Here is a 60948-nt window from a genome sequence, read left to right as displayed (position 1 = left end):
TTTAGTCTATCGGAGGACAGAGGTTTCACCCTCGATTTCCAGGTGAGAAGCTGGACCACATTCTTCTTGAAGTCAACCAGGTAACACCAAGTCCCTTAGAAAATGCCTTGGAAGGGGGTGAGTATATGACTGTAATCAAACCCTGGGAACCCGTGAGGAGAGTAAGAATCAGGAAAGAGAACATGATGGACAACAGCCCCCACCCCTCTCCTGCCCGCTGTGGGACCCCATGACATGTTCTCCATCATGTTTCTCCCAGTACTGACCCAGTTCCCATTGTCTGGTCTCATCTGTTCAAGGACAGAGCCCATAACCTTCAGTGTAGGAATCTGCCCCTTCTCCAGTGTGATGACTACTATAAAACATTCTGAAATTTACTTGAATTCTTATAGACATGCTGGTGAGGGGGTTTGTGAGTCTCTTAGTTGCCAGGGCTGGCATAACCGAGAACCACAGACTGGGCACCATCACAACAGAAATTTATTTTCTTATAATTCTGGAACCTAGACGTCTAAAATCATGGTGTATGCAGGTGTGGTTTTCAAACAGCATTCGAAGTGGTACTGCTGCTCTCCATACATTTAGCATCTTTTCATCCATCTTTTCTATCAGATTGCTCAACAACATGGAAGCTAGAAACCACACAGCTGTTTCAGAATTCCTTCTCCTGGGACTGACAGAGGACCCAGCCCTGCAGCCCCTCATCTTCAGCCTGTTCCTGTCCATGTACCTGGTCACCATCCTGGGGAACCTGCTCATCATCCTGGCCATCAGCTCTGACTCCCACCTCCACACCCCCATGTATTTCTTCCTCTCCAACCTGTCCTTCACTGACATCTGCTTAAGCAACATTGCAGTCCCCAAGATGCTGGTGAACATCCAAACACAGACTCAGAGAATCACTTATACAGGATGTCTTTCCCAAGTCTGTTTCTTCTTGGTTTTTACTGGCTTGGAAAATTGTCATCTTGCTGTGATGGCCTATGACCGCTATGTGGCCATTTGTCACCCCCTGAGGTACACAATCATCATGAACCCCTGCCTCTGCATCCTGCTGGTTCTACTCTCCCTGCTCATTAGTGTCGTGCACGCTCTCCTCCACACTCTGATGGTGCTGCGGCTGTCCTTCTGCACAGACCTCGAGGTCCCCCACTTCTTCTGTGAACTCGCTCAGGTCATCAAGCTGGCCTGTTCTGATGCCCTCATCAATAACCTGCTGGTATATTTTGTGGCTGGTATATTTGCTGGTGTTCCTCTCGCTGGAATAATTTTCTCTTATATTAACATTGTGTCCTCTGTCTTGAGGATGCCATCATCAGAAGGAAAGCACAAAGCCTTTTCCACCTGTGGCTCTCACCTGTCTGTTGTCTCCTTGTTCTATGGGACAGGATTTGGGGTGTACATTAGCTCTGCAGTGACTGACTCATCCAGGAAGACTGCAGTGGCTTCAGTGATGTACTCTGTGGTCACTCAGATGCTGAACCCCTTCATCTACAGCTTGAGAAACAGGGACATGAAGGGGGCCTTGAGGAAGCTCTTTGGCAAGATAGCTTCTCCTCTCTGATGTACCACTTGCTTTGGACTGGGGTTTATAGAGTGAGTCCCAGTAACAGGATTTGTGTGAGACAGAATGCCTAATCCTTCTGTCACTCCCTTCTTTAAAATGTAGAGAAAACTTAATGACCAGGTGCATTTTAACTTCCTGTGATACTTTTCAATGCCTCATGGAAAATTCTGTGTGTGTTTGAAATTTGATTTAAATTTTCTCAACAAGATTTCCTTGCTTGGATCTACAGAGGCAGAGACTGATGCTGGGGTTCTTCCATCAGCACGTATTTTTATGGTACAGTCTCAGAGAAAGGCAAGTTGAGGAGGTGGACAAGGGAACTCAGAAGGAGGTGGGAGAGGAAGCGTTTAATCTGTTGGTGGGATGTTATTGTTTGACATGATGAACCAGTTCTGGTGTTTTGTGGCAAAACAGGTTAATATAATTAACGGTAATATTTACCTCAAAAATAGTTAGAAGAGAACATTTGTATAATGTCATCACAAAGACATGGTAAAGTTTAAGATGATCACCACCCAGTATATATGAGAATTAAATAATCCTATTGTACCTCATAAATATGTGCAAATATTAAGCCAATGAAAATAAATTTAAAATAATAGGAAAAAAAAATGCTCCTTCTCTGTCCTTTGCAACTAATCTCCGTCCAAGACATGGAATCCTTACCACCTGGAAATAGGAAGATTCTTGTTTATGGAGATAAAACAGAGATTTCTTTGGCTTCAGCCCACTCACCATACCAGGTTTGCTTTTTTTTCTTCCTATTTTATAATCCCAATGATGACTGTCTATTACTCCTAAAAAGAAAAAAAAAATGGAATGGAGTTGAGATGGTGCTGCAAGACGATAATGGAACCATCTGGCCCTAAATGCTAGAATAACCTGTTTTGGAAATTATGTATTTATATAGAATAGTTATCATGGTGTAAAATATGGCAATGTAGATATAAAACGTAGAAGTTCTTGAATCTCAAGTATACAGTGGCATTAACACAGAGAACAACACTCATTGGATGACAGTGAGTCCGTCCAGGTGTGCCAAATGCATGAACACGTTGGCATGTCACCATCTTCAGGAGGTTTTATAATTTAATTAACTTAATTGAGGATGAAGAACCACAGTTTTCTCCCCCATTCTGCTAAAATGAGGAAAACTTCACACTGAAAGTATTGTGACGAAATTACAAAAGGTGATTTTTAAACCTCCAAAAGAGAATATGAGCTGTGCCTATAATTTCTGCATTCAGCAGTCATCAACTAAATGAGAATCTATTATACAAAAGAGAGAATGGGATTTACAAGTATCCAGCAAACATTAATGGTTTTTGAGGAACCATGTTTGCATTTGGCATTGTCTTTGCTGATGCTTATATTCCTATTAATTATACTTACAAACAGAGGACACATGTTCACACCTGAATTTGAATGAGACTTTCAGATATCATAAGGTGCATAGAGATGCTTCTGTGTACAGGTGAAAGGAAAGGTGGGAATTAAGTGAAAAAGTGCCACAAGAAGTGTGGGCGAGTCCAAGGAACAGAGCCGAGCAGGAGCAACAGCGAGAACGGGGTGTTGTGTGTGGGGCCTCAGGGGTCAGGAAATCACCTTGCTCACTCCCCACCTGTGAGGAGGTATGGAGTTTGTCTTGAAGGATGTTCTCTCCTGGGGTCAGAATGAGAATAAGACTGCTGTCTAATGAGCAGCTTTGGATATCGAGCCCCAGGGACACAGAGACTGTAGGAGTCAGCCTGTGACCACCTCATTGACAGCCCTGACTCAGCCAGACAGCAGCACCTGGGCTTCCTCCCAAAGATGAGCCTTTCTCACTAGGAATGTCACCTTTGGGTGACCAGGACTTCTCTACCTCCAGGTGAGAGGCTGAGCACCACTGGTGAGGTCGGCCAGGTAACTGACGGCTGCTCAGTTAGTGCTGGGGGGGAGGGCAGGTGTTTCATGAGCGCTCAGCCTGGGGGAGCGGTGAGGAGAGGATGAGCTTGGATCAGGAGAAACTGCCCCTTGACTCCCCTGTCCGCTGTCCGTCATGCTCTGGACAAGCCCTCGAGTGCGTGCACACCAGTGCTCACCAGCTGGCCTCATACTGTCCTCAAGGACAGGACCCCTCTCCTTCTGAGCAGAAATCAGCCCTCCCTCAAACACAGTGGCTATTTCTAAATGTTCTGGTGTTGGCTTGAGTTCCTGTGGGGTGCTGAGGAGGGCTCTTGGACAGTGTGTCCATCTCCTGAGCTTTCTACACAAACTAGCACAAGACGGACACAGGACAGTGGGAGTTTATTTTCTCACAGTTCTGGGGCCAGACTTCCAACCACCACAGTGTCAGCAGGACACGTTTCCTCTGAGGCAGTTCTTTATGGTCATCATAGATGACCACCTTCTCCCCACCATGTTCATTTTACACTCATATCGTCAATAAAAAGAGGCAGTTCCCTTAGCAACCATCAGCCAAGGAATGTAGAAATAAATTGTGGCAATATAGCAGAATAGTGTGTATTTAAGTTAAATGAAGAAGCCCTAAATATGTCATCAATAATTAAAAAATAGATGCCCAGAGAATGCCAATTAAAAGTAACATACACACTAGACTTGTTTGTATAAATATTTAGGGGCTGGGGCTGTAGCTAAGTGACAGAGCGCTTGCCGTGCACATGTGAGATACTGGGCTCCATCCTCGGCACCACATAAAAATAAATCAATAAATAAAGATCTTGTGTCCATCAACAACTAAAACAAATATTAAAAAAGATTTAAAATGTGGAACATTCTGGGACTTAGACGTCTAAAGTCATGGTGTCTGCAGGTGTGGAACAGTGATTATTTGGAAGATAAATACCAAATATAGTAAAAATAAAAGGACAATAGCACACATCTTGATAGCGTGTTCATTTTATTAATGTAGTAAAGAAATCAAGTTTGTGCAAATGTGTGATGTCAGGTGGGGACTTCATTTCTGCCTCTTATTTTATTTAATAAAATGTACCTAATACATATATACTCACAGTATTGGTATGATTCTACAACATGTACAATCAGAAGCATTAGAAGTTAAACCCCATTTTTGTAGGATGTCAAAATGCATTCTACTCTCATGTATTACTAATTAGAATATATTTATAAAAATTAAAAGAAAATATCTCAAGAGAGTCCCCTCAGGTTAGGAATGTGTATGAATTTTTCATGATGCCTACTGGATGTCCAACACTTCTTTACCCTATGTTTTCTTGTACACATAAATGTCCCATAAAAAATAATGTGCACCTGTGCAGGCTCAAAAATACATAAAATTTTCAGGGTATAGACATGTTCATATAAATTTTTTTCTAATTGAGATACCAATCATTTTTGTGGTGCAGCTAATTTATTTGCTATTTAATTCATTTTCATTGCCATGTATATTATCATCTTATGTCGAGTGCTAATTAATTGTTGCTATAATTGACATTTCTTTCCTCCTTTAATTTTCTATGTAAATAGTATTGCCAAAGGTAATACTATTTCCAGTTCAGAAATTCCTCCCCAAAATATGGTTTCATCCTGGTAAAGACATCATCTCTGTTTGTTCTAATTACTTCCTTCCCTCTGAGAAGGTATAATTGACATTATACCCTCTCAGACATTGTGAAATAACTACCACATTGTAGCTAATTGACACACCCATAATGCAATGAGGACACCCAGTCTTCTCATCCAAGTGACAGTGTCCCCATTCACAAACCTAATGCAGCAGCCTGGACTAAATTCAGAATGAGGCATCTACCATTGCAAATAATCATCACAGTCCCACTGCTATTCTTTGCCCCATAATAGAAGACCATTGCTGTGTAGGGACACACCCACTAGGACACCAGCTTACCTAAGTCTATTATGTTGTAATTCTATCTACCAAAGTCCAACAAGCTCTGTCTATTTCCAGGAGACCCTGCACCTCATTTTCTCTCTCATTTAGTTATTGTGTCATTTGCTGGTTTACTGAATTTAATGACATGTTACCTCACTGAGGGAAGAAATTCTCTTCAGATAAGACAAAGAATGTCACTGTCATGGTTACTCAATTCTCTTAGAAGAGTTACTAAAGCCTATCGCTGGAGTTTCCAGGAGCCTTATGAGCTTTCAATTTATGAGCAACCTCATCGAATATTTTCACGTCCACCTCTGAAATCACTCCACCTGCTACAAATAACTTACTGATGGAAGTGGGAAGAACTAAAAATCCAGGGGAAATTTGGGGTTATATTCAGAAACAAAGTATCACAATTATACAAGGAAACTATGGCATGGCCATGGTCATTTGGTGGTGCCAATTCAGTATGTCCATAGATGTTAGCAGAGATTGGTCAAGAGAGTCCCCTCAGGAGTCAGAGGACCTGAGCTCTGACCAAGTGGTTGCCACACTAACTTGCTTCCTGGTGTCTGTGGCTGGTTCTCTGGGTAGCAGGGTCCTGGGTGCAGGAACTGATGCATTTGTACTTAGATAAGCCCTTCAGGGATCCTGAGTCATGGTAAAGGCAGAGAGCCTTGTACTGAAAATGGGCTTGATACATTTATCCTCACCTTTGTTTTTGTTGAAGGAGGGAAATATTTTCAAAGGAAATCTGTGTCTTATTTTTTTGCTACCGTCTCAGTACCTGGTACAAAGCATGGAAAAGTGTTGCTGCTCAGTACAGGGAAAGGACGGTAGAGGAGCTGAGGAGAGCAGTGGGGAGAGTTTCTAGACAATGTTACATATTCATGTTGCTCAAAATAGAAATTTTTTTTAAACACTTATTCTCAAAGTTAAGGGATTTAAAATTCACCTAAAATGTTTGTTAGACATACAGTACTGTTCTCATTTCCAGACCCCATAAAAGGTAAGCCCAGAGTGTTGCCAAAAAGTTATATGTGCACACTCAGGGGATGCAGGCTGTAGCTTCCCTAGAAGCCACCTGATTCATTTTTTCACCCGACCTTTTTGGTATGATTCACCAGTGACATGGAACCCATAAACCACACAGCTGTTTCAGAATTCCTTCTCCTGGGACTGACAGAGGACCCAGCACTGCAGCCCCTCATCTTTAGCCTGTTCCTGTCCATGTACCTGGTCACCATCCTGGGGAACCTGCTCATCATCCTGGCTGTCAGCTCTGATGCCCACCTCCACACCCCCATGTACTTCTTCCTCTCCAACCTGTCCCTCACTGACATCTGTGTAAGCACAACCACCATCCCCAAGACACTAGTGAACATCCAAGTACACACTCAGAGCATCAGTTACACTGGCTGCCTCTCCCAGCTCTGCTTTGTCTTGATCTTCGGTGGTTTAGAAAATTGCCTCCTTGCAGTGATGGCCTATGACCGCTATGTGGCCATTTGTCACCCTCTGAGGTATATGGTCATCATGAATCCCCGCCTCTGTGTCCTGCTGGTTCTACTCTGCCTGCTGGTCACTACTGTGAACGCCCTTCTGCACACTCTGATGGTGCTGCGGCTGTCCTTCTGCTCAGCCCTGGAGATCCCCCACTTCTTCTGTGAACTGACTCAAGTCATCACACTCTCCTGTTCTGACACCCTCATCAACAACTTGCTGGTGTTTTGGGGAACAAGCCTATTTGCTGGTGTCCCTCTCTCTGGGATTATTTTCTCTTATGCTCGAATTGTCTCCTCTATTTTGAGGATCCCATCAGTGGGTGGCAGGTATAAAGCCTTTTCCACCTGTGGGTCTCACCTCTCGGTTGTGTCCTTATTTTATGGGACAGGATTTGGTGTGTACATGAGTTCTGCAGTAAGTGACTCTTCCATTAAGAATGTAGTGGCTTCAATGATGTACATGGTGGTCCCTCAAATGCTGAACCCCTTCATCTACAGCTTGAGGAACAGGGAAATGAAGGGAGCCCTGGGGCACCTCTTCACTGGGTGGCCCTCTTCTCTGTGACTTTACCACCTGCTGTGAGCTTTGTTCTCTACCAGGAGATCAGCTGACAGAGTACTGGTGAGCTAGAATGCCTGGTCCTCCCTCCCCACACCTTCCACAATGGCTGTGATGGTCGCCTAAAAAAAAAAAATACATGTCAACCTGGGCTCTGATCTGCCTTGGCATTTGCCCAGCTCTGTGACATAGGATAGTGATTTTCATCTCTATCTCCATTCCATTGCTCTGCTTCCAGAATTCATCCAATCAAACACTCTATGCTTAAGAGCTATTGCTACCCTGTGCCCTAACACAGAAGGACATTAAAAATAAAAGATTGCATCCTTCACTTCCATATCACTCAGATTAATAATAGTTGTCACTGGTGTTAATCAATGTCACCTAGCATTTCTATATGTGTGTACCCATGCATTTTTTAAAGCTATTATATTCATATGCTCTGGAATAATTATCCATAACCTGAATGACAAAGAGGACATTCAAAAAATAGGAGGTCTATTTTTAGCCTTACCATGTACTCATCCTCACTTATCAGCAGAAGCCTGGCCCTCTCAGGAATGTCCTTCTAACAGGTTTCTACTCTGGAGACCTAATCGTGGTGTCAGCACACATGTTGTGTACCCACCTCTGAGCCCTATTCATCACTTTCATTGCCAAGTCCCTCACTGCTGTCTACAGTACACACCTTAATTTCCTTAACTCTTCTAGGATAGCCACGATTCTCAACGCTAATCTGCATTAATGAAAACAACTGCTTATTAATTTAATTAAACACCTTCCCACTGGAAGCATTTTTGCAGGAATTCTTCTATCCACATCCCACTTACTAACACTCCACTCATAACCATGCCACTGCCCCTAACAATAACAGCCCCTTGACTACCATTATAGTTATAGCCATCTCGGCAGGTAACTTTAAATCTCAAAATATCATTCAAATTTCTCTAAATTTGCAAACATATTAGGATATTTCCCAATTATTATACACTATCTCTCCACCTAAATTTAACTATAAGCCCCAAATCAGTACCAATTCTATTAGTCGTAATCTGATTAGAACTTCCTCCTAAACTATTGTCCTCATTCAAGTTATAGTTTCATCTATCATCTCTAATCCAAAAACACTGATCAAGTAACATTTCTAGTATTCCTCCTATCCATTATTTTAACCTAGGAATTATTATTCAATTCTCACAAATATTCTCAATTACAGTAAAAATGCTAACACACAAGGATCAATGGTTTACAACCGTAAGCCAACTTCCATAACTGTATCAAGCAGCCACACCTGGAGTCTTCATGAATTAAACCTAGCTCCTCTCCATCAGATTTAACCAAATCATCTAAATTCTAAAAGTCAATAGCAATTCCCACCTCATCATGTACATTCATGAGAGAACAATTTATAATTCCATTAAAAGTCCTAACAATAAAGTATTCCAAACCATAATTGTAGGCCCTCAAGTCTCAGGATATTCTTCTGTAGCCATAGCTGTAGTATACCCAAACATTACAGCAGTCCCCCAAAATAAATTTAAAAAAAAACTACTAACCCTCAGAAAAATTCACCAAACCATTGTACAATTTCACATCCAATTCCTCTACTAACACTTAAGCCCAATCTACCATAAATGTGATACTTTTGAAGAAAATCCTACAAGACCTAGAACAATAATTATATTTAATAAAAATGCAGCATATTGCATTATTTGTACATATGTGTCTGTACCCATGCATTTTTTTAAAGCTATACTATTCATACTGTCTGGACAAATCATCCATAACCTGAATGACAAAGAGAACGTTCAAAAAACAGGAGGTCTATTTTAATCCTTACCATTCACTCATCCTTACTTATCAGTGAAAGCTTGGTCTTCTCAGGAATGTCTTTTCTAATAGAAAAAAGACTTCTGAGAAAGTAGACCCAAATCTCCATTGTGTTGGATAAGGTCGCAGCTTCCTTAATAAGATACCTATGGCACAAGAATTAAAATCAAGACTCAATAAATAGGATGAATTCAAACTAACCAAGTTAGAGACATAGGGGGTTTATCAAATTCAAGTTCATTGTCTCAACCATGTATCATGATAATCTTGCATAGCAAGAACATGGCATTCACCAAGTCCAGATACCCTGCCAAACCTCTTGTATTGCGCCAATATTTTAGTTCCCTCAAATCTAACAGCTATTGGCCTGTGACGGCACACATTGCCCAGTGTCTTTTTCTGCTCTATGCAATATTCCTAGTCCTGCCGGATCACAGGCTTCCTGGACACTACAGTTAGGAGGTTGTGTCATTATCATCATAGGATTCGGTTTAGGACATATTAACACTTTTTTTTCTTATGTTTTTCTGAATGAACATTGATGCACATGAATCTCTATGGCATGCTGATTTTAGATCTTTTGGATATATACTAAGGAGTGGGGATAGCTGGGTCTTATGGTGATTCCATTTCTAGTTTGATGAGAAATTGCCATACTGCTTTCAAGAGTGATTGGCACTAATTTGCAGTCCCACAAACAATAAATGAGTGGGCCTTTCCCCGAAGTCCTCACTAATGTTTACTATTATTTGTATTCTTGAGAATTGCCATTCTGCCTGGAGTGAGATAAAATCTCAATGTAGTTTTTGATCTGCATTTCTCTAATTGCTCAAGATATCAAACATTTTTTCATATACTTCTTAACCATCTTTATTTCTTCTTTCATTTAGTTCCATTCCCCATTTTTAAATTGGTTTATTTCATTTTTTGCTGTTATTATTTTTGAGTTTTTTAATATGTTCTGGATATTAATGCCTCATCTGAGGATCAGGTGGCAATGATCTCCCATCCTGTAGAGTCTCTTCAAGCTTTTGTTTGTTTTCTTTGTTGATGTAAGTTCTTTCTATCACTAGATTTTCAAGCATTTTTTAACATAACTGGAGTCTGTGTTAATAAAATGGATAGATAAACTCAGGAAATGTTGAACTTAATTGTAAGAGGTTTCAAAATGAGCCCAAATGTTCTGAGTATATGGACACATCTGCACTTTTCTACATTTTGATGATTTTATAATTAACACTTTAATTAAAATTTTTTATTTCAACTCAAAAATTTTCCATTCATGAAGAAAATTCATGAAAATATTGTAACAAGATTGAATAAAAGTACTTATGGACTTAATTACTTATGGAGTTATAATCATGATTTGCTGTACTATCAGTAATTTTGCCGATCAACAGTGACTAGAATCAATATGATCATTAGGGTCAATAAGTTGGGATACAGCATGATGTTCTGTGTAAGCATAAAAAAACAAAATTTAAGTTTAATTAAACATCAGTGTGACATCAGTAAAGGCATTTCCTGGATGTTTGTATTTTCATGACATCTTAGCTAATATAATTACAATCTTTATGCCCACAAATATAACGCATATGGTTACATCTACAACAGGAATCAGTGTTCCTGATATTAGTAATTACATGGATTTTTTGTTTATTATTTAAAAGGAATACTGGAAGTCATTAAGTTTTGAAAGCTAGGTTCATAAAATGAAGATGAGCAGAAAAATAAAAAAATGTGGAGAACTGAATTGTGGACATGTGCCCTACAGGGTCAGGAAATTGGCCATTCCAAATTCCTATTTTCTGTCCTCTTGGTCTTAAAAGTTGTGCACTCCTGGGATCTGAATGATTGTAAACTAACTGGTTTAATGAGGAGCTTTGGATATTGAGCCCCAGGGAAAGAGAGAGCATAGGAGTCAGCCTGTGACCACCTCATTCAAAAGACTTGCTTCATAGGGACACAGCAACTGGGCCTCTTCCTAGAGAAGACTTATTTAGTTTCTCTGCATTTCCTGAGGACTTATCTTGTAAGGTTAATATCTGGGAGAGATGCTGAAACCATTCCTCTTGAAGCTGACCAGGTAATACAGAGTAGCTTAGGAAATGCTTTGACTTGAGGGGCAAGTATGCACTAGAATTTCATCCTTGGAAACAGTGGGGGAGGGGGGTGGATGAGCAAAATGGGGGGGAGGAACAGGAGGTCCTCCGCCTCTCCTGTGAACTGTCTGCAAGAGGTCCCCATTCTGCATGAAGTTCATCTTGAACTCTGTACAACAATGATGATATTATAACATATTCTGAAATCCCCTTGAATATGTACACAGATGTTGCATACAGATGTTCAGAATGTCATTTTGTGAGTGTACTAGTTATAGGGCTGCCATAACCAAGTACCAGAGATAGGGTGGCATAAAAAAAGAACTTTTTTCTCACAGTTCTGAAGTCGAGAAATCATCAGACCATGGTTTTTGTAGGTGTGGTTTTATTTGAAAGTGTTTCTGCTTCTATCCATATATTTTCTTCTCACCCAAAATTTCTTTCAGATTTGAACAACATGGAAACAAGAAACCAAACAGCTGTTTCAGAAATTCTTCTCCTGGGACTGACAGATGACCCAGCCCTGCAGCCCCTCATCTTCAGCCTGTTCCTGTCCATGTACCTGGTCACTATGATGGGAAATCTGTTCATCATCCTGGCTGTCAGCTCTGACTCCTACCTCCACACCCCAATGTACTTCTTCCTCTGCAATCTGTCCTTTAATGACATCTGTTTCAGCACAAGCACCATCCCAAAGATGCTGGTGAACACCCTAACAGAGGGTCAGAGCACCACATACACTGACTGCCTCTCCCAGGTCTGTTTTGCCTTGATTTTTGGTGGTTTAGAGAATTGTCTCCTAACAGTGATGGCCTATGATCGCTATGTGGCCATTTGTCATCCCCTGAGGTACACAGTTATCATGAACCCCTGCATGTGTGTCCAGCTGATTCTGATCTCCCTGCTCATCAGCACTGTGGATGCCCTGCTGCACACTCTGATGGTGCTGCGACTGTCCTTCTGCACAGAAGCCCTGGAGATCCCCCACTTCTTCTGTGAACTTGCTCAGGTCATCAAACTGGCCTGTTCTGACACCCTCATCAATAACCTCCTGGTATATCTGGTCACGGGTCTCCTTGCTGTTGCGTCTATCTCTGGGATCATTTTCTATTACAGTCACATCCTGTCCTCTGTCTTGAGAATGCCATCATCCAGAGGAAAGCACAAAGCCTTTTCCACCTGTGGGTCTCACCTGTCTGTTGTCTCCTTGTTCTATGGGACAGGTTTTGGGGTGTACATTAGCTCTGAGGTGACCGACTCCCCCAGGAAGACTGCAGTGGCTTCAGTGATGTACACTGTGGTCCCTCAGATGCTGAACCCCTTCATCTACAGCCTGAGGAACAGGGACATGAAGGAGGCCTTGAGGAAGCTCATAGGAAGGGCAGCTCCTCCTCTATGAGGTATTATCTGATTTGGATTTGGACTTCCAGAGTGTGTCACAGTGACAGGACTCCTGCTTCACCAGAATACCTTATTCTTCCATCACTACATTGTTCTGAATGTATGAGACCACATAATGACCATGTGCATTTTAAATTGGCTTGAAACCTGAGTATTTTTTTCATTCAATTTGAAATATTTGGCAGATAATTTAAGTTCTTTAAACAATTTTCTTTGCTTGGGTTTCAGAGAAGCAGAAACTGAAGGAGTGTTTGTAGCTCTAGCAAACTCTGCTGTGTGCTCTGAGAGAACCACAAGCTGAGGACACGGAAAGTATGTGCCCAGCTCACAGGAGGACCTCCTGTGAGGCACAGAATTGAATTTTCATGATCAATTGTGGAGGGGGGGATGAGGCAGTTCCTAGAAAACTGTATCCTTATGCTGTCACATTGTCACCCAGCCTGCACAGTTTCATTATTTACAAAATTTACACAATTAGATTATCTTAGAGGCTACAGATCATTTTGCAATATTGGACTTTTTATTTATAAAGATGCCATCAGTTCTCCAAGAAAAAGAAAATCTAACTCTAGTGCACTGAGATAGTAAAGAGGATTGTTGTTCATGGCAGTGATTTCAGACATACATGGGTCATTTCAGTCATTTGGGCTTCACTGAGTCCTACCTGAGGTGGCCTCCCCCCAGGACTTGTGCTCCTCAGGGTCCCCAGGAGGTTACAGGAGATGCAGAGGCTGTACCTGGACATGGGGCTGGAGGCAGAAAGCTGAGTGCCCGTCCCTTTGTGCTTTGGTAACTGCCCTTTCTGTGGAGACTGTGGAACATTAATTTCTGTCAAAATTAAACCTGTTCTCTAAGTCTCCTAATATGTAACAAAAATGTGCATGCTGCCATCTAAAACCTACATTTCATCCTGCATATTTAGGAAGAGCTCTTTTCCAGTCACCAGGCCATGTGGTTGGAATGTAGGCATTTTGAGTGAAGAGTTATGGAAAATAATATTCCTGCAAGATAGCCAGCCCCTGAAGAATCCCGGAGAGAAGGTGCAGCTCAGGTGGAGGGACAGGAAACTAGCCAAGCACTGACCTCACAGTTCTGAAGGGAGGAGGCAAATGCTGAAGTGCTGGGCCCTGAACATTTACCCTTTCCATTTCAGATGAGTCCTAAATGGAGAAAAGCAAATAATGAAGCTCTAGGTACCAGTGTGTCCCAGAGACAAGCAGTGAACACCACGTTGTGGGCTTTTCCCAGTGACAACAAATTTAAAACTTTTTACACCTGCCTTCCTGAGCTAAAATTTTCACCTGCACAACTAGGTCGCTGACTGTCCAAACTGCACACCTGCAGTCTCCAATGGTGCATTCGCTCTCATGGTAAACTGTAAAACCCAGACTCCTTCTGTAACCAGGGGGGCATTTTCCATACCCAGAGAATGAGCCCTCCCATACCTGGTCCACTGACTTCACTGCAGATGAAAGAAAAGCTTGCTGACCGGAGGTTTGCTTCCCGTTTCCTGCCTCTGTCATTTGGTTGCCAAATGCTTTTATTGAGCCCCCAATCTATCTCCCTTTGTCCTCAGTCTTCCAATCATAGTGCCTAGAGAGTAGAGGGTGATCCAGTCATCACCACAGCCCTTCTCCTGGCCCTTCCCCATTTTAATTAGTCAATCACGTAGATTGTGACCCCACACTCCTCCTATTAAAAACAAAGGGCTGTGCTGTGTTAGGGATAAAAACCTGGGCAGATCTTCTTCTGCAGAAGTCAAGTTTCCCTTGCTGATTTCCTACAGCACCCAGATATTTCTAACAGTCACACGGAAGACATCCATGTCCTAAGTTGAAGGGTGGCCCTTGGAATGAGGATTCCAGATCTTAATGCCTCTTAATTATGAAGATGGACCTGCATGATAAGAGGGTGAAAAGGATTTTTTGTAGAGTGATCTTATTTCCTATTATGTAGTCATGTGACAGTGGTCCCCCTTGTGATTTGAATACAGCCCTTGCTGCTCTGCCACGAGGGTTATTTTATTTTTTATTTTATTTTTCAACACGAAGAGCCTTTTAATGGAATATTTTACAATGGATATAGTTCACCTGGAGAGTAGCATGTCAAAACTTAAGCTATTATTCCAAGTTGGATTTGTGTCCATTGAAACAGTGATATTAAAATAATCTTTTTTCTTTCTCATTTTGGCCTGATTTATGAAAAAAAAATCTTTATATACTCGTTCAGGAAAAAAATTGGTTTTGGTAGACTACAGATTTGAGCTCAAATGAAAGGTCAAGACAATGTGAATATGAATATTCTTTGGAAAGATCTACAATACGTATGCTACACTTTATCCTCCTCTGAGCCACCTATAGCACTGTGACTGTCAACCAAGCCCGGAATCTCTAAGATCTTGTTCTTGCTTTTAAAAAAAAAAATTTCTGTGACTTCACTAAAAGCAAGGATACTAAGAGTTAAAATTCTAACAGGTGTAATTCAATACGAATAGAGTAAAAAAAAATTCAGCTGCATTTAAATTAAAATACCATAAAATGCATACAGTATTTCATCTTATACAAAAGGAATAATTTGTCTAAATTCAAATTTTCATAAGGATTGTTTCAGAATATGAATTTAAGAAAAAGTTTAAAACTAGAAAAGTTATATAAGATAGTTATAGTATGGAAGGGGGTGAGGGATGGCTCAATCATAGACACAAGTTATTGTTGGAAAAAAGTATTAATCTTAGGTGTTTGGGATACCAGGGTAAACATAATGAACAGAAATGCATTATATATCACACAGAGAGGAGAGAAATTTGAATGTAATCTACACAACAAAATGATAAAGCTTTGAAGAAATGGATGTGCTAATGACCCTGACTTGATCTCTTCCCAGTGGATACAAGAATCAGAACTATACAGTACTCTTCCTAGATATGTACACATACAGGTCATTCGCAACACAAAGGAACACTTATGAAAAACAGAGTTCTACACTTTTCCTTGGCAAACAATGTATTTCTGGTATTCTGGAAAGAAGAAGGAAAAACATTCTTCATTATGGAGATAAATCCACAAAGGACTTTGGCTTTATCCTACTCAATATATCTTGTTAGCATTGTTTTTTGAAACCAGAAGTATTTTACTTTATTTTTCATGTACTGTTGTTTTGGTTGATTGAAACATTTATCTTATTTTATAATTCCATTGATGACTTTCTATATGTTACCTATTATTTCTCTTTTTAAGAGTGAATGAGAGGCAGGAGCCTGTAGTCCCAGTGGCTCAAAAGGCTAGGAGAGGAAGATAGCAGTCTCAGCAGTGTCAGGGCTCTTAGCAACTCAGTGAGACCCTGTGTCTAAATAAATACAAAATACAGCTGGGGATGTGGCTCAGTGGTCAAGTGCCCCTAAGTTCAATCCCTGGTATTAAAAAAAATAGTAAATGAGTTTGGGGTTGGGGATATAGCTCAGTTGGTAGAGTGCATGCCTACCATGCACCAGGCCATTGGTTCAATCCCCAGCACCATCTTTGCCGGGGGGGGGGGGGGGGGAATGTGATTGAGTTTACAGAAGAGAGATCAGTGGATAAGAGGAAGGGGATTGAGGAGAGGGAGGAGGAATGCAATAAGGGAAGAACAGTGGAATGAAACTGAGCAAACTCTTCTGTGAACACTTACGAATACACCACCATTAAATTCACCTTTATGTATATCGATAATGCATTAGTTTAAAAACTATGAAAAACAGAAGAGCAGTGAAATGGAGGAAATAGAGTGGGAGCAGGGAGGAGGGGAGGCAAAGGGAAATCTTTAAAAGTGCATTTGTTTAAGATGTTGGAGAAACACATCACATCATGAATTTCAAATAATCTATCTTGAAAATCACAGATTCCTACAGAATGAGTTAACATGGGGTAAAATGTGTTGAAAAACAGAAGATGCTGATTAATTAATTAAAATACCATAAAAAGCATACGGGAATTGAGAGAGGGTGGGTCTCACTGGCTCAGCCCTTAATTACAACATTTTTTAAATGAACACCTACACTGATTGAGCACCTTCTCTACCTCCTAAATGATGGGTGAAATCTGACTAAATGCTCTGAGCATGTGGGTGTATCTGAATGGCACTACCTTTTGGTGACTTTGTAATTGAATTATCACCTCAATTAAAAATGAAGAATCATGGGGGTGAGGCATGGGAGGAATGGAGGAACTTCGATTGGGCAAAGGGAGGTGTTATGGATCAGGCTCTATGGGCAATAACCAAGCAGACTCCATTTTACCCTGAGACTCCATATGATGTAAGAAATGCTCCTCCCGTGGGAAAGTCCTACCTCTCTACCCATTAATAGTTACCTAGCATAGCATACTTGGCAACAAGAGATAGCAATTCTTAAACAATGTGAAATTGTTCTCTTTGGTTTCCATTTTTCTTGGCAATGTACCTTGTCAGAGATTGATTGTCCAGATGTTAGCAACCATTCTCTAACTTGTACTCCTCTAGGGTCATTTTGACCCATTTCCATTCTGCTTTCTAGAAAGTCCTGTGGGAAATACCAATGTACACACTGCATTGTCTCGCTAACTGCCCAGTCCAGCTGCTGAAACCCTGCTTTCTTGCAACTACATCAACCCAGTTGTGGTTTTAATGGTTTTTGCCTTTAAATATCCTAAAATGTTGAAGCTTGAGGCTGTTCCTTGCAGAGATAGTTATGAGTCCTTTGGAGAGCAGTCACCGGCCCACCGGCTAAATAAAGACTCTTCAATTTGGATAAAACTTGGTGTGTTTTCTGAGCAACCTGCCCCACAAAGAGGGAGGGAAGGGCACATGGGGGTAGGAAAGATGGTGGAATGAGATGGAAATCATTACCCTAGGTACATGTATGACTGCACATGGGGTGCAACTCTATACTACCAGTATACCATCGTATACTACCAGAGAAATGAAAAGCTGTGCTCCATTTGTGTTCGATGAACCAAAATGCATTCTGCTGTCATGTAGAACTAATTAAATTTAAAAAAATAAAATTATAAAAAAATATAAAATAAATAAAACATAAAAAAATATTTAAAAAGTATTTTATCAGATATTTTCTCCTATACTGAGGCTTATTTTCATTCTGTGACATGGTATTTACAGAGCTGAAATTTTTAATTTTAAAAGTACACTTTGTTAATTCTATTTTAAATGGCTTATTCCTTTAGTTGTCGTTATCTACAAAGTCATCACCAAATCCAAGGTCATCTACATTTTCTTCTATTCTAGGAGTTTTGCAGTTTCAAATTTTATGTTAATTTGGTTCATTTTTGTGAAGGGTACAAGTCTGTGTCTAGGTTTTGTTTTATTTTATTTTTTTTTTGTCTTTCACTTTTTGTAAGTGGATGCCCAGGTGTTCCAGCTCATTTGTTGAAAACACTTTCTTCTGCATTTCACTGTCTTACTCTTTTCCCAAAAATCATTTGACTATATTTATGCAGGTACTTTTGATTTGTCTACTGTTCCATTGATTTGTCTATTGTTTCATCATACCACAATGTCTTTATTAATATAACATCATATACTATAAATTAATATAACATCATATATTGTAATATAACATCATAGTAAATATATTACTATATAACATTAATTTTATATTATTAATATAACATTGAAGTCAGAGTAATTCCTTTACAATTTGTTATTTTCTGCAATATTATGCTGTCTATTCTGAGTCTTTTAGCTCTCTACATAGACATTAGAATAAGTTTCTCAATATGCATAAAATAATATACTGGAATTTTCTTTGGGATTGTATTGACTCTATAGATCATATTGGGAAGAACTCACATCTTGAAAATATTGACTTTTCTCATCCATGATGCTCTTCATTTATTTATTAATTTGTTTAACAGAGGTTTGTATTTTCCTTATATAGATTTTGTATATATTTATAGATTTATTCCTACTTATTTTATTTATTGTTGTACTGATCTGAATAAAATTGTGTTTTAATGTCAAAATTCACTTGTTAATTGCTGATACATATTAATCTTATATTCTGGAAACTTGATACAACTTCTATGTATTCCAAAAAAATGTGGACACATAATTTCTACTCAAAGTCTCCATTTGTAAAGAATATTACTGAGGCTGCGTGCCGAGCCCTGTCCTCCGAAGGCTGGACTGCAGCCTCGAGCGTCTCGGTGGCCTGTTCGCCGCTGCACCTTCGGGCAGAGCCTGCTCTGGGGTCGTTCTGCACCCCCCTGCCAGGGGACCCGTGCTCCGGAGGAGGGGGATGGAGAGCCGCGGCGGCAGCCGCTTGGGCCCCTGGGGCCAGGCACCGGGCTGAAGAGCTGCGGAGGCCAGGGCGGCTCTGCTATGGTCGCAGACAAGCGTGGCGCTCGTGAGCGTGGGAGGCGACGGCGGCAGGGTTTCATTTCTAGAAATCTGGACTGGAAACAGAAGCAGCAGTTTGTATAATCCCAAGAACTTGCTTATACCAGGAAGCTGTAAGGGCAACATGAATATCATTGATGAGATGTAACATGGTGGCAGGCGCAGAGAGATCAAGTCTCTGACATCTTCAACTGCGCGGGCATAGGGAGCCGTAAACTGTCTAAATGCTGTTTGCTCAGGATCACTAGGCAATGCTGAGCTGACGTGGATCTGGGGTGTACAGGCTGGGCCCCTCAGAACACACACACAGAGCCCGAATCGGAGGCAATTAAGCTCCGGTTCGCCTGCTTCGTGTGACTCAGCACTAAGGATCCCACTGAAATAATTGGCCGGCCCTTAGGAACTTACAGAGGTAAAAGCCAACCGAGCCTTCATAGGCAGTGGCCACAGGACTGAAACGGGGATTGGGAGAGACAGTCAGGACCCACCCGTTGCATTGGTCACCCGGCAAAGGGAACAAACGGTCACCATTTGCATGGGATATAACCATGGCAGAGAAATGGCGTCACGGGCGGAGGAGATAACTGCATTGAAACCAGCGTGACAGGTGTGTAATCCCCTAGTCATCTCTCTCCACACAGCAGGGAAAACTTAAGGGCCACTCCCAGCTCTCCTGTGAACGCAATAACCAGACCGAGGGAATCAGGAGTGGCGCGGGACTCGCGGCGCGGAACTCCCGGCTACCGCTCCCACCAGTGCTGACAACTGAGGTCTCTTGCACCAGCTACCGGGGGCGTGGCTACAGGAGGGCAAGCAAATTCGCTGGGGGATCTCAGCCCCAAGCTCTACAAACTTAGGGTCTGAGGGAGGCAAACAGGGAGAGTGAGCCCAGGTGTTCATGAAAACAGGGCTCCCAGGAGCAGCAGACCTGGCGTGTAGCCAGTATTGTGGTGAGCGCCACAGGTGAGCACGGCCTGGCTTGTGGAAACACAAGACAAGGCCCTAGACACTCAGGATTGGAGACCCGCCCAGTCTAGGAGAAAGAGCTGCTGCACAGTGAATGGTTCCCACCTATTGAGAGGAGAAGCTTGGCCCAGTGGGCACAGCTCCACCTACTGGAAGAGAAGTTAATAGAACTCTAGGACTGCATTTATTATTATTATTATTATCATTTTTTTTTTTTTTCTTTTTCTTTTTTTTTCTTCTTTTTCTTTCATTTTCAATTTTTATTTGTTGTTGTTCTTTAACTTTTTTTCAATGTTTCTATTTTTTTTAATTTTTTTTATTTTATTATTATTATTATTTTTTTAAATTTAAATTTTCATTTTTTATTATCACTATTATTTTTGTTAAAATTTTTTTTTTCCTTTTCTTTCTTTCTTTATTATCTAATCTTTGTTATTCTTGTTTCTTTTGTCTTTTCATTTCTTTTCAATTTTCTTATTCCCCCTTCCTTGAATTCTACCTGCCTACTCTCATTCTCTTTAGTGACTTCTTCCCTTCCCTTCTAATATCTTTCCTCTCAAGCATCAAATAAATCTATAAGAGTAAACAGTAACTCAGCAGTCAAACACAACAAGAAGTAACATGAGCAGCATAAAAAAGCAAGGAAGAAAAGGAGTACAAACAATGAAGGACAGCCTAAATATTCAGGAGGACCTAGAGTCAGCAGAAAAATGGTCATATAAAGAACTCAAGGAATACCTTAGACAGATGGAATGGAACCTTAAAGAAGATACGAGACAGCAAATCCAAACAGTGAAAGAACACTTTGAAAATGAATTACATAGACAGATAAAAGAAGAAGTTAAGCATCTTTATCAGGAGATTGAGATTATAAAAAAAAACCAAACAATAATTCTAGAAATGAAGGAAACGATAAACCAAATTAAAAACTCAATTGAGAGTATCACTAACAGAGTGGAGCAAGTAGAAGCCAGAACATCAGATAATGAAGACAAAATATATCATCTTGAAAAGAGCCTAGCCAACTCAGAAAGGCTGGTTAAAAACCACGAGAAAAACATCCAAGAGATATGGGATAACATAAAGAAACCAAACCTACGAGTCATCGGGATAGAAGAAGGTACAGAGATTCAAACCAAGGGAATGAGTAACCTGCTGAAAGAAATAATTACAGAAAACTTTCCAGAAATAAAAAAGGAAACGGATATACAAATTGTAGATGCATACAGGACACCGAGCACACAAAATCACAGTAGACCAACGCCAAGACACATTGTTATGAAGATATCCAATATACAGAACAAAGAGAAAATACTAAAAGCTACAAGAGAAAGGAGGCAGATTACATTCAGGGGTAAACCAATAAGGTTAACAACGGATTTTTCATCACAGACGCTGAAAGCGAGAAGATCCTGGAACAACGTATTTCAAACACTGAAAGACAATGGATGCCAACCAAGAATTCTGTATCCAGCAAAATTAAGCTTCAGGTACGATAACGAAATAAAAATCTTTCATGATAAACAAAAGCTAAAAGAATTTGCAGCCAGAAAACCAGCATTGCAAAGCATCTTGAGCAAAACACTACACGAGGAAGAAATGAAAAACAATAACCAAAACCATCAGTGGGAAGTGCCTCTATAAAGACAGAGGGCGGGGGGAAAGCTAACCATGGAGAAACAAACTAAATTAAAAAAAAAAAAAAAAAAAGAAGATAAATAATCAAACATGGCTGGAAGTACAAACCATATATCAATAGTAACTCTAAACGTTAATGGCTTAAACTCTCCAATAAAGCGACATAGGCTGGTAACATGGATTAAAAAAACAAATCCAACAATATGCTGCCTCCAGGAGACACATCTGATTGGAAAAGACATACACAGGCTGAAGGTGAAAGGTTGGGAAAAAATATACCATGCACACGGTCCTCGTAAGCAAGCAGGGGTGGCCATCCTCATATCGAATAAAATTGACTTCAAGACTAAATTAATCAAAAGGGATAAGGAAGGACATTATATACTGTTAAAAGGAACCATTCACCAACAAGACATAACAATTATCAATATTTATGCACCAAATAATGGTGCTGCGACGTTCATAAAACAAATTCTCCTCAAGTTCAAGAATCAAATAGACCACAACACAATAATTATGGGTGACTTCAACACACCTCTCTCACAATTGGACAGATCCTCCAAACAAAAGCTGAATAAAGAAACTATAGAACTCAATATCACAATCAACAACCTAGACTTAACTGACATATATAGAATATATCAACCATCATCAAGTGGATATACTTTTTTCTCAGCAGCACATGGATCCTCCTCAAAAATAGACCATATATTATGCCATAGGGCAACCCTCAGTAAATATACAGGGGTGGAGATAATACCATGCATTTTATCTGATCATAATGGAATGAAACTGGAAATCAATGATAAAAGAAGGAAGGAAAAATCCTACATCACATGGAAAATGAACAATATGTTACTGAATGATCAATGGGTTACAGAAGACATAAAGGAGGAAATCAAAAAATTCTTAGAGATAAATGAAAATACAGACACAACATATCGGAATCTATGGGACACAATGAAAGCAGTTTTAAGAGGGAAATTCATCGCTTGGAGGTCATTCCTCAAAAAAAGGAAAAACCAACAAATAAATGAGCTCACACTTCATCTCAAAGCCCTAGAAAAGGAAGAGCAAAACAACAGCAAATGTAGCAGAAGGCAAGAAATAATTAAAATCAGAGCGGAAATCAACGAAATTGAAACAAAAGAAACTATTGAAAAAATTAACAAAACTAAAAGTTGGTTCTTTGAAAAAATAAATAAGATCGACAGACCCTTAGCCATGCTAACGAAGAGAAGAAGAGAGAGAACTCAAATCACTAACATACGGGATGAAAAAGGCAATATCACAACAGACACTACAGAAATACAGAAGACAATTAGAAATTATTTTGAAAACCTATATTCCAATAAAATAGAAGATAGTGAAGACATCGATAAATTCCTTAAGTCATATGATTTGCCCAGACTGAGTCAGGAGGATACTCACAACTTAAACAGACCAATAACAATAGATGAAATAGAAGAAGCAATCAAAAGACTTCCAACCAAGAAAAGCCCAGGACCGGATGGGTATACAGCGGAGTTTTACAAAACCTTTAAGGAAGAATTAATACCAATACTTTTCAAGTTATTTCAGGAAATAGAAAAAGAAGGAGCTCTGCCAAATTCATTCTATGAGGCCAACATCACCCTGATTCCGAAACCAGACAAAGACACCTCAAAGAAAGAAAACTACAGACCAATATCTCTGATGAACCTAGATGCAAAAATCCTCAATAAAATTCTGGCGAATCGGATACAAAGGCACATCAAAAAAATTGTGCACCATGATCAAGTAGGATTCATCCCTGGGATGCAAGGATGGTTCAATATACGGAAATCAATAAATGTTATTCACCACATCAATAGACTTAAAAATAAGAACCATATGATCATCTCAATAGACGCAGAAAAAGCATTCGACAAAGTACAGCATCCCTTTATGTTCAAAACATTAGAAAAACTAGGGATAACAGGAACTTACCTCGACATTGTAAAAGCTATCTATGCTAAGCCTCAGGCTAGCATCATTCTCAATGGAGAAAAATTGAAGGCATTCCCCCTAAAATCTGGAACAAGACAGGGATGCCCTCTATCACCACTTCTATTCAATATAGTTCTCGAAACACTGGCCAGAGCAATTAGACAGACGAAAGAAATTAAAGGCATAAAAATAGGAAAGGAAGAACTTAAATTATCACTATTTGCAGATGACATGATTCTATACCTAGAAGACCCAAAAGGGTCTACAAAAAAACTACTAGAACTAATAAATGAATTCAGCAAAGTGGCAGGATATAAAATCAACACGCATAAATCAAAGGCATTTCTGTATATCAGCGACAAAACTTCTGAAACGGAAATGAGGAAAAACACTCCATTCACAATATCCTCAAAAAAAATAAAATACTTGGGAATCAACCTAACAAAAGAGGTGAAAGATTTATATAATGAAAACTACAAAACCCTAAAAAGAGAAGTAGAAGAAGATCTTAGAAGATGGAAAAATATACCCTGTTCATGGATAGGCAGAACTAACATCATCAAAATGGCGATATTACCAAAAGTTCTCTATAGGTTTAATGCAATGCCAATCAAAATCCCAACGGCATTTCTTGTAGAAATGGATAAAGCAATCATGAAATTCATATGGAAAAATAAAAGACCCAGAATAGCAAAAGCAATTCTAAGCAGGAAGTGCGAATCAGGCGGTATAGCGATACCAGACTTAAAACTATATTACAGAGCAATAGTAACAAAAACAGCATGGTACTGGTACCAAAACAGGAGGGTGGACCAATGGTACAGAATAGAGGACACAGAGACTAATCCACAAAGCTACAACTATCTTATATTTGATAAAGGAGCTAAAAGCATGCAATGGAGGGAGGATAGCATCTTCAACAAATGGTGCTGGGAAAACTGGAAATCCATATGCAACAAAATGAAACTGAATCCCCTCCTCTCGCCATGCACAAAAGTTAACTCAAAGTGGATCAAGGAGCTAGATATCAAATCAGAGACTCTGCGTCTGATAGAAGAAAAAGTTGGCTCCGATCTACATATTGTAGGGTCGGGCTCCAAATTCCTTAATAGGACACCCATAGCACAAAAGTTGATAACAAAAATCAACAAATGGGACTTACTTAAACTGAAAAGTTTTCTCTCAGCAAGAGAAACAATAAAAGAGGTAAATAGGGAGCCTACATCATGGGAACAAATTTTTACTCCTCACACTTCAGATAGAGCCCTAATATCCAGAGTATACAAAGAACTCAAAAAATTAAACAATAAGAAAACAAATAACCCAATCAACAAATGGGCCAAAGACCTGAACAGACACTTCTCAGAGGAGGACATACAATCAATCAACAAGTACATGAAAAAATGCTCACCATCTCTAGCAGTCAGAGAAATGCAAATCAAAACCACCCTAAGATACCATCTCACTCCAGTAAGATTGGCAGCCATTATGAAGTCAAACAACAACAAGTGCTGGAGAGGATGTGGGGAAAAGGGTACTCTTGTACATTGCTGGTGGGACTGCAAACTGGTGCGGCCAATCTGGAAAGCAGTATGGAGATTCCTGGGAAAGCTGGGAATGGAACCACCATTTGACCCAGCTATTGCCCTTCTTGGACTTTTCCCTGAAGACCTTAAAAGAGCGTACTACAGGGATACTGCTACATCGATGTTCATAGCAGCACAATTCACAATTGCTAGACTGTGGAACCAACCCAGATGCCCTTCAATAGATGAATGGATAAAAAAAATGTGGCATTTATACACCATGGAGTATTACGCAGCACTAAAAAATGACAAAATCATAGAATTTGCAGGGAAATGGATGGCACTAGAGCAGATTATGCTTAGTGAAGCTAGCCAATCCCTAAAAAACAAATACCAAATGTCTTCTTTGATATAATGAGAGCAACTAAGAACAGAGCAGGGAGGAAGAGCAGGAAGAAAAGATTAACATTAAACAGATACATGAGGTGGGATGGAAAGGGAGAGAAAAGGGAAATTGCATGGTAATGGAGGGAGACCCTCATTGTTATACAAAATTACATATAAGAGGTTGTGAGGGGAATGGGAAAATAAACAAGGAGAGATATGAATTACAGTGGATGGGGTAGAGAGAGAAGATGGGAGGGGAGGGAGGGGGGATGGTAGAGGATAGGAAAGGTAGCAGAATACAACAGTTACTAATAGGGCATTATGTAAAAATGTGGATGTGTAACCGATGTGATTCTGCAATCTGTATTTGGGGTAAAATTGGGAGTTCATAACCAACTTGAATCTAATGTATGAAATATGATATGTCAAGAGCTTTATAATGTTTTGAACAACCAATAAAAAAAGAAATAAAATAATAATACTTAAAAAAAAAGAATATTACTGAAACTATTTTAACAATATTGAAAAAAGTACCTATGAAATTCTAACCCATGAGTCATGGTCCTTGCCTATATTTTTTTGTAGTCGATACTGATTAAAAAAATAAACTGATTAAGGCCCTCTATGCAAACATAAAGAACAAATATTACAACTCAGTAAACAGCAATGTGACATAAGAAAAGACACTTGTGAGAGTATTTTCACCTTATCTTAGTTAATATTTATAACTGCATTCTTTATGCCCATATATAAGGCATATTTTCATATCTATGGTGGAAATCAGTGTTCCTGATATTAGTAACTATGTAGATTTCTTTTTTTTTTGTAATTTAAAAGGAATAATGGAATTTATTGAGATGTGTGTTGTGCCATTACCCTAAAATGGAGATGAGCATAAAGGAGGTGGAGAATTGAATGCTGCACATGTGGCCTCCAAGGTCAGGGACTGAGCTGCCCTGAATTACTCTCTTCTGTGCTCTTCATCCTTAAAGCTATGCACTGTTGGGATCTGAATGACACTAAAGCAACTGGTCTCAGGAGGAGCTGTGGATATTGGGCCCCCAGGGAAACAGACAATATAGGAATCAACCTGTGACCAGCTCACTCAGGAGCCCTGCATCAGTCAGGGTACAACACCTGGGCCTCTTCCCAGAGAGGACTCCTCTTGAACAGGAGCCTGAGGACTTGTTTAGCCTGTCTGCATTTCCTGAGGACAGACGTTCCATCTTCAATATCCAGGTGAGATGCTGAAATCATTCCTCTTGATGAGAACCAGGTAACAGAGTCCCTTAGCAAATGCTTTGAACTTGAGGGCAAGGATGTCACTAGAATTTCATCCTGAGCAGCAATAAAGGGAAAAAGAAAAAAGGGAGAGAGAAAAACAATCCCCCGTGTTTGAAATTCCTAAGAAGTCTGCTGCTGTGGTTTTCTAACAGCCTTACTGCTGCAGTCTAAACAATTTTTCTTCACCCAACATTTATTAGAGATTCTTCAACACCATGGAACCCAGAAACCACACAGCTGTTTCAGAATTCCTTCTCCTGGGACTGACAGATGACCCAGCCCTGCAGCCCCTCATCTTCAGCCTGTTCCTGTCCATGTACCTGGTCACCATCCTGGGGAACCTGCTCATCATCCTGGCTGTCATCTCTGACCCCCGCCTCCACACCCCCATGTACTTCTTCCTCTCCAACTTGTCCTTTAATGACGTCTGTTTCAGCACAAGCACCATTCCAAAGATGCTGGTGAACATCCTAACAGAGGTTCAGAGCACCACATACACGGACTGCCTCTCCCAAGTCTGCTTTGTCTTGATTTTTGGTGGTTTAGAGAACTGCCTCCTAACAGTGATGGCCTATGATCGCTATGTGGCCATTTGTCATCCCCTGAGGTACACAGTTATCATGAACCCCTGCCTGTGTGTCCTGCTGTTTCTGATCTCCCTGCTCATCAGCACCGTGGATGCCCTCCTCCACACTCTGATGGTGCTGCGACTGTCCTTCTGCACCGCCCTGGAGATCCCCCACTTCTTCTGTGAACTTGCTCAGGTCATCAAACTGGCCTGTTCTGATACCCTCATCAATAACCTGCTGGTATATTTGGTATTAGGTGTATTTGGTGGTGTTTTTCTCTGTGGAATCATTTTATCTTATGTTCACATTGTGTCCTCTGTCTTGAGAATGCCATCATCACAAGGAAAGTATAAAGCCTTTTCCACCTGTGGGTCTCACCTGTCTGTTGTCTCCCTGTTCTATGGGACAGGTTTTGGGGTGTACATTAGCTCTGAAGTGACTGACTCCCCTAGGAAGACTGCAGTGGCTTCGGTGATGTACTCTGTGGTCCCTCAGATGCTGAACCCCTTCATCTACAGCCTGAGGAACAGGGATATGAAGGGAGCCTTGAGAAAACTCATTGATAGAAGAAGTTCTCTCCTATGATGCACTGACATTGTTTTTTGGAATTATGTTTCTAGTGTTCATAAAAGAACAGAATGCCTGGTACTGCTATCACTGCATTTTCCCAAAATGACTAAGCAACATAATGAGCAGGTGCATTGAACTTGGTTCAGATCCTGACATTGCTTCATGGTTATCTCTATGAGGGTTTCCACATGATTTCAATGATCTAAACACAACAGCTTTTCTCAGGTCCCATAGGATCCGTCTGAAGCAAATGTTCTTTGGTACATTCTCAAAAGATGGTAAGTAGAGAAGGCAGACAGGGCAGGATAGTATTTAAACAAAGTGATGTTTTTGAATATGGAATAGTTTCCAGCTGTCCCCCCTGGTTGGGATCTTGTTCATTTCATCCTAAACTTAATCCTACTGTGAGGATAAATGCAAAAGCCTGAGTATTCATGCCCTGTGAAGCCACAGCTGGGACCTGTTACTGCTAATCCATATCCTTCAAGGCAGTAAGAACACCCACCATCATTAGGGTCATTATCCATAAAATTTCATAATTAGATGATGTCATTGAGAAGATTCCGTGATAGTTGAACTTGATTAGTGAAGATGCCTTCCATCCTAATAAAACGAAGAAACCTGATGTTAATATACTCAAGTAATTAAAAAAACAGTGTAGTGGCCCCAGTGATGTCCACTCTGGTCCTTTACATGTTGAACAGGGACGTGAAGGGGGCCTTGAGAAAGCTCATGAGTAGAACTGCTCCTTTAGGCTGTGTCTTTGGCTTTTGACTTGTATTTCTAGATGAAAACAAATTGACAGGTTTCCTCAAGACCCAGAATGCCCTGTGATTCTGCCACCCCATGTTCCTAAAATGATGGGGAAAGGTGACAAACAAGTGCATGTAAATTTCTCTTGAAACGTAACACTGAGTTTTGTCCAAGTCTGTGCCGTTAGACATAAACTTTCAATATTGCAAACCAGTTTCTTCGCCCAGGTTTGTAGAAGTGTAGCCTGAAGGAAGTGTTTAGATCTAGAAAACTTGTGTTGGCACAGTCTTAGAAACAGGCAAGTTGGAGGACGGGAAAGGCTAGGGAAATATGTAAGCACTGCTACTGTCACCTAGAACACAACCTCTCCCAATCACAAGCCTGCGCGAATAGAAAGGTAGCTGCATTTCCTCTTGGATTTCAAGCTCTTCTTTGGTTTTTGGACAGTTCTGTAACATAAGAAGGTGGAGTGAGCTGGGAACAATTTATCCAAGTCAAGGCCTTGTGTGGAGACCATCTTCAGCCTGGTCCCATGGTTAAGGCCACGGGCACTGATCTCACTGGTGTACCCTCTGTGAACCAAAAATACTCATTCACACTCAGGGAATTACTGAGATGTCTCCTGGGAAACTGTGTCCTTATGAGATCACATCAGCATCTATCCTTTTCATTTGCACTGTTATAAAATGCAGATGTTTAGATTATCAGTAATGGTTTCAAAATATTGGTTTTGGACAAAGAGAATTTTTTTCTTAAAAGGACTTCAGGAGTAGAAAAGAGTAGTTTCCAGACTTGTGGTTCCCCTGAGTCCTACAGGAGGTAGATTCTTCTAAGGAGGTGCACTCCTCATCCCCAGGTGGTTGCCACAGATCCAGGTGTTGTGCCTGGACATGGTGCCAGAGGCAGAAAGCTGAGGGACCTGACTTGGTCCACAGATCACAGACCTCTCTAAGGATTTGTGTAGAACACATCTGTGTCATCTGTGGCTTTATTTATTTATTTTGGTAGTATTGGGGATTGAACCCAGAGCCTTGTGTACGTGAGGCAAGCACTCTACCAACTGAGCTACATCCCCAGCCCTGAATGGTGGCTTTAAAATTGATACTTCCATACCCGGATCCTCTTCACTTGTGAATGTGAACATGTGGATGGGTGTTACTCATGTTGAAAAAGGATTTTGCAGAGAATGATCCTATCCAGATGATATGACAGTCTGTAAGTGTAATGACATATATCCTCATCAGAGAAGTAGAGAGAGAAATTTGACTACTGCGGCCAGTTTTGTTTCTGTTTGTTTTTGTGACGTCATGGCTTAGAACACCCCAGGCAGACACCCTGCCACTGAACTCCTCCCAGCCCTGTGGTCAGTTTTTAATACTAATGCCCCCTCTTTCCCCCTAAACCTTATACAGAACAGTAAGGCCTTCTTATCACTCATTCTTACAAGGCTGAACAAGTGATTGCAACCATTTTCTTCTCTTTGACCTTGATAAATGGTTTCTGCATCTTGATTGTCAAGGTCATAAATGATTTCTGCATCTTGGTTGTCACTTTCATTGGTGTAGCTCTGAGAGACCATCACTTTTTGGGGTTTAGTGTACTTTATTTTGCATGCTGTCTGGTGACAGTAAAAAGAAAGTCTTCACAATTTTGATAAAATTTGTATATTTGTTTTATTGCCATTATGAATAAAGCTGAATGGATATTGTCTTTCATGTTTCTTCATCAAAATGAAAGATATCTATACTTGGGAGGTAATTATTGGCTTCAAGGTCTTCCTTCATTTGGGCACTGCTGACTAGCTTGCTTACTTTTCTGTTCTTCCTTTTTCATACACTGGGGACTGAAATCAGAGACCCACTAACACTGAGCTGTACCCCCAGCCCTTTTTATGTTGTTTTGAGAATGGATCACACTAAGTTGTCTGGGAAGGCCTTGAATTTGTGATCCTCCTGCCTCAGTCTCCTAAGTAGCTGACACCACAGGCTTGTACCTCCGTGACCAGCAAGAGTGTAGCTCCCTTCAACCAACTCACAGGGGCAAGCATTTGACAATACAAACCCATTTCTTCAACCATGTACCTTGATAACCCTGCATACAAGCACAACCTGCCCACTAAACATGAGTTCCCTGCGGAGCTGCTCATAAGGATGGCATGTTTAAGTGCTGTCAGATCCCACAGCGATCCCCGAGTGTTTATTCAGGGTCTTTTTCCTGTTTGGATCATCTTTGTCTTCCTCCTTCTGCAAGTGAACAAGCAAGCAGCCTGGACCTAAGTGCTTGGAGGTCACGTCACCAAGTGTCCTAAGCACCCTTAGGACATGCTAACAAGTTGTTGCTCTTTTCCTTCAGGTTTTTCAAGTCCTTTTCAAAAGAAGTGCATCATCTTAAATATAATGATTTAAGCATCAAGTTAACAAATATAAAGAATGTGTTATCAATTAGTGCACCTATATAAATAATGCACCTATAAAGTATGAAAGCTTCTGTCCAGCAAGGGAAACAGTGGACAGATATGAGAGGCAAACTACAGATTGGGAGAAAATATTTGCAAATTACACATCTGACAAGGTTAATACCCAATATATGTAAATGTATATATAGAGAAGACAACTGAATAGTAAAAAGCAAATAACTCAGTTTATACATGTACTGAATGTCTGCATAGTTATTTATCAAAAGATTCTTAAAAATGGACAGCTAAAGCTGGTCATGGTGGTGTGTGCCTGTAATCCCAGCAACTGAGGAGGCTGAGGCAAGAGGATTTCAAGTTCAAAGCCAGCCTCAGAGAATTAGGAAGACTGTCCTAAAATGAAAAATAAAAAAAATAAAGGGCTGAGGATATGGCTCAGTGGTTATGTGCCCCTACTTTCAATCCCCAGTAGCAAAGAAAAAAAAGACTGCATATATATAGAAAAATGCTCCATACCATTAATCATTAGAGTAGTGCAAATCAAAACCACAATGAGATATCATATTCTCAGTGAGAATGATCACCATGAAAAAGATAAAACATAACAACAAGTTCTAATGAGGATGTGGAGATAGGAACTCTGAATATTCTTGTTGAGAATTTAAATTATTGCAGCCATATGGAAAATATTATGGGGTTACCCTCAAAACTAAAACTAGAGCTACCACTCAACCCAGGAATTCCTTTCTTGAGTATCTACTCAAAGAAAATGAAATCAACAGGTGAAAAAAATACTCCACCAATATTCCCAGTCTGTTATGCCAGAGGCATCAAACACACACACACACACACACACACACACACACACACCACAGAATAAATACTATTCTATCATGAGGAAGCATGCAATTTTATCATTTGTGACAAAATGAAGGAAACTTTGAAGTGTGGTAAGTGAAATAAGTCAAGAATTGAAAGACAAACACAGCATAATCTCACACAGAGCAGGAATCTCACAAAATTGATGTCATAGAAGTGGGAACAGAATAGTGGCCACCAGATACAGGGATCAGAGGAGGGAGGGCAGAGAAAGGGGGGTCCATCACTAGGTACAGGTTAGGGTTTGATAGGAAGAATGAGCTATGGTCTTTTCTGGCCCAGTAAAGTAAACACAATTAACAGAGATGTATATCTCCAAATGGAAGACAGAAATATGAATGTGCTCACCAAAGAGCAAAGATAACATTTTAGGAGATGGATATGCTATAAATAATGCACCTATAAAGTATGAAAGCTTCTGTCCAGCAAAGGAAACAAAGATAAAACTCAGTTATAACTGAGTTATCACTACTCAATCCACAAAAGAAACAAAACATCACCTTATACCTCACAAATACATACAGATATTTTGATCAAGTCAAAACCAAATCAATTAGTTGACTAAAGACAACTTTCACAGTTGTTCTTGGCTACAGTCTCCTAGAAGAGTCAGTCTTCATTACTTGGACACAGCATCATGTTTTCGCTTGGAGAGATACATCCATAGAGGCTTTCCTTTTGTCTACTTGCGATGTCATGTTTACCTTTCATTCTTTTTGAAACGGTACTAATTTTATTATTTCACATTACTACTGTTTTTGTGTTTTAAGGAAAAATTCCCCATGTTTTATAAGCCCATTGACAACTTTAGATATTTTATCTCTCATTCCTCTTCTTAGAAGAGACTGAGGTTGAGATGTGAAGGAAGATATCTGATGCTATTTGATCTAAATATTAAATCATGCATCTTGAAAACTGAAAGTTCATATAGAGTGAGTTACGTGGGCTGAGGGTGGAGCTCAGTGGTAGAGTGTGTGCCCAGCACCTGTAGGGCCCTGGGCTTCATCCTTGGCACCACACAGAAGCAATGAATCAACATACGGTGAAATGTGTTGATAAGCACGCGCAGATACTCAGCTTTTTCAATGGACAAGGTTTTAAAATGAATTCCCGCATGAAGCAGAATCTCCACACATCAAATGATAGCTGAAATCTGTCCGTGTGTGCTAAGCATGTGAATCCATCTGTGTATTACCACTTTTTGATGATTTTGGAATTGAATCAACCCTTCCGTGAAAAAGAAAGAACTGTGATTTCAATTCACAGTCTCCATTAGTGAGGAAAAAGACTCTTTGACAAGACTGAAAACTTGTTTATAAAGTTCTAATCAGGGCGTCGTGGTCCTGTCTGTATATTTGGCATTCAGTGTTGATCATACACTAGATGAGTCTTCTGTGAAAAACACAAAAACTGGAATTAAGGTTCAGTAAACATTATTGATATAGAAGAGAACACTCCCCCTTTGGCTCATTTAGTCTGACTGTACGTCCTGAGGACAGAGGTTCCACCCTCAATTTCCAGGTGAGATGCTGGACATTGCTCCTCCTGAAGTCAGCCAGGTAACACAAAGTCCCTTGTCAAATGCCTTGGAAGGGGTGAGTGTATGACTTCAATCAGATCCTGGGAAGAGGTAGGAGAGTAAGAATCAGGGGGGAAAAATCATGATGAGAAGCAGCCCCACCCCTCTCCTGCGCACTGTGAGACCCCATGTCATGTTCTCCATCCCGTTTCTCCCAGGTCTGACCCAGTTCCCATTGTCTGGTCTCACCCTGTTCAAGGACAGAGCCCATAACCTTCAGTGCAGGAATCTGCCCCTTCTCCAGTGTGATGACAGTTACAAAGCATTTCAAAATTCACTTGAGTTCTTACAGATATGCTGGCGAGGGGGGTTTGTGATCTCTTCGTTGCCAGGGCTGGCATAACCAAAAACCACAGACTGGGCACCATCACGACAGAAATCTATTTTCTCACAATTCTGGAATATAGAAGTTTGAACTTAATGTGTCCACAGGGATGGTTTTCACATTCTATTCTAAGTGATACTGCTGCTGTCCATACCTTTAGTATCTTTTCACCGCACCTGGGTATTCATTTTAAAACCTTGTCCATTTAAAAACCTCAGTATCTCGCATGCTTATCAACAGTTTAGATATGAGGTGTTCCCCCACATCTCACGTGTACGACAATGCAGGAAAGCTTAGTGGTGAAATGATTGGGTTACTCGAGCCCTACCCTCATCAATGCATTAATCCACTGATGGTTTAAGTGGGTGGTAACCATAGGCAGGTAGGGTGTGTCTGGTTGAGGTAGGACACCGTGGGGTTTGATTTTGGGGTTTATATTTTATCCCTAATGAGCAGAGCTCTCTCTCTGCTTCCCGATTGCTATGTCCTGAACTTACGTCTTCTGGCCAATCTTCTGCCATGATGTTCCACCTCACCTCTGCCCAGAGCAATGGAATAGGATGTCTATGGAATGAGACCACCAAAACCATGAGTTTATTTAAACTTCCTCTCCGTTACACATTTCTTGTCAGGTACTTTGGTCACAGCAGTAAAAATGCTAACTAAAATATTACCTAGTCTATCAGACTCCTCCATAACACGGAAGCTAGGAACCAAACGTCTGATGCAGAATCCCTTTTTCTTGGATTGACAGATGATCTAGAGTATCAGCCCCTCCTCTTCAGCCTCTTCTGGTGCAGGTGCCTGGTCCTTCCTGGGAGATCTGCTCATCATCCCAGCGTTCAGCACTGACTGCCTCCTTCACAGTCCCGGGTATTATTTTTTCCCCAATCTGTCCTCTACGGACATGAGTTGAACCACTACCAGAGTCCCATAGATGATGAACGTCCAAACACAGGATCAGAACATCACACTTCTTCATCATACTTCTTCAAGCATCATACTTCTTTCAAGTTTGTTTTTTTTCCTTATTTTTACTGGTTTGAAAAAATATTTCCTTGTTGTGATGGCTTCTGACCACAATGTGGCCATTTGACATTCCCTGATGCACAAGGTCATCAAGAGCCCTGGCCTCTCTGCACTGCTGAGTCTACTCCCCTGTTCCTTAGTGTTGTGCATGCTCTACTTCAGTCTGGTGTGCTGCGGCTGTCCTTCTACATAGACCCTGAGATCCTTCACTTCCTCTGGAATTTGCTCAGGTCATTGGGCTGGCCCGTTCTGATATCCTCATCAATAACCTGCTGATATCTTTGGTGGCTGACCTATTTGCTGGTTTTTCTCTCACTGTAATAATTTTCTCTTAGGTTCACATTGTGTCTTCTGTCCAAAAAAAGGTCACCATTGGGTGAAAAGCCTAAAGCCTTTTCCACCTGTGGGTCTCACCTGTCTGTTGTCCCCTTGTTCTATGGGAGAGGTTTTGGGATGTACATTAGCTCTGCAGTGACTGACTCCACCAGGGAGACTGCAGTGGTCCCCGTGATGTATCTTGTGGTCCCACAGATGCTGAACCCCTTTATCTACAGCGTGATGAACAGGGACATGAAGGAGGCCTTGAGGAAGCTCATGTGTAGAACAATGTTTCCTCTGTGATTGCTTTGGACTTGGTTTTCTGCAGTGATTCACAGTGAGGGGATTCCTGGTGAGTCAATTGCCTGATACTCTCTGCCACCACATTCTGTTAAAAGGAAGAGATAATGTAATGACCAGCTGAAATTTCACTTTCTTTGAAACTTTCCAATGTTTCATGACCATCTCTGCAAGGCTGACACATGACTTCAATTCTCTAACCATAATTTCTGTGCTTGAAACTAAAGAGGCCAAGCTTGGAGCACAGTTTCTAGTGACAGCATCTTTTTTTTTTTTTGTGGTGTGATCTCAGAGCAAAGCAAGTGGAGGCAGCAGACAGGGCAGGGATAATTATTTAAACAAAGCAGAGGGAAGATGAAAGGGGACGTCAACAGGTGCAATCTTTTTATTTGAAATGAAGAATCAATTGTAGTGTTTAATGGCATATCGAGGCAAATATAATTAACAACAATTTATTACATTGTGGCATAGGAAAAGTTATAAGTGCAATTTCAATAGGGAGTAACAGCCCTGTCTGAAATATTTGCACTCGACATTCATCTGAGAATTAACTAGAATCTACTGTGCAAAATATACAGAGTAAAAATTCCAAATATTTAGAAAATACGTGATGATTTTTCAAAAGGAGAAAGTAGGTGTGCTTTCTTTTCTAGAATATCCTTGCTAGCATTTATAGTATTTTACTAATGTTTACGACATATGTTTAAACTCATGTTGGAATTAGACTTTGTGTTACCATGACATATATAGAGATGCCTTTGTGTATAGATGGAATGGAGGGTGGGAATTTATTGGAAAAGTACCAAAGAAATGTGTGCCCGGGGGCTGGGGATGTGGCTCAAGCTGTAGCACGCTTGCCTGGCATGTGCGCAGCACTGGGTTCGATCCTCAGCACCACATACAAATAAAGATGTTGTGTCTGCCAAAAATTAAAAAATAAATAAATAAAAAAGAAAGAAATGTGTGCCAGGCCATCTGACAGCGGGGAGCAGAAACAATGGCAAGAACGGGGTGTTGTGTGCGGGGCCTCGGGGTCACGAAATCACCTTCCTCAGCTCCCCACCCGTGAGGAGGTATGGAGTTTGTCTTGAAGGATGTTCTCTCCTGGGGTCAGAATGAGAATAAGACTGCTGTCTAATGAGCAGCTTTGGATATCGAGCCCCAGGGACACAGAGACTGTAGGAGTCAGCCTGTGACCACCTCATTGACAGCCCTGACTCAGCCAGACAGCAGCACCTGGGCTTCCTCCCAAAGATGAGCCTTTCTCACTAGGAATGTCACCTTTGGGTGACCAGGACTTCTCTACCTCCAGGTGAGAGGCTGAGCACCACTGGTGAGGTCGGCCAGGTAACTGACGGCTGCTCAGTTAGTGCTGGGGGGGAGGGCAGGTGTTTCATGAGCGCTCAGCCTGGGGGAGCGGTGAGGAGAGGATGAGCTTGGATCAGGAGAAACTGCCCCTTGACTCCCCTGTCCGCTGTCCGTCATGCTCTGGACAAGCCCTCGAGTGCGTGCACACCAGTGCTCACCAGCTGGCCTCATACTGTCCTCAAGGACAGGACCCCTCTCCTTCTGAGCAGAAATCAGCCCTCCCTCAAACACAGTGGCTATTTCTAAATGTTCTGGTGTTGGCTTGAGTTCCTGTGGGGTGCTGAGGAGGGCTCTTGGACAGTGTGTCCATCTCCTGAGCTTTCTACACAAACTAGCACAAGACGGACACAGGACAGTGGGAGTTTATTTTCTCACAGTTCTGGGGCCAGACTTCCAACCACCACAGTGTCAGCAGGACACGTTTCCTCTGAGGCAGTTCTTTATGGTCATCATAGATGACCACCTTCTCCCCACCATGTTCATTTTACACTCATATCGTCAATAAAAAGAGGCAGTTCCCTTAGCAACCATCAGCCAAGGAATGTAGAAATAAATTGTGGCAATATAGCAGAATAGTGTGTATTTAAGTTAAATGAAGAAGCCCTAAATATGTCATCAATAATTAAAAAATAGATGCCCAGAGAATGCCAATTAAAAGTAACATACACACTAGACTTGTTTGTATAAATATTTAGGGGCTGGGGCTGTAGCTAAGTGACAGAGCGCTTGCCGTGCACATGTGAGATACTGGGCTCCATCCTCGGCACCACATAAAAATAAATCAATAAATAAAGATCTTGTGTCCATCAACAACTAAAACAAATATTAAAAAAGATTTAAAATGTGGAACATTCTGGGACTTAGACGTCTAAAGTCATGGTGTCTGCAGGTGTGGAACAGTGATTATTTGGAAGATAAATACCAAATATAGTAAAAATAAAGGGACAATAACATACATCTTGATAGCGTGTTCATTTTATTAATGTAGTAAAGAAATCAAGTTTGTGCAAATGTGTGCACCTGTGCAGGCTCAAAAATACTGAAAAATTTTCAGGATATAGACATGTTCATATAAAATTTTTCTTAATTGAGATACCAATCATTTTTGTGATGCAGCTAATTTATTTGCTATTTAATTCATTTTCATTGCTGTGTATATTATCATCTTATGTCCAGTTCTAATTAATTGTTGCTATAATTGACATTTCTTTCCTCCTTTAATTTTCGATGTTAATAATTTTGCCACTTGGTAGTTCTAGTACAGAAATTCCTCCCCAAAATATGGTTTCATCCTGATAAAGATACCGTCTCTGTTTGCTCTAATTACTTCCTTCCCTCTGAGAGGGTAAAATGTGTGCTATTGCTCATGGAAGACACACTCACATCTCCGTCTCAACACAAACACACACACACACACACACACACACACACACGATAGGCAATGCCAGGACAAGGATTCTTCATTTCCTAGATGCTTTTGCTCAATTTAATCCTTATCATTTGCCACTTCCCCTAAAAAGCCTCCCCTCCAGGTTTAATTGCACAAAGAAGAGTTGTAACCATTTCAGGTATGCAGTGGTGCATTTGGGGCACACATTGTGAAACAATTACCACATTGTAGCTAATTGACACACCCATAATGCAATGAGGACACCCAGTCTTCTCATCCAGGTGACAATGTCCCCATTCAAAAACCTAATGCAGCAGCCTGGACTAAATTCAGAAGGTGGCGTCTACCATTGCAAATAATCATCACGGTCACACTGCTATTCTTTGCCCCATAATAGAGGACCATTGATGTGTAGGGACACACCCATTGGGACACCAGCTTACCTAAGTCTATTATGTTGTAATTCTATCTTCCAAAGTCCAACAAGCTCTGTCTATTTCCAGGAGACCCTGCACCTCATTTTCTCTCTCATTTAGTTATTGTGTCGTTTGCTGGTTCGCTGAATTTAATGACATGTTACCTCACTGAGGGAAGAAATTCTCTTCAGATAAGACAAAGAACGTCACTGTCATGGTTACTCAACTTCTCTTAGAATGAGTTACTAAAGCCTATCGCTGGAGTTTCCAGGAGCCTTATGAGCTTTCAATTTATGAGCAACCTCATCGAATATTTTCACGTCCACCTCCGAAATCACTCCACCTGCTACAATTAACTTACTGATGGAAGTGGGAAGAACTAAAAATCCAGGGGAAATTTGGGGTTATATTCAGAAACAAAGTATCACAATTATACAAGGAAACTATGGCATGGCCATGGTCATTTGGTGGTGCCAATTCAGTATGTCCATAGATGTTAACAGAGATTGGTCAAGAGAGTCCCCTCAGGAGTCAGAGGACCTGAGCTCTGACCAAGTGGTTGCCACACTAACTTGCTTCCTGGTGTCTGTGGCTTGTTCTCTGGGGTGCAGGGGCCTGGGAGCAGGAACTGATGCATTTGAATTTAGATAATCCCTTCAGGGGATCCTGAGTCATGGTAAAGGCAGAGAGCCTTGTACTGGAAATGGGCTTGATACATTTATCCTCTCCTTTGTTTTTGTTGAAGGAGGGAAATATTTTCAAAGGAAATCTGCATCTTAGTTTTTGCTACAGTCTCAGTACCTGGTACAAAGCATGGAAAAGTGTTGGTGCTCAGTACAGGGAAAGGACTGGAGGAGCTGAGGAGAGCAGTGGGGAGAGTTTCTAGACAATGTTACATATTCATGTTGCTCACAAGAGAAATGTTTTTTCTTTCTTTTCTTTTTTTTAAAGTACTGATTCTCAAAGTTTAGGGTTTTAAAATTCACCTAGAAAGTTTTTAGACATACAGGACTGTCCTCATTTTCAGACCCTATAAAAGGTAAGCCCAGAGTGTTACCAAGGAGTTACAAGTGCACACTCAGGTGATGCAGGCTGTAGCTTCCCTAGAAGCCACCTGATTCATTTTTTCACCCGACCTTTTTGGTATGATTCATCAGTGACATGGAACCCAGAAACCACACAGCTGTTTCAGAATTCCTTCTCCTGGGACTGACAGAGGACCCAGCCCTACAGCCCCTCATCTTCAGCCTGTTCCTGTCCATGTACCTGGTCACCATCCTGGGGAACCTGCTCATCATCCTGGCTGTCAGCTCTGATGCCCACCTCCACACCCCCATGTACTTCTTCCTCTCCAACCTGTCCCTCACTGACATCTGTGTAAGCACAACCACCATCCCCAAGACACTAGTGAACATCCAAGTACACACTCAGAGCATCAGTTACACTGGCTGCCTCTCCCAGCTCTGCTTTGTCTTGATCTTCGGTGGTTTAGAAAATTGCCTCCTTGCAGTGATGGCCTATGACCGCTATGTGGCCATTTGTCACCCTCTGAGGTATATGGTCATCATGAATCCCCGCCTCTGTGTCCTGCTGGTTCTACTCTGCCTGCTGGTCACTACTGTGAACGCCCTTCTGCACACTCTGATGGTGCTGCGGCTGTCCTTCTGCTCAGCCCTGGAGATCCCCCACTTCTTCTGTGAACTGACTCAAGTCATCACACTCTCCTGTTCTGACACCCTCATCAACAACTTGCTGGTGTTTTGGGGAACAAGCCTATTTGCTGGTGTCCCTCTCTCTGGGATTATTTTCTCTTATGCTCGAATTGTCTCCTCTATTTTGAGGATCCCATCAGTGGGTGGCAGGTATAAAGCCTTTTCCACCTGTGGGTCTCACCTCTCGGTTGTGTCCTTATTTTATGGGACAGGATTTGGTGTGTACATGAGTTCTGCAGTAAGTGACTCTTCCATTAAGAATGTAGTGGCTTCAATGATGTACATGGTGGTCCCTCAAATGCTGAACCCCTTCATCTATAGCTTGAGGAACAAGGAAATGAAAGGAGCCCTGGGGCATCTCTTCACTGCGTCACCCTCTTCTCTGTGACTTTATCACCGGCTGTGAGCTTTGTTCTCTACCAGGACATCAGCTGACAGAGTACAGGTGAGTAAGAATGCCTGGTCCTCCATCCCCACACCTTTGAGAATGGCTGTGATGGACGCCTAAATACATGTCAGCCTGGGCTCTGATCTGACTTGGCATTTGCCCAGCTTTGTGACATAGGATTATGATTTTCATCTCTATGCTCCATTCCATTGCTCTGCTTCCAGAATTCATCCAATCAAGAGCTATTGCTACCCTGTGCCCTAACACTGAAGGACATTAAAAATAAAAATTTGCATCCTCCACTTCCATATCACTCAGATTAATGATAGTTGTCACTGGTGTTAATCAGTGTCACCTAGCATTTCTATATGTGTGTACCCATGCATTTTTTAAAGCTATACTATTCATATGCTCTGGAATAATCATCCATAACCTGAATGACAAAGAGGACATTCAAAAATAGGAGGTCTATTTTTAGCCTTACCATGTACTCATCCTCACTTATCAGCAGAAGCCTGGCCCTCTCAGGAATGTCCTTCTAACAGGTTTCTACTCTGAAGACCTAATTGTGGAGTCAGCACACATGTTGTGTACCCACCTCTGAGGCTATTCATCACATGCATTGCCAAGTACCTCACTGCTGTCTACAGTACACACCTTAATTTCCTTAGCTCAACTAGGATAGCCAGGAATCTCAATGCTAATCTGCATTAATGAAAACAAACCTTTATTATTTAATTCAATTAAACACCTTACAACTGGCAGCATTTTTCCAGGATTTCTCTTTTCTATCAATATTTCCCCCTATAAATACCCCATTCATAACCACACCACTGCCCCTAAAAATTTCAGCCCCTTTGACTACCATGGTAGCTTTACCATCACAGTACAAGTGAATCTATTAACAAATATTATTCAAAATTCCCTTAATTACAACCATTTTAAGATAGTTTTCAATTCCTATACACTGACCATCACCCCACCTAAATTTACTTTTAGTCCAAAATCAGCATCAACTCTATTACATCTAATTTGATTAGGAAAAACACCCTTGAGATCTATTGCCCACACTCAAATTACAGTTTCAACTATCACCTCTAAACATAAAAGACCAATCAAAGTATATTTTTGAGCATTCCTCCCATCCATCATTTTACTCCTAGGAATTATTCTTTAATTCCCACAAGTGTTTTCAATTATAAGAAAAATGCTACCAAGCAAGGGTTGATTGGCTACAATCATCAATCAACTTCCATAACTATATAAATCCATCATAACTGTAGACTTCATGAATTAAACCAAGCTCATCTCTATCAAACATAACCCAATGTTCTAAATTCTTAAACTGAATAACATCTCCCAGGTCATCATATACATCCATAAGAGAACCAATAATAATACCATTAAAAGTCCTAGCAATGAAGCACTTCAAATCATAATAGAACCTCAAGTCTCAGGATATTCTTCTGTAGCAATAGCTGTATTATACCCAAAGATTATTGCAGTCACCTAAATAAATATTTTTTTTAAACTATTAACCCCAAGAAAAATCCACCAAACTATTTTACAATTCCGTATCCAATTCCTCCACTAACAATTAAACCTAGTCCACCATAAATGTGGCTCTTTTGAAGAAAATTCTATAAGATCTTGCTACCCTGTGCCCTGACACAGAAGGACATTAAAAATAAAAGATTGCATCCTCCACTTCCATGCCTCTCAGATTAATAATTGTTGTCAATGGTGTTAATCAGTGTCACCTAGCATTTACATGTCTAAATTATACTTAATAAAATTATAACAACAATCATACTTAATAAAAATGCAGCATATGATATTATTTGTATATGGAATTTAACCATAACTAATAACATGAAAATCATCATTGTTATTGTACTACAGAAACCATAATGACCCAAATCAGCAAAACCAACCCTTTAATTAAAATAATTAAATGCTCACTCATTGACCTTCTAACCTTATCCAAAATCTCAGCATGGGGAAACTTTGAATCCCTTTATGGCATATCCCTAATCATCTAAAATCTTACTGGACCTTTCCTACTATACACTATATGTCACGCACAATGACAGCATTTTCTTCTGTTGTACATGTCTGTTGGAAAGGTTCACTGCCACCCATGACTAATGCCTTATATGCATGTCAATGGTGCCTCTCTATTCTTCTCTATTCCGCTTATTCTTTCATGTAGGCAGAGGTCCTTATAGTGGATCCTGTACCTCTATTAAAACAGGAAATTTTAGAATTCTACCCCTCTTTGCAGTCATAGCAACAACATTCATAGGCTGTGTCTTACCACAAGGACAAATATCCTTCTGAGGGGTAAGGTAATCACTAATCTCCTCTCAGCAATCCCTTGTGTCAGAACTAATCTAGTAGAATGAATTTGAGGTGGATTTTCAGTTGAAAAAGTGACTCTGAGTTTCGCCCTTCATTTCATCTCCCCATTTATCCTTACAGCTGTTGTAATAGTTCACCTGCTATTTCTACACAAAGCAGAGTCTGACACTCCATCAAGACGTAACAACAGACTCAGCTAAAATACCATTCACTCTTACTACACAATTAGGTATAGTAGGGTTATTATTATTTTTTATTATATTCTTAATAACTATAGTACACTTCTCCCATGACTTACTAGGAGACTCAGGCAACTACATCCCTGCCAATCCTCTAAATATCCCACCTCAGATCAAAACAGAATGATATTTTTAATTCTTACTTCTATAATTCATTCCTAACAAATTAGGTTCGTGCACTAGTGGTCTCAGTTTTTATTCTAGCACTGTCTCCCCTGCTCCAACTATCCAACCAGTGAAATATAATCTTTCAACCCCTCAAACAAGGTCCTTCCTGAGTAGGACTAGCTGACTTATTTACATTCACATGAATTGGTGGTGAACCACTTGAACACCCTTTAATTATTATTGGCAGAATACCATTTATCCTCTTGTTCTCCACTATTTTCTTGATCATAGCTACAATTAGCTTACTTGAAAACCAGCTCTTTCAATGAAGAGCCCTAGGAGGATAAAGAATACTTTGGTCTTGTAAACCAAAAACAGAGTACTAATCTCCTCAGATTTTATCCTGTTTTAACAAATTCTTTTTGGATCTGTTTCAGAAGAAGGAAATTTGTAGAAGGTGGACAGGGCAAGGTAAGGTTGAATCAAGGCCAATGTCATCCCTATAAACTAGATTAATCCTGATCCTATTATTAGGGCCACATGGGCTGCATCCCACTGGTTGACCTCCGGGGAGGGAAATGCACTGACCTTCCACACTTGGTTAAGGAATAAATGAGGCATTCCCTGGGAAAATGTATCCTTATGGGGTCATGTTAGCATCCACCCTACCCAGCTTCATTATTTACAAAATGCACATCATTAGATCATTGTCATTGTTTGGGATGTGTTGTGATATTAGGACATCATCAGTAATGCCACTGTTAGTTTTGAAAGGAAAAAAAAAAACCCTAACCCTAATATCTGGAGGCAATAAAGAGAACTATGGTTCATTACATTGAATTCGGTGTAGATTCAGAGATTAAGGTATCTCTGAGCCCTACATGAGGTGGCCTCTTCCAAGGACTTGATGTACTCTGAGTCCCCAGATGGTTACAGCAGAAGCAGGCATCACATGTGGACATGATGCCAGAGGCAGTAATGAGAGTTCCCTTCTCTGGGTCCATTGTTACAGACAATCACTTGGAGTCACAAGGAAGATGCCTCTGTTTTTATTGGAATGGTCATCCCCCAAATAATGCCTCCACGCCCTGTAACCCTCAGCTGTGCGTATGCCCTTCAATGATAAGAAAGTGAGTGGCACTTATGCCCCAAGGGGTCATTAGAAGAAATTTATTGGATAACATTTGGATGGGCCTGAAATATATATATATATATGTAATATGTATTATATTCTAATATTCTATATTATGTAATATGTATTATGTTCTAATAGATGAAGATTAGCAATGCAATAAATATGACCAGCTTTCAATTGTACTATACAATTTTGTCCAAAATATTTAATTTCAAAATAATCTAGTGCATTACTATCACTACATGTACATGTCTGTATAATTCATTACATTGATATACTTCTTTCCTACCTTGATGGAGCTTAATGGTAATGAACTCATTCTGTGTCTATGTTGTTCCTATCATCAGTGTAGTTCTGATATTCCATGTTTGGATGCATAGCATCTATTCCTTTATTTTTAGTGACCTCTGTTTTTACATAGTATCTGATAATCACCAATAAATAAGTAGTCTTGTCTCATAGGAAAGAAACTTGGATTGCTATTTTATGTCATTGTGAATAAAGCTGTATGAATAATCTCTTTCAATTTCTTGGTGCAAATAAGAGTTGCATCTTGGAGTGGAATTATAGGCCAAATTGTACAGCTTTCCTTAACCAAGTTAGAGACATAAGGAGCTTATCAAATTTAAGCATATTTTCTCAACCATTTATCCTGTTAATCTTACATAACAAGAACATGGCATTTGACAGGTCTGAGATCCCTGCCAAGCCTCTTGTATTGAGCCAATATTTCAGTTTCCTCAAATCTAACAGCTATTGACCTGTGATGGCATGCGTTTCCCAGTGTCCTGGGATGTTCCTAGTCCTGAAGGCTCACAGGCTGCCTGAACACTGAAGTTGGGAGGTTGTGTCATTATCATCATAGGATTCAGTTTCCGATATATTAACATGATGCTGTGGTTCTTCTTTTTTTCCCCAACACCTTGCATTTTCTATCTTTTCACTCATTCTTCTTATCTCTTGACAGAAAATAAGCACAATCCCTCAGCTTAAAGTTTTGACCGAATCTGCAGGTAGTAATTATGAAGTCTGTCTCATCAAAGCAGCAGGTGTGGGTGTAGGTGCATATCGGGGTACAGAATGAACACTGATGCAGCTGCGTCTCTATGGCATGCTGATTTTAGATCTTTTGGATATATACTAAGGAGTGGGGATAGCTGGGTCTTATGGTGGTTCCATTTTTAGTTTTATGAGGAATCTCCATACTGCTTTCAAGAGTGATTGAATTAATTTGCAGTCCCACCAACAATAATGAGTGTACTGTTCCCCCAAGTCCTCACTGATACTTCATAATTATTTGTATTCTTGAGAATTGCTATTCTGCCTGGATCTCAATGTAGTTTTGATTTCCATTTCTCTAATTGCTAAAGATATTGAATACTTTTTCATATACTTTTTGTCCATCTGTATTTCTTCTTTTATTTACTTCTTTTTTCCCATTTTTAAATGGGTTATTTGATTTTTTTCCATTTATGATTTTTGAGTTTTTAAATTTATTCTGGATGTTAATGCCTCATCTGAGGATCAGGTGGGAAATATCTTTTCCCATTCTGTAGACTCTCTAAGCTTTTGTTTGTTTGCTTAGTTGAGGTAAGTTCTTCCTGGGGGGGGGGAGATTTTTAACATTTTTTTAAAGAGAGAGAGAGAATATTTTTATATTTATTATTTTTTAGTTTTTCGGCGGACACAACATCTTTGTTTGTATGTTGTGCTGAGGATCGAATCTGGGCCGCACGCATGCCAGGCGAGCACGCTACTGCTTGAGCCACATCCCCAGCCCTATTTTAAACATTTTTAACATGACTGGATGCTGTGTTTATAAAATGTGATGATAAACTCAGGAAATATTGAAGTCCTTAATTATAAGAAGTTTCAAAGTGAGCAGAAATGTTCTGAGTATACGGACACATCAGCACTGTGCTACTTTTTGATGATTTTTGTAATTACACTTTAATTAAAATTTTCTACTTCAACTCAAAAATTTTCCAAAATATTGCAACAAGAATAAAAAATATTTATGGACTTAAGTACTTATGGAATTATAATCATGAATCTATTTTTGTATCCATATTTTTGTCAATCAACATTGAGTAGAATCAATACAATCATTAGGGTCAATATGCTGGGATACAGTATGATAATCTGTGCAATCATAAAAAATAAAACTCAAGGTTCATTCAACATCAGTGTGACATTGGTAAAGACACTTCCTGAATGTTTGTATTTTCATGACATCTTAGCTAATTACATTCTTTATGTCCACAAATATAAAGCATATGGTTACATTTACAACAGGAATCAGTGTTCCTGGTATTAGTAACTACACTGGAAAACATTGAGTTTTGAAGGCTAGATCCATAAAACAGAGACAAACAGGAAAAAAAAATTGTGGAGAACTAAATTGTGTCCATGTGACCTCTGGGGTCAGAAAATCAGCCATTCCAAAATTTTTTTTCTATCCTCTTGGTCTTTAAACATATGCACTCCTGGGATCTGAATGATTGTAAAATTACTGGTCTAACAAGAGCCCCAGGGAAATAGAGAGCATAGGAGTCAGCCCGTGACCACCTCTCTCAACAGACCTGCTTCATCAGGACACAGTGACTGGGCCTCTTCCCAGAGACGACTCCTTTGAACAGGAGCCTGTTGACTCATTTAGTTTCTCTGCATTTCCTGAGGAAATATCTTCTAAGGTTAATATCTGGGTGAGATGCTGAAACCATTCCTCTTGAAGCCAACCAGGTAATGCAGAGTGGCTTAGGAAATGTTTTGGAATTGAAAGCAAGTATGTCACTAGAATTTCACCCTTGGAAACAGTGGGGGGTTGGGGAAACAAGCAAAATGGGAGGGAGGAACAGGGTCCCCCACCTTTCTTGTGAGCTGTCTGCAAGAGGTCCCCATTCTGCGTGAAGTTCATCTTGAACTCTGTACAATGATGATGATGTTTTAACATATTCTGAAATTCACTTGAATATTGTACAGATGTCGAGAAGTTAATTTGTGGGTGTACTAATTCGTAGGGCTGCCCTAGCCAAGTACCAGAGATAGGGTGGCATAAAAGCAGAATTTCATTTTCATACAGTTCTGAGTTCTAGAAATAAAAAGACCATTGTGTCTGCAGGTGTGTTTTTTAAGTGTGTTTCTGCTTTTGTCCATATATTTTCTTGTTACCCAATATTTCTTTCAGATTTAACAACAGCATGAACACTAGAAACCAAACAGCTGTTTCAGAATTCCTTCTCCTGGGACTGACAGAGGACCCAGCCCTGCAGCCCCTCATCTTCAGCTTGTTCCTGTTCATGTACCTGGTCACCATCCTGGGAAACCTGCTCATCATCCTGGCCATCAGCTGTGACTCCCACCTCCACACCCCCATGTACTTCTTCCTCTCCAACCTGTCCTTTAATGACATCTGTTTAAGCACCACCACCGTCCCCAAGATGCTGGTGAACATCCAAGCACAGAATCAGCACATCTCCTACACAGGCTGCCTCTCCCAGGTCTGCTTTGTCTTGATTTTTATTGTTTTAGAAAATTGTCTTCTAACAGTGATGGCCTATGATCGCTATGTGGCCATTTGTTACCCGCTGAGGTACAATGTCATCATGAACCCCTGCCTGTGTGTCTTGCTGATTCTACTTTCCCTGCTCATCAGCTCTGTGAATGCCCTCCTCCACACTCTGATGGTGCTGAGACTGTCCTTCTGCACAGCCCTGAAGTTCCCCCACTTCTTCTGTGAACTTGCTCAGGTCATCAAACTGGCCTGTTCTGACACCCTCATCAATAACCTCCTGGTCTATCTGGTCACTGGTCTCCTTGCTGTTACTTCCATCTCTGGGATCATTTTCTCTTACACTCACATTGTGTCCTCTGTCTTGAGGATGCCATCATCAGGAGGAAAGTATAAAGCCTTTTCCACCTGTGGGTCTCACCTGTCGGTTGTCTTCTTGTTCTATGGGACAGGTTTTGGAGTGTACATCAGCTCTGCAGTGACTGACTCCCCCAGAAATTCTGCAGTGGCCTCAGTGATGTACACTGTGGTCTCTCAAATGTTTAACCCCTTTATCTACAGCCTGAGGAACAGGGACATGAAGGGGGCCTTGAGGAAGCTCATAGGAAGGAGAGCTTCTCTTCTAGGATGTATTATCTGACTTGGATTTGGGCTTCCGGATCCAGTGAGTCACAGTGACAGAACTCCTAGTTCACCAGAATACCTTATTCTTCCATCACTACATTGTTCTTAAAGAATGAGACAAAATATTGACCATGTGCATTTTAAATTGGCTTTAAGCCTGAGTATTATTTTTATTTAACTTGAGATATTTGACACATAATTCAAGTTCTTTAAGTAACTTTCTTTGCTTGGACTTCAGAGAAGCAGAAACCGAAGCCCTGTTTCTCGTGTTAGCAAACTGTGCTCTGGTGCACTCTCTGAGAAAGGCAGCTCTGGACAAGGAGACTGAGGATTTGGAAAACAACCACCTCTGGGGAGGAAGGGGGAATAACAACCCCAGGGAGAAAGGAGGACAACGGGTCCTGGGGAGAGGAGGAAAACAAAGGTCACTGAACTTCACAAATTTCCCATGACTTCCACAAATTTTCCTGACTGCCCAACTGACACATTCTGCTGTAATTGTCTTTAGTGATTAAGTCACACTAAACATTTTGCTATGATGAACTCTCACTAAACCCTATAAAAATCAGACCCCTCTTGTAACCAGATCCCATTTTCTTTCCTGGAAAATGTGCCCCTGCACTGTGTAATGAATAAAGCCTTTCTGATCCGTTGTAGTCCTCCCGCCTTCTGCTGGGTTTGCTTTCAGAGACTCTCTTCAGCCTGACCCCGTGTTAGGGCACATGTGCCCATCTCACAGGGGGACCTCCTGAGAAGCCCAAGAACTGAATTTCCCTGATCAATTACGGGGGGAGGGGGGATGAGGCAATTCCTGGAAAGCTGTACCCTTCTGCAGTCGCATTATCATCCACCCCTGAGTATCATTGTGAAATCTACATAATTAGATTATCTTAGAGACTTCAGATAATTTTGCAACATTGGAGTTTTATCTGTGAATATCCCATAAGTTCTTCTAGAGTGTACCAGGTAACAGGGTGCACTTAATGCCTTGACTATATCCTTTGTGGCTTTGAAACTTACATGTTCTTTCTCCTTTTTCCTAACTCTCTCCTTCCTGATCTCCTCCCTGATCTTCTTTCCCTGGTCTCCTCTGATATTCTTTTCCCTCAACTTTTCCTCTCCAATCGTCTTTTTTCCCTGATCTTCTCCTTCCAGATCTCTCCTTCCCAATCTCATTTTCTCTGAATCCCCTCTATAAAAGCCCCCTCTTCCTGCAGATGGGCAGAATCACAGCCTATGGGACAGGAGTCCCCTGTGTTTCTCCTTTGCTAGCAGAGCAATGATTTCCCCCACTTTACTCAAAACCTTGTCCTTGTTAATGGATAGGCATGTAGGACAAGTACCCAGCTTTTGGCAACAAATTTGGCAACACAAGAGCAGCACCCCTCCACTCCAGTTTTCTTGGGCCAGCCTGGATCTCCAGGGAAACCTGCTTCCATGCTGAGGATTCATGGTGCTGGTGAGTTTGTTGAGCGCCAGCTGCTGGAGAAATTGGGAGACTGAATCAGAGGGACCCTCCCAGCAGCTGCAGAAGCTCCTTTTGTTTCAAGGAACTCCTTCCTTCTCTCCCTGAACTGCACAAGTTGCCCCATCAGTTGCTCTACTTTGAGAAAAAGAAAAGTGAACTCAGGCAAGTCGCAACACCCTTGTCCATTTGGTAATTCCCCAGGTGTGCACGTGGAGACCCTTGACTCCATACACCCAGTTTCTCCTTGTGGGAACATCTGGTCCCTCTTTCTGGGGACATCTCTGGTGCCAGTGGTATAGGAGTCACCCGTAAGTGGGACTTGAGAACCGAGGGATATGTACTCCTTCTGATCTGTTCCCGGTTCTCCTCTGTTTGTTGGCCTTGGGCTTGGGAATTCCTCTGCTGTCTGTTTTGTTGGTATCTACTTTTGAGACCTGGCTGGTACCGCATTGACTCTATGAATGGTCTCTTGGCTGGGGAAGGTCTTGGCTGGTCGATTTAAATATTTCTGTCAACCATGGCTTGGGGGCTTCTCTCTGCTGGTCTCTCTGTTTCTTTCTGTACAATCTTGCAATTGAAATTGATCTGTCAGAGGTGAAGTGAATTGAAGAAAGGGCCACCTATAAGTCTAAGATAATGTTTTTTTTATGTAATGATCTGGCTTTTAAATAGCTTTCTAGATTATTGTACAATCTTGCAGTTGGAGTTGGTCTGTCAAAGGTAAAGTAAGTGAGAGAAATTTGTACATGCAAGTCCATCTATTTTAAAGGTTCCTGTCTGTCAGCCTTGGTTTCATGATTCTCTATTGTCTATTTTTGTTGTTATTGATTTTTTTTGTCTGATACTGGCCCTTTAAGACATGAGTCATGCTGCATTGATCTTACTGGTAGTCTCTTGAGCAGAGATTTTGGCTACATGGGCCATCTATAGGGATAAGCCTGTCTAAGAGAAAGATGGTTTGCTATAGCACAGTCTGGCCTTTGAATGTTTTCTCTAAGTTATTATACAATCTTGGGGTTGAAGTTGGTCCGTCAGGGATGAAGTATGTGAAAGGGATTCTGTCTGTACAGGCATTGATGCAGTTGCGTGATACGTGGTCTGAATGTCAGGAACTAAGTTGAAGGTGCCAAAAGGCACTGCCTCTGGTGTTCAAGGACAGCAGGACATGAGAAAAAAGGGATTTAAATCTTTCAACCCAGAGCTGGCACTTCTCTTACGGTTTCTCAGCCTGGCCCCAGGAAGCTGCAGATCATCTCACTGTGATCAAGGACACCAGCCCTAAACAGGGGTAGGGTGGGGGGTGGTCTCAGAAAAGCTGTCTGGGCTGTTAAAAAAAGTGATTAAACAAAAACTTCCTTCTTCTTAAACTTCCCTGGCAGGCAGCCAGCAGGTTTGGGGTTAGCATTCTGGGTGATACACACACACACACACACACACACACACAAAATGGAGTTTTATCCAATCATAAAGAAGAATAAAATTATGTCATTTGCAGAAAAATGGATGGAAATTGAGAACATTAGTTTAAGTGAAATAAGTCAAGCTCAGAAGGTCAAGGGTCATAGATTTTTTTCTCTATGTGGAAGCAAGAGAAGAAAAAGGTAAAGAAAGGTGGGGGGATCTCATGAAAATTGAAGGGAGATCAGTAGAGTAGAGGAAAGGAACCAGAGAAAGAGGGGCAAGAAAAGGGAAATACAAGGGAAAGATATTGGCCAAGCTTTATTGCTACATTGTGTTCATGTACAAATATATAATAACAAATATCACCATTATGTATAAACATAATTCATCAATAAAAATGGAAGAAAAACATAATGTAAAAGTAGAATCTTATCAGAAAAAAAAGTGATTAAAAAGAACCTGGCCTCTGCCCTGCCTTCCAGCCGCTTTTGCCCGTGCAAGGTGGAGTTTGCTGGCCACAAAGGATATGGTACTAGGTTCCAGCACTGTCAGATCATGACATGGGGATATGAATAGTCTCCCCTTCTAAGATCGGTCAAGAGACCCTATTTGGCCATGGGATATTCATCATTGGGGCAAAGCAATTCTTGCTATAATAGTGTCCCATCAAACTGAATGCCTACAGAATTAATAACTGCACCCAGAAAAGAAAAAGACAGAAATTGAGGCCCACCTGTGTTTTTTAATAGGCAGCCTCTGCAAAGAGATGTTCCAGGAAGATTAAAGAAAAGCGTGGAAAGGGCCTCCTCCAGGGCACAGCATTAATGCTTAGATAAGAAAAAGGCCCTGAAGGAGTCTCTGGGTGCAAGTGACAGTGGGAAAACTCATTCAAAGTTGATGGCACTGTGATAAGGATAATGGAGACAGGTCAGGCTCAAAAACTATCCTGTGCTCCAACCCCTTAAATGTAACCTGGGGGAAAAAGATTAAGGCACAGTTTTTGTACATGCTGGCTTGTCCAAACCTCCCTGGAATAAAATCTGTTGTGTAAATAATGCACAGATAAAATTCATAAGGTCTGTTTCCAAATGTGAATTTTAAAAAGGGTCTGAAACTAGAAAAGGTAAAAAAAATATAGGTATGGAAATATATTTTAGTATGGAAATTAGAAGGTTAAAGAAATATTCCTGAATGAGAAATTATTTTGTCTGGTAATATTCTTGGGCTAAAGTCCAAGATGGAATTGGGAAAAACTAAGGATGCAAAGAAGTTTTGAAAGTTTAAGTCACAGAAGGTTTGAAGAAGGAAAATCTCAAAAAGTTTGTGTTTGTGATTAAATTAGCTAAAATTAGCACAGAAGTTAAGGTTATTTGAACTTTAATGGACTGATAAGAAGCAAAGTCTGAAATGTTGATCTGCTCTTATCTATTGATTATACTTTAGTTATAAGAGATTTAAGGCCATGCTTTGATTTCTGTAAACCCAAATGTTGATCTGCTCTTATCTATTGAGATAATTTCCTTGTATTTTTTAGGTTTTATTACTAGGGGAAACTAAGTCTTAAAGGAATTAGAGTTTGTACATGTTTTAAAGTCTTAAATGATTACTTTGTAGCTGGTTAAACAACTGTTATATAGGTTATAACAATATAGTTGACACCATAAATATATGAAACTAGGTATATGTATGCATCTGAGAACTATATCTGTCTAAGCTTTGGCTAAGTGTTTATATGTAAATGTTTATAAAATGAAAGTTTGTATAAGTTTACTGGTAAGATAACCAATAAGTGCTGTCTTATTGTATTTGACATAGAAAGGCCACACTGTCATTTGAAGACCTGTCTTATATCTGTTTGCTTTGGTTAAGTCAATTTCTGATAACTAACACTGTTTGCTAAAAGTTATAAGAGATTTAAGGCTACCATTTTATTTTGTTAATCCATGCAGTCCTATGATTATTGTTATATTACACTCTGAATTCCAAATTATACTTTAGTTATAAGACATTTAAGGCTATGCTTTGATTTCTGTTAACCCAGGCAGACCTGTGATTATCATTACTGTAGACTCTGGATTCTAAATTGTGCTTTAAAAGTTAAGCTTAGTTAAATGTAAAGCTCAGAGAACACTTTGCCAAGTTGGGGTTCTCCCAACCAAAATCAGGTGTAGCAAAAGTCTGGAAATAGCAAATTTGGTTGGTATTTATTTATGTATTTGATGTTTTATCGCTGGATAAAGTAACCTGTTGTTAATAAGTTATATATACAATTTTGTTACTCTTCACATTGAAATGGGAATTTAAATGAATTTTTGCAAGGTATTAAGAAAAGTCCAATCTGTTTAAAGGTGATATTGTAAAGCCTGGAAGCATTCTGCCACTTTTTCCACATAAAAAACAAAGAAAAAAAAAAGAAAGTTAAAACCTCTTTTAGCCTTTGATTCAAGTTTCAAGTGTAATATTATATTGCGTTACTTGTGAAGAGCCCCACCTTACCTGAGATAAGGCTCTACCTCCCACTTTACTTCATGTTAGAATGGCTCCAAAACAGGCTAGACTTCGGTTCATTTAAAGTTGTATTCAAAAGATTGATTTTTATTGTAAAGATTCCTGTAATCTCAAACAGGAAATACATAATTAAGTAAAGATTCAAGATTATAAAAGTCAATTTTCTTGGTTCACAGCTGTTACACAAACTGAATGTTTTTGATCTGTTAATTTTGTTTTGTATTTTCCTTGTGAATGTTGTAACTTGTCTGTTAGTGTTCTTCAAAACTACTGTTTAAAAAAATACCTGGGTTAATTTGAGAAAATAAGCCATCAGATACTATGTAATGCTGATTTCCAGTACTAATACTAACCCCAATTAAATGAAAGTGGCATCTGTAAAGCTATAGATATTGATGTTAAAACTTGTTACTCACTCTTTAAGACTGGGAAACTGGCTTTCTGGGTGTTTAAAACTAAGACCAAAGTCAAGGAAGTAAAAGGGTCAAGGAAAAAGCAGCCAATGTTTTTGCCCTTGCCCTCTAAGGTCAGCTGGAACCCGAAGGACAATGGGACCCCTCTCAGGGCTCTGCAACTGTACTGAGTCATCCAATCAGTGGATCAGGGAGATTGAGAGGACCCCAGAAGACAGGAAGCCAACCAGTGCACATTCTATGAAGAGAAGGGTCACTGAAGATGGACATTGCTGGCCAATGGCACCACTGGTAGAGGAAAGCTAAAGGATCCAGGAAGCTTCCCACGGGTCCCCAAGTATGACCTCTTAGGAATCTCAGCTGACTTTTAAGAATAGATAGGAACAAGGTCAGTTTTGACCAACCTGCTCTTAGACACCTGGGAGGAGAGTGTAGCCTAAAAGCACAGTCCTACATGAACATTCAACAGAAAAAAATATTGGGTTTTTAAAATTTGTTTGTTTTATGTAACTTAATATATTCACTTTTATCAGCCCTACCAAAAGTAAGTAAAGCTGGAGGCTATAAAGAAAGGGTTCTTGGGTGAGTGCCTAAAAGTAATGACCACAAGAGTTGCAAATTTGTCCTGATTTTGAGTCTTAAAGAGTGGGTAACAAGTTTTAAGATAGTTAATTTGAGTCTGATTTTGTAGACCTACCAATTTTCCTAATCTCTTACATTGATGATCTTTTTTCACTGATAAGATTATAAATTATTGTCCCCATGGTTTTCAGAGACTGGCTGAAGTGCTAATTGTTTTTGTTCTAATTGTTTATACAAAAAAAGTAATGCTTTGCTGTCTTTATTGTTGTCTTAGCATGATCCCTGTCCTATGTGTATGCCTTGTCCAGTCACCTGCCATCTGCCACTGTGGACCTCTGGACTTCTCTGATGCTGAATGCCCTTAAATGTCCAAAACCCACCTAATAGAGAACAAGGACTTTGGGTTACTTCCCCCAACTTTACCTCCTCTCAGCAGGAAGTAGCTTGTAGATGTCCTCTCCCACTTTCCATAAAAATGGAATGTAGAAATTGACAGCGGGGGGAATTGTAACAGGGGTTCACTTTGTGGCTTTGAAACTGACCTTTTTTTTTTTCTTTTTCCCAAACGTCTTTTCCCTAAATTTCTCCTCCTCAATCTTTTCCCTGATCTTCTGCTTCCTGATCTCTCCTTCCTAATCTCATTTTCTCTGAATCAGCTCTATAAAAGTTCCCTGTTACTGCTGATGAGCAGAATCATAGCCTTTGGGACAGGAGTCTCCTGTGTTTCTCCTTTGCTACCAAAGCAATAAACCTTCTTTTTCCTTGTTCTCAAAAGTGTGTCCTTGTTAATGGATTGGCATTGGGGACAAGGACCGAGCATTTGGCAACACATGGAGACAGTAAAGAGAATTCTCTCTTCCAGCACAGCCCAGGCCTCTGAAGCCATTGAAATAAAAGGTGGCTCTTCTGGTTTGAGTGTATTAATACTAGAGTTTCTTTTTCTTAGTAGGACTGAGGACACATTCTCTGATGATTTTCTAAAATGTCCCAATGATGTCAGAACACTGTTATCATCTAATCATGCCAATTTTGTAGATATTGAAACTGAGTGTGGTGCATGGCACTGCGGCATGGGAAGGATGTGGCTTTTCAGTAACAGGGCTCAGGATTTACTTTTTGGGGCATGAGTGCCACTCTTTTGCCTCTCAGTGTTAGTCTAGAATACAATTCCAGTGGTTCTAACAACATGATCAGGTAGACGTCGTTATCTCTATATGAGAGAGTGTTGTCTGAATGTTTTCTTTTTGTTATTCACCTTCTCTAATTTACCTTCTTCGGACAGATTTCAAGGGAATAATTGCTAAGACAGAATCTCTGCTTCAGTCTCAGATTATGTGGCACCAGAGTAGAAAGTTTATGTTTAGAGAATTGAAATCACTTGTCAAATTTTACAGAGATGAAAAAAGAAAAATCAACTTTTAAAACACATTTTATAAAAATGTGGTAAATTAAAGATCAGATTCTCTCACTCACCATGGATCCCATCACGTTGATTTATTTTAGAGAGCATAATTGAAATCAAATGACATATCAATGAAGGGAAGCTGTTCTAACAATGAGTTTCCTCAAGGCCTCCTTCATGTCCCTGTTCCTCAGGCTGTAGATAAAGGGGTTCAGCATTGGAGGGACCACAGTGTACATCACAGAAGCCACTACAGTTTTCCTGGAGGAGTCAGTAACTAAAGAGCTAATGTACACACCCAACAATGTCCCATAGAACAAGGAGACAACAGACAGATGAGACCCACAGGTGGAAAAGGCTTTATACTTTCCTTCTGATGATGGAAGTTTTAAGACAGAGATTACAATATAAGTATAAGAGAAAATGACTCCAGAGAGAGGAACACCACCAAATATGCAAGCTGCAAGATATATCAGGACATTATTGATGAAGGTGTTAGAACAGGCCACCTTTAACACCTGAGCAAGTTCACAAAAAAACTGGGGGATCTCCAGGTCTGTGCAGAAGGACAGCCTCAGCACCATCAGACTGTGCAGCAGGGCGTCCACAATGCTGATGGACAAGGACAACACAATCAGCAGGAGACAAAAGTGGGGCTTCATGATGACCATATACCTGAGTGGATGGCAGACGGCCACATAGCGGTCATAAGCCATTACAGCAAGGAGACTGTTTTCTAATCCAGCAAAAATCAGGACAAAGCCAATCTGGCTGAGGCAGCCTGTGTAGCTGGTGGTCTTGCTCTGTCTCTGGATGTTCACCAGCATCTTGGGGACCGTGATGGTGCTTAAAGAGATGTCAGTGAAGGACAGGTTGGAGAGGAAGAAGTACATGGGGGTGTGGAACTGGGGGTCAGAGGAGATGGCCAGGATGATGAGCAGGTTCCCAAGCACAGTGACGAGATATATGCACAGAAACAGGCTGAAGATGAGGGGCTGCAGGGCTGGGTTATCTGTCAGTCCCAGGAGAAGGAATTCTGGAACAGCTGTGTGGTTTCTGGATTCCATGCTGTTGATGAATCTAGTATAAAAGGTGGGTAACACCACAATATAATGAGAACATCAGCATTTCTAATATGTTCCCAGGTGACACCGTTGCTGCTCTGGACACTCGCATCCTTGTAAGATCTTAGCAATAGTGATAATCAGACCCCACTCCAGATTTTTGAACTACTGGGATAAAGATGAATAGTATGATTCAACAGGATCTCTCAGAGATGCTAAAATCTGAGAACTGCTGCTGTATGAAATGCTTCTGTATGTTGAACCCAAGTGAATATTGAACTCTTTGTGTTTATTTCTCCTTCAGTACTTTCTCACCTTGAACTTATTTCCTGTACACACTTATTATGCCAAGTTAGTTTTGAAGAGGTATGGCAGAAAATCAGCATTTGTTAACTCTGGAAATGGGCAAATGACAGAATTTAAAAATTATTACAGTATCTCTGCTGTTGTCACTACACTAAATATTCTGTAGTTTTATAAAGTAGAACTAATACACAAGAGAGGTGACCTACTGCATCTGCCTAGGTCTGTAGTCCTCCCATAGAGTCTTCACCTCTTGGAAACAGAAATAGCACCAAAGCTCTTTGCACCAAGATGCATGTGGAGGTGATGAGAAGGTAAGGTGGAGGTGACCCATGTCTCCCCTGCCCTGCACAAGGGTGCAGGAAGTGACAGAGCATCTTAATACAGTCATCTTTTTTAGAAATGGGATTATTTGAGCTCAAGAGGAAAGTTGTTCCCTTATATAGACAGACTAGGAGACTAGCAGAATGAGAAATGAGGAGTTTTCAAAAGGTCCCAAAAAACCTGTCACAGTGATGACTGTGTTAGGCAGGGGTCTAGTGTTATTGATGATCATCTCCTGCATGAATTTCCCTCCCAGGTTCTCCAGGATGATGTGTAAACACCTGCCTGGTTTACAAAGCATTGCCTAGGAGACTGCATCACCTGGCTTGCATCATTGTGGAGGGATGCTCATCATTTCTTCTGGATGTTGGAGGGACACGGATCTGTCACAGGAAAGCCAGAAGGACTGCATGGGCAATGAACTCTGAGCCAAAGACATAGTCTCTTCAGGATCCTCTGGTGTTTCTTTCTGACTACAAAAGATTCTTAAGTGAGGCGGTCACAGAGTGTTTGTAGTTTCTGTGTCCCCGGGGACGCAACACCCTAAGATCCTCATTAGACAAAAACTCATTATTTGGGTCCTGGGGCTGTGTAAATCCTTAAAGACCAACAATACAGAAGGGCAGGACCAGGGTGGCTGGTCCCCTTGCCTGGGAATCCAGGCTGTCCATGCTTCTCTTCTCCACTTCCTTGTCTCATCTACATCTCACAGCTTTGCTGACATGCTGAATGCTGTGTCTTCCTGCTCTATGTAACCAGTTCTGTGTTCAACACAGATGTGTGGATTAATCTTTTATGTTTCATAACCATATTGTCTAGTTGTGGTTTCAGGATCTGCTTTCTTCCCATTAGGAGATCATTGGTGGAAATTATCATTGAATTTTTGATAGCAGTATGAGAAATCAGCATCAAAGGCAAGCGTGGAGCTTCAATATTTAGGAAATGTGGACAAAGAGTTTCAAGACATGGTCTGGGCTCATGCATATGGCCCTAGAACAGTTGTAAGTTTCAGAATATTCCACCAAAGAGCACTGAAACAAGCATCCTGGTGGCTTCAGAACTTCATTGGTGGTGGTGTTAAAATCAGAAGCATAATATTTGTTAAAATTAATTTAGGATGGGCAGACTGAATAGTGATTAGTGAGTGTAACTGGTAATCTACTAAATGAAAAACAGTCCACAGATTAAAATAAAGAGGAAAAAACTAATTTACATAAATTCTACTAATAAAGATATTTTTAAAAGAAGGAAAATAATCCTGAAAAAAGATCATCTTAGCCTATTGTTGCTGCTATAAATTACTACCACAGATAGGAAATTTGTCAAAAAGAGAGATTTATTAGTGCACAGTTCTAGAGGCTTGGAAGTCCACAGTCATGGCCATAACCTACATGGTGTTTGATTAAGGGTCTGGTCTCCAAACCAAGATGGCACCCTGAGTGTTTCATCCTGCAGATGGAATGGTGTTGCTTCTCATGTGGAAGAAGATCAGATGAGCCAACTCACATCTTGGTCATTTTTATGCCATCATTAAATCACTCATGAGGGAAGAAGCTTTGTGGCCAAATAACATCTTAAATGTCCCACATCTTCACACATTTACAGTGGGCACTACATTTCAATGTAAGTTTTGCAGAGGAGCAACTTTCAAACCACAATCCAGAGAATCACCAACATGAAAATCCACAGCATAAGGAGTTCAGAAGGGGAGAAAGGGAATAAATTACAGGGACAAGAGTAAAGAGGTGACAAAGAGGGAGTGTCTGGTAGTTAGCATGAAGACCTGCCAATGACAAAGCAAACTCAGGACACCAGATGTGCTTCTTAGTTTTAATGTCACGATACAGAGCTTAAAATGTGGACTTTGAAAGTACATTAACAGATTTCACTAATAAAACAAGAAGACTTTAACAAATTTTGTTGTTGTTGTTCACTACATTGCTATTAATAATTGGATATCTAGGAGAATACATCTCTTGCTCAGAATATTGGCAAGATTGGAACTGTGTCTAACCCCATTTTCAAAAATGAATCTTTATGGTGAAATTTTCAATTTTTTGTTTTGTTTTCAATGTTTTGACTATGATTAAGCAAAATATTTTTATTGAAAAACCAAAAATGAGTAAAACTGCTTTACTCAACATGAATGATCCTGAAAAGCAGGGAGATACTAATGATAAGACTTGGGATAAATTTATTAAACTTGAACTTTGGCAAGTTCAAAAAGAAGCTCATTTATGTAATAAATTATATAGGGATATCTACAGAGGTGATAAAAACTCATTGAAACCTTATGAAAATGACAGTTTTATATGGAATAAATGATCAAACATTGGCTGTATCAATCCAATTTCCGTCTTTGTGGTTGACAAGACTCCTTCTCTATTTCTACTATAAGTCAGACTGTTTTACACTGAAACATGGGATGGCATTTGAGACCCACTCAAGAAAGCCTTTTCAAGTCCTCTTCCCTCAAACAAGCAATATTATCCAGTTATTACATAAGTAAATAAAAAACTAGTTGGAAAGGCTCTGGGCCTG

At 40.4% G+C, this 60948-nt stretch overlaps 7 protein-coding genes across 7 annotated transcripts; 6 read left to right on the top strand and 1 right to left on the bottom strand.

Annotated features, from left to right (window-relative positions):
* Positions 1-604: 604 nt before the first annotated feature.
* On the top strand, positions 605-1564 carry LOC107157581 (olfactory receptor 7G2-like). The gene has a single exon (XM_015503929.1). The coding sequence runs from the start codon at positions 626-628 to the stop codon at positions 1562-1564; it is 939 nt and encodes a 312-aa protein (XP_015359415.1). The 5' UTR covers positions 605-625.
* Positions 1565-6545: 4981 nt separating this feature from the next.
* Positions 6546-7490, top strand: LOC107157506 (olfactory receptor 7G2-like). Its single transcript, XM_015503876.1, has one exon. The coding sequence runs from the start codon at positions 6552-6554 to the stop codon at positions 7488-7490; it is 939 nt and encodes a 312-aa protein (XP_015359362.1). The 5' UTR covers positions 6546-6551.
* A 4380-nt stretch (positions 7491-11870) lies between these two features.
* Positions 11871-12815, top strand: LOC107157505 (olfactory receptor 7G2-like). Its single transcript, XM_015503875.1, has one exon. The coding sequence runs from the start codon at positions 11874-11876 to the stop codon at positions 12813-12815; it is 942 nt and encodes a 313-aa protein (XP_015359361.1). The 5' UTR covers positions 11871-11873.
* A 14355-nt stretch (positions 12816-27170) lies between these two features.
* Positions 27171-28109, top strand: LOC107157580 (olfactory receptor 7G2-like). The gene has a single exon (XM_015503928.1). It carries the CDS (start codon positions 27171-27173, stop codon positions 28107-28109), a length of 939 nt encoding a protein of 312 aa, XP_015359414.1.
* Positions 28110-40022: 11913 nt separating this feature from the next.
* On the top strand, positions 40023-40964 carry LOC107157503 (olfactory receptor 7G2-like). The gene has a single exon (XM_015503874.1). The coding sequence runs from the start codon at positions 40026-40028 to the stop codon at positions 40962-40964; it is 939 nt and encodes a 312-aa protein (XP_015359360.1). The 5' UTR covers positions 40023-40025.
* A 7043-nt stretch (positions 40965-48007) lies between these two features.
* Positions 48008-48958, top strand: LOC107157579 (olfactory receptor 7G2-like). The gene has a single exon (XM_015503927.2). The coding sequence runs from the start codon at positions 48008-48010 to the stop codon at positions 48956-48958; it is 951 nt and encodes a 316-aa protein (XP_015359413.2).
* Positions 48959-56844: 7886 nt separating this feature from the next.
* Positions 56845-57786, bottom strand: LOC107157502 (olfactory receptor 7G2-like). Its single transcript, XM_015503873.1, has one exon. It carries the CDS (start codon positions 57781-57783, stop codon positions 56845-56847), a length of 939 nt encoding a protein of 312 aa, XP_015359359.1. The 5' UTR covers positions 57784-57786.
* Between the last annotated feature and the right edge of the window lie 3162 nt (positions 57787-60948).

This window comes from Marmota marmota, unplaced genomic scaffold (assembly GCF_001458135.2).
Source record: "Marmota marmota marmota unplaced genomic scaffold, marMar, whole genome shotgun sequence".
Taxonomy (NCBI): Eukaryota; Metazoa; Chordata; class Mammalia; order Rodentia; family Sciuridae; genus Marmota; species Marmota marmota.
The sequence above is the reverse complement of the archived record's forward strand: the minus strand, read 5'-3'. Positions and strand labels throughout refer to the sequence as shown.

Bases quoted from the DNA above. Each gene is read 5' to 3' on its own strand.
- LOC107157580 (XM_015503928.1), top strand. From the start codon at position 27,171: ATGGAACCCAGAAACCACACAGCTGTTTCAGAATTCCTTCTCCTGGGA.
- LOC107157579 (XM_015503927.2), top strand. From the start codon at position 48,008: ATGAACACTAGAAACCAAACAGCTGTTTCAGAATTCCTTCTCCTGGGA.
- LOC107157506 (XM_015503876.1), top strand. From the start codon at position 6,552: ATGGAACCCATAAACCACACAGCTGTTTCAGAATTCCTTCTCCTGGGA.
- LOC107157502 (XM_015503873.1), bottom strand. From the start codon at position 57,783: ATGGAATCCAGAAACCACACAGCTGTTCCAGAATTCCTTCTCCTGGGA.
- LOC107157503 (XM_015503874.1), top strand. From the start codon at position 40,026: ATGGAACCCAGAAACCACACAGCTGTTTCAGAATTCCTTCTCCTGGGA.
- LOC107157505 (XM_015503875.1), top strand. From the start codon at position 11,874: ATGGAAACAAGAAACCAAACAGCTGTTTCAGAAATTCTTCTCCTGGGA.
- LOC107157581 (XM_015503929.1), top strand. From the start codon at position 626: ATGGAAGCTAGAAACCACACAGCTGTTTCAGAATTCCTTCTCCTGGGA.